The 72,089-nt window shown below is 44.4% G+C and overlaps 1 protein-coding gene across 1 annotated transcript; it reads right to left on the bottom strand.

The window, feature by feature from the left end:
* Positions 1-13,170: 13,170 nt before the first annotated feature.
* On the bottom strand, positions 13,171-29,709 carry LOC142209538 (uncharacterized protein CXorf65-like). Its single transcript, XM_075278545.1, has 6 exons — positions 29,675-29,709; positions 29,203-29,289; positions 24,626-24,742; positions 22,956-23,030; positions 15,114-15,215; positions 13,171-13,247 (listed from the first exon to the last, which is right to left on the bottom strand). Exons 1-6 carry the CDS (start codon positions 29,697-29,699, stop codon positions 13,198-13,200), a joined length of 456 nt encoding a protein of 151 aa, XP_075134646.1. The 5' UTR covers positions 29,700-29,709; the 3' UTR covers positions 13,171-13,197.
* Positions 29,710-72,089: the final 42,380 nt, after the last annotated feature.

The raw sequence follows: 72,089 nt of genomic DNA on the forward strand, positions 1-72,089 counted from the left end.
GAAAAGTATAATAACAGTGCTTGTGGGGCCCGTGGCGTCACTTACCGATCCCGGTCCCTGCCAGGATCAGTAAGTAAATAGGGCCTGTTACTGATTGGAGTAACCCCTAATGTCCCGGGCCCTGTGGCAGCTGCTACTCCTGCTACCCTGGAAGTTACACCACTGAGTACCAAATATCACTACCGAGACACCAAAATTCACAAACACCACGGCCACAAGTGACCACAAATATAAAGTGACTACAAGAGACTATATAGCAATAAAAATAAAATAGGTCCAACGCATTTACCCAACAAAGTTGGGTCATCATTTATCATATAACCAAACAGCGCCATGATTCAACACAGCCCAAACAATTACCACTAATAAACTAAATTTACTATATAACAACAAATGTGCATTGCAAAGGCTATCCAATCCTATATGCCCCCCCCCCCCCCCCAAAGGAGCTGAGATAACAGATCACATGACAAATACTGATAAAGATCTTAAAGGGACTGTCTACAATATTTTATTATTTTGGCAGAGAGCCGGAGAAGGAGAAAAATAAAACAAAACAATACTCACCTGTCCCCAATGCTGCGATGTTCCAGGCCGCTATCCAGTCCCCATGGCAACCCAGGTTTTTTTCTGGCATAAGTACTGTACATGAATGCTGAGGCCAATCAGCGGCCTAAGGTAAGGACACCGGGATGTCACCCGTGACCTCCATGATGACATCCTGCTTCCTTTACATAGGCCAATGAGGGGACAGGTGAGAACATTTTTTGTTGTTGTTGGGGAAAAAAAATGTATTAACGTCACTTGGGTTGTTCTTGGTACCACATCACTCTACATTGGTTTACAGACAAACTCATAGGTGTAGGGGCCCCACTTAGGAGCTATACCAAGAATCAATTAGGTTAGTCATTTAGTAATACATTTTATTTATATAGCGCCAACATATTCCGCAGCGCTGTACAATTTGTAGGGTTCAAGTACGGACAAAAAAAGATACATTACAAAGAAATAGTCACTTCACACAATGGGACTGAGGGCCCTGCTCGCAAGAGCTTACAATCTATGAGGTAGAGGGGGTGACACAAGAGGTAGCAGGGGCGGCATCGGAGGTAGAATTACTTATACAGTGGTCAGACAATTTTGTAATAGAAGTTACTGTCATTACACAAACATAAAACTGTATGAGCCGTCACCAGTCGTGTCCTTTAACATGCAGATGTGTGCCTGGACATATAAAGTTAGCCTGAAATGGCATCATATCATGTGGGGTAATGTGGGAGCGGGAACAGAGGAGGGTTACATTTTAGGGATTCTAATTACAGTACAGAAGGGTTTACATTAGGAATTGTTATAGGTCTGTCTGAAAAGATGTGTCTTTAGTTTGCGCTTGATTCTGTAGAAATTGGGAGCTAATCTGTTTGTCTGGGATAGAGCATTCCAGAGGAGTGGTGCAACTCAGGAGAAGTCTTGTATACGAACGTGGGAGGTTCTGAAAATAGGGGATGTTAATCTTAGGTCATTGAGTGAACGGAGAGTACGGGTTGGGCGATCAACAGAGATGAGGGAGGAAATATAGGGAGGTGCAGCATTATGGATGTGGATGAGAGTAATAACTTTATATTTTATTCTATAATGAATAGTCAGCCAATGTAGTGACTGGCACAGACCAGAGGCATCGCTGTAGCGTCTAGACTGATAGATGAGCCTGGCCGCTACATTCAGAATAGATTGTAGAGGGGAGAGTTCAGTGAGGGGAAGACCGATTAGTAAGGAGTTACAGTAGTCAAGGCGAGAATGAAGTGTCTCTAATGTATCTCTGGTAAGGAAAGGGCATATTCTGGAGATGTTTTTGAGGTGGAGATGACACGTGCGTGTGTGCGAGTGATTGGATATGGGAGGTGAAGGAAGGGTCTGAGTTAAACACAACCCCGAGGCAGCGGGCCTGCTGCCTAGAATTTATAGTAAAACCTGAGACTGCAATGGATATATCACGGACAGATCTATTAGATGATGGAAACAGCAGTAGTTCCATCTTTGAGAGATTCAGTTTCAGATAGAGCGAGGACATGATATTTGAGATAGCAGAGAGACAGTCGCTGGTGTTCTGTATTAGTGCAGGGGTGACGTCACAGGAAGATGTGTATAATTGGGTGTCATCAGCATAAGGATGGTACCGGAAGCCAAATCTGGTGATGGTTTGACCAATGCGGGCTGTGTAGAGAGAAGAGCAGGGGGCCTAGGACCGAGCCCTGAGGAACCCCAACAGCAAGGGGAAGAAACAGAGCCCGCAAATGATACACTGAAAGTGCGGTCTGAGAGATAAGAGGAGAACCAGGAGAGCGCAATGTCATTGAGGCCGACTGAGCAGAGCATAGTGAGGAGGAGTTGATGATCAACAGTGTCAAATGCTGCAGAGAGGTCCAGAAGAATAAGAAGAGAGAAGTCACCATTGGATTTAGCCGTCAGGATATCATTGGGGATTTTTGTGAGGGTTGTTTCAGTAGAGTGCAGAGCGCGGAAACCAGATTGTAAGGGGTCAAGCAGAGAATTAGAAGAGAGATGAGCATTAGTTATAAAGGTTAAGTTTTCTGACTCATTTCTATGATATTAGCAGTATTGAGGAATTGATTTATTTGCTGTAGAGTGACATAACAGAGTAATAACAGTGATGTACTTTGTAGATCTAGTTTTGCACCATCTCACATTATCTATCTGCTGGTAGGAAAATGACCTTTTAACTCAAGAAAGGAGAATGCGCTGGTACCTGCAGCACTAATATACTGCAATGTCCTTATTAACTGCTGCCCTCTAGTGGGAACTTATTTCACGGACTGTTATACAGTAATTCAAGTCTGCTGTTTCCTCTGGTACTGTCCTGTATTACTCTAGATGGAGGCTATTATGGCCAGGCACATGTCATAGCTAAGTCTGCATCATACCTTTTAATTCCAGCATGCAAACACCACAGCTACACATGTGTCAGACAGCTCAAACAGATCACACTGATGTCTGTGTATGTCAGCACCATAATAATAACCATTGACATTAAACGCATCTCAATATCAATTCTTCATATGAAATAGATGTCTAAACCTATAAAAGGCAGAATGTCATCTGAACAAGGGCAGAGTGTCTTGGAGTCAGAATCCAGATAACATAAATGTCAATTTAGTAGAGCATGGGGGATAGGCTCCAACCAGACTGAACTGGGAATATCTCTCTTTGGGGGGTTGGGATACAACAAAAAACATTGGACACCATTTTCAAGGCTCCAGTGATATTAGATTGTTGTATTGTTAGATTATTGTTAGTCTACAGTCAGTCCTTAGAGCTTAAATCTACAGCTGGCCATACACCTGGAGACATTTGTTGGCAGATTCAGACAATTTTATGTCTATGGAGGTAGAACTGGCCATACACATTAAATCATCACACTATCAATATCGACAACTAAGTTGTTCAGTTGGAAAGGGGGGGGGGGGCTCAAATGTTTCACAAAAAAGCATGGGGAATCTGTGCAAGTTGGCTGATGATTGGCCAGGAGAAGCCGTTCGAGACAGACAATGGTATTTTTGGCCTGCAGGTAGCCAAAAATATCCAATATTATGCAGCATTAGCAAACTGTCTCCAAGCATTTGCTAGAATCAGCCATCTCAGCCAATGAAAATCTAACGCACATGACCAACCTTACATATCATCAGCAGATCTCAGATGAGCTTCATATATTTTTTACAATATTTTTTATGGCATTCTTTATCCTGATTTTTAATATGCAAATCAATCTATCTATCTATCTATCTATCTATCTATCTATCTATCTATCTATCTTAAATATATAAGGGTCAGTAAATACTTCAATTTCTCATGTTTGGTGCAAAGAACTTATAGAGGAATTGTCAAATTCCACAGGAAAAAGTTTCACAATCTATAAATAAATCATAAACCCCCCACTGTCCCCATAAAGCATTGTATGTCTGTATTCATCTTTGTAGATTATAGTTCTCCCATCCCTCGGGGTGTGGACTGAGCAGAGAATGCGCTGGTACCAGCAACACACACACAGGAATGACACTTGATTGATAAGTTGGGATGCCGTCTGAGAGCGGTACCAGCACATTCTCACCATTATACGGCTCTCTGCCCACTCCAGCACAAACTGGTTGCGGACCATGAAATGTACATGGGTGGAGCGGTCGTGTCCTGGATGAATGGCCTATAACAGCTACTGTTTACTTGGATTAGAAACTGAAAACATAGAAGCAATGATTTATCACATATGTGACCTCCATAACTGAGGCAAATGTAAGCTCACGGCAACAAGATATCTATAGTAACAGCAGTCATAGAGTAAGAGGAAGAGACAAATCCAATATATGAGGCAGGGAATAGAGAAAATCACCATAATAAACACCAAGTGCTGATCTAATATCTGAAATATTATGCATGTGATGGTTGGGACTGATGGGACCAGTAGGGAAAATGTTTCTATTCCTGTTGTCTTTTGTAATTTGTATATTTGACGCAGACGGGTGGATGAGGTTCCGGGCACAAAGAATTACTGTAGTTTGTGTATTAGTTTGTGTATCACTGTCCTAAAGAAGTGTTAAGTAACTAACTGTATTCTTACTACTATAAGGTCACCAAATTCACAGGGACAGATGCCTTTGGCAGTCGGAATGGTCCCCCCATAGTAAAAGTAATCCCCAGTGGGAGATGGCAAACACATTTGAAGGGTGTTATGGTCAATTTCATAGGGATTACTGGAGGGTGGGTGTCCAGAAACATTTTTTCTGGTGGGTTTAAGTCCAACACTGGTTACCAGTCTACTGCAAGGTGTGAGCTGAGGGGAAACATGAGGGGTCTCTGCACACCCAGAAGGTGCGCTCAAACAAGTGCAGCTCAGGCAGATGGAATATATGTCTTACAATATATATATATATATATATATATATATATATATATATATATATATATGTATATCCCTATTGTCATGTTTGCAGCACTCTTGCTATCTATTACCCTAATGAGCGCACACTCTTTGGTGGCTTAATGGGGAAAGGGCAATTCTTTGTAACAAAAACTTGAGCTTTTCTTAGGGCCATGGTGGTGAACCTATGCCATGCTTGCCAGAGGTGGTACTCAGTGCCCTCTTTGTGGGCACCCATCTGTGGAACAGATTATACTGTGTGTGGGCCACTGTGGAGCAAATTGTACTGTGTAGGGATCACTGTGGAGCAAATTGTACTGTGTGGGGGCCACTGAAGTGCAGATTGTACTGTATGTGGGCCACTGTGGAGCAGATTTTGCTGTGTGGGGGCCCTTCACACACAGTATTAGTTTTGCAAACTTGTGATCTTATTACAGACTATAATAACATTGCATGGTCACTATAAAACAGATCCTGTGCAACATAAATAGTGAACATTAATTGTATACCAAAGTATACAAAATGCAAACTATTACCATTCAGTACAAAGTTGTTTTGTATCATTGAAAGCTCTGTAAAGCACCATTCACATGACTGTATTTTGCAGGTTCGTAACTGTCCGCAATTGTGGATCTGCACAGTATTAAGGTTAAATTGACGTATTGGCAGTATGCGATAAATTAGTGGGTCTTGGGTTGCAGTTTGGGCATGCAGACACTAAAAGTTTGCCATCACTGTCTAGGGTCTCAGTAAGTAGCATTGTAACCTGGGCATCACAGGATTTCAAACTGTTTAATCCTCAGTGAGAGAAGCTGAATTTAAAGTGCTCGGGAGTTCCCATGATTCTCAAAGACTTCAAGAGAGAACAACACGTAACCAATTTTCAACTAGCAGCAAAGAGTTTAGGCACCCCTTGGGTTAAATAGGGGTCCCAGCATTCAGAGACATATAGGGAATATCAATTTAATATGCTTTTAATGTTAATTGTGAGAAAATCCCTTTAAGCCATAAGCCAGAAAAGTTACCAGTATCTTCAAGTATAAAAAAAATGTTTAAAGACTATATTCAAATGAGCACTGGAAAAACGGCCGTAAAAACACAGACAGAACATCTGGCATCCATCTACGACCCATTTTGTTGGATTCCTCATAGATGTCAAAATAGAACATGTCCTTTTCTTTGCATTTCTGACAGTCCATTAAAATGGAGCAGGTAAAATCGGACATGTGAATAGAAATATTGAATGGCTATCATACAGCCATTTTTTACTTACACGTGAATATTGCCTAAGACTGGAACATGATGGGGGGGGGGGGTGCAATAGGAAAGCAGGTTTGCACAGTTAGGCCTAGTTCAAACAAAGTTTTTTGCAGGCGGATTTTGAGGTGGAATCCAGGCTAACCTGAGTCTGAAAAGGTTGGGAAAAACTGCCTTAGGTACACAAGAAAATAGCAGCCCTCTAGGGGCTTCCATAGCTTTCAATAATAATGTACATTTTGGCACCTCCCATGCTTTGTTCCCTGTCAATAGGATATAGTGTCTTAATTTTTGGACATTTCCCGGGAAAGTAAATCCTGTAACATCTCTCCTGTGGATCAAGGTAGATGGTACAGATGCAATAGAAGTTCAAATTACTGCAATAAGTTACATCCGAATTATGCATTAACATGAAAGCTCACATTGGCCAGTGCTACCAGATCATTATCAGGGTGACTGGAGTGTAATAAAAGTCGCATGTTCTCCTGTTATTAATGTTGGCACGCTCTCGCAGCCTTAGGAAATTTTCGCAGCCAGTTAACAGTTTTGTTCTGTGCTGCGAATCCAGTTAGCCTACGTAATTTAAGAAATGAGGTAGGTTATGGCGTCTATACAGCCTCCTCTACTTCACACTGACTTCATGAATAAAAGATGAGTACACCGGAGTACATTGTAACTCCTTCACACAATGGGGAAAAAAACACTAAAATCTGATTGGTCAAATCTTGTATTTACTGGATTAAGGGCAAAAAGTTGTGGGGCGGGTGTATTGGGATAAATATAACAGTCCGTGGAGTCTCATCTTCCTCTTATTTGGTGACAGCTGGACACGTATTGGGCAGCGATCTCCACAGTGGCCTCTTCTTCTTCCAGTAGGATGTAGAGTTTCCTCTTCTCGTCTGCAGATATGAAGTCTGGGATGTGGGCAGAGAGTCTTTGGTAGTAGACGGCCCTCACAGCTGAGTATTTGGTGCAGTGTAGCAGGAAGTGGGTCTCGTCTTCTAGGGCCCCCTGGTCACAGTGCTGGCACAGTCTGTTCTCCCGTGGCTTGTATGTCTGCCTGTATCGCCCCGTCTCTATCTCTAGGTTGTGGGCGCTCAGTCTGTACCGGCTCAGGGTCTGCCTGTGTTTGGGGTGTCGTATTCTCTTCAGGTAGGTGGCCATGGTGTAGTCCCTTTGTAGGGATTGGTACACGGTGAGTTTCTTGGAGTTATTTATTTCGTTTCTCCATTCTTCAATGTACCGCTCTCCGTTTGCCTCTGTGGTCGCCTTTATTTCGGCCTTGGTTATCATCTGTTGGTGTTTTTGGTTTGGTGGTTGGCTGTTGTTTGGTTGGTGAGTGTCTGGTTTGCTCAGGTGGCTTAGCCATGCTTGTTGGTGGTAGGAGTCGGGCTTGCTCCCCTGGATGTGTGCCTGGAAAGCTAGCGCCCTCTTCTGTATGGTGAGCCATAGGGGGAGTCTGCCTAGCTCTGCCCTGCAGGCCATGTTGGTGGTGTTGCGATGGACATGGAGCAGGTATTTGCAGAACTCCAGGTGGAAGTTCTCTGTTGGGCTGGAATCCCACTTTGACTGGTCTGGGTAGGTGGCTGGGCCCCAAACCTCACTGCCATAGAGAAGAATCGGGGAGATGACAGCGTCAAATATCTTCATCCAGACCCTCACTGGTGGTTTGAGGTGGTACAGTTGTCTTCTGATGGCATAGAAGGTTCTGCAGGCTTTTGCTTTCAGGGTTTCTATTGCTGCTTTGAAGCTTCCTGATTGGCTGAGCTCCAGCCCCAGGTAGGTGTAGCTGTTGGTTTTCTCCAGTGTGGAGCCGTTCAGTGTGAATTGTGGGGTGGAGGCTTTATTGTGGCCCTTCTTCTGAAATACCATGACTTTGGTCTTCTTCTGGTTGATGGGTAGGGCCCATGTGGTGCTGAATTTTTCCAGCACTGACAGGCTTTCTTGGAGGTCTTTCTCAGTGGGGGCCAGGAGTAGGAGGTCGTCGGCGTATAGCAGGAACTTCACCTCCCGGTTGTTCAGGGTGAGGCCTGGGGTTGGTGAGGCCTCCAGGGCTGTAGCCAGTTCATTGATATAGATGTTGAAGAGCGTTGGGCTCAGGCTACAGCCTTGTCTGACCCCTCGGGCCTGTTGGAAGTATGCTGTCCTTTTCCCATTCACCTTCACACTGCACTGGTTTCCGGTGTAGGAGCTCTTGATGACGTCGTGTGTTCTTCCTCCTATTCCACTCTCTAGGAGTTTGAGGAGTAGGCCTGGGTGCCATACTGAATCAAACGCCTTCTTAAAGTCTACGAAGCAGGCGAATATCTTGCCTCTTCTGGTGTTGTGGACGTGCGTCTTGATGAGGCTGTGCAGGGTGTAGATATGGTCAGTGCGGTGGTTTGGCATGAACCCTGCTTGGCTCTTGCTGAGGACCCTGTGTTGTGTGAGGAAGGTGAGGATTCTGTTATTGATGATGCTGTTGAACAGTTTCCCCAGCGTGCTGCTGACGCAGATCCCTCTGTAGTTGTTGGGGTCATATTGGTCCCCATTCTTGTAGATGGGGGTTATGAGGCCTTTGTTCCAGTCTTCGGGGAAGTGTCCAGCATTGAGCACGAGGGTGAATAGCTTTGCCAGTGCCGCGTGTATTGCTGGAGGGCTGTATTTGATCATCTCTGGAGTCTTTTCAGACCCGGCGGAATAAAAACATAAAAAACTACTGTTTCTTACCTGTTCCCAGCTCCTACGCTGTCTTCTCCGCTGCCGTTCTTCTTCAATGACGTCAGACGTCACATGACCCGGGACGCAGGCTGGGTTCATGTGACGTCAGAGACGTCAGTCAACTAGGAAGGAGGCCTGGACAGGATCGTGGAGTGGTAAGTAACAGTGTTTTTTATGTTTCTTACCTCTACCGGTCCGCCAATCATTATGCTCGGGGGTCCGAAAAGACCCCCGAGTATAATGATAGCAGCAGTAGCAGCTGGCACCGGGCCCCTAATGTCCCAGGCCCTGTGGCAGCTGCCTCTGCTGCTATGGCGGTAGTTACGCCACTGGTTCGATCGGATATCAGGCTGTTCGAGATGTTTGATTCCAGTCGAACACTAGGTGGCAAACTCAATAAAAATTTGATTCCCCTCCCATTTTCACTGGCGCTTTTTTTGCACCAATAACTGTACAGGGGAGGTGGGACAGGAACTACAACAACGGAGGCATCGAAAAAAATCGGATAAAGTAATTGGCTGGCTAAATCAGGTGACCTCCAATTTATACGAATGGTGGATTTAACATTCGGTTAATTTGAAACTGTGAACTATGTGACTGTGAGACAGGGACAGATCTACAGGCAGGGTTAGCTAGGGATTACCTTTATTTAGGTGGGAATGTCACTCACCCAGCTCTTTGGGGCTCTATCTAGTCGAGATCCCTGTCAGCTTGCGATATACGCGAGCTGACTTTTTCCCACAGGAATGCATTGACCAGCGTTGATTGGCCGAATGCCCTACAGAGTACAGCATTCGGCCAATCAACGCTAGTTCTGCCGGAGGCTCGTCTGTGAGGAGTCGGAGTCTAAGATCGGACCAGAATGGAGACTGCTTTGGACTGATCTTAGACTCCACCTCCTACGGCAGTACCAGCGTTGATTGGCCGAATGCTGTACTCTGTATGGCATTCGGCCAATCAACGCTGGTCAATGCATTCCTATGCCGAGATGTAGCAGTGTTGGGCGTGCGCTCAGCTCGACTACTCTGGAGATGCAGCAGAGCTGAGCGCGCGGCCAGCACTGCTACACCGGAGATGAAGCAGAGCTGGTCAATGCATTCCTATGGGAAAAAGTCAGCTCCCGCATATTGTACGCTGACAGGGATCCCGACATAATAGAGTGATTTGGGCATGTTAGATGCCCCCAGGCATGCTTCCCCTGCTGTTCCAGTTGCATTCTAGGCTGTTGGCATCATTTCCTGGGGTGTCATAGTAGACTTGGTGACTCTCCTGAGTCAGAGAGTGGAACCCCCTGAAACGAGCATTTTTTCCCCATAGACTATAATGGGGTTTGATATTCGTTCGAATAGACGAATATTGAGGGGCTATTCAAAACGAATATCGAATATTTTACTGTTCGATCATCTCTAATAGTGAGCATATTGGTGGTAGCAGACCCTGTACTAGACCCCAAAGGATCTCCCGATACCACTATTCTAAATGGAACAAATTAGGAAGGGGCTCTATTACAGATTTTACATTGTAACCCAGGAGTTTATAGTTACACCTCTGTCCACAGGGCCTATAAATGGTACCTAGTGGCCCAAAAACATCTAATAATGCTCCGTGGTGGCCACCAGACACAAAATATTGCTCACCAGTATCCCCTAGACACTTAATAGGAGCTCAGCTGCTCTTCTCATCTTGTCTAGGACTCAATGCAGCAGGTCTGAGCTGCAGACATCACTAGCAGATGCCTAAATCTGCTGTGGGTCTCCAGGGCACCCAGGTTGTGAATTACTGATCTGAAACTACTTAGGGCTAGTTCACACGTGAACTGCCCGCGCGGGTTTTGACACAGAGAGAGCCGCGGCGAGCCGCGTCTCTCTCTTGTCAAAACCCGCCCGCCGCGACCATCGCTGTCGCGGCTTAACCCTCTGCTGTCGGCTCAAATGAATGAGCCGACATAGGAGGGAGCTGCGGGGGGCGGAAGCCGCGCGACTGAGACAGCGCGGCTTCCGCCTGAAGAAAGGACATGTCCTTTCTTTTCTCCGCTAGCAGCAGCTCGCCGCTAGCGGAGAACAGAAGCCCGGCGGTCTCCATAGACCACCATTATAAGGGGAGGTTTTGGACGCGAAATCCGCTGTCAAAAACCTCCCCTTATACTCACGTGTGAACTAGCCCTTACACAAGGTTATGACGTGACTATATTCTCAGTACTGTAAGGTCACCACATTCACAGGGACAGAGGACTGTGGATGACAACTATGTTACCAGTCTACTGTAGGGTCAGGGGTAAGGGGAAACATTTGGGATCTCTGCATTTCTCCAAACTCAGGACGTATTTGCTTATTGGTGTTCATTTGTTATGTATTATATATGTGTTATTCCAAAATGAATTATCTGGTTATCTAGCTTATTAATGGTCCATTGATCTATAGATCCTTGTAGCTGGGATTCCATGACTTCTCCAACAGACTGAACATGGATAGGACAGAAGATTCCGTGGGATGGAGGAGTCCTGTGATGTTTTATAAGTTCAAAAGCTGTAAACCAAGATGTCACAGAAATAATGATTATTCCTGGGTATGACATCAATGTCTTAATTCAGCAACATTTTCTACGTGACTAAATATCACTGGAATTGAAATCTGTATATTATGTAATAGCCAAATACTGAAAGTGTATTGTCTGTTAAAGAAACTCTCCAGACTCTCTCCTACAAAGGTTCATTCCTTTCCCTGGTGGTTTACTAGTCTATACTATAAAATCATTTAGCAATTACTAGAAAGCAGATTTTCATGCACTGACTTCTTGGCGAGTGTTTGATAGACTTGTGCTTACACACAGCAGCCACTCTAAGGGGTCGTTCACACTACCGTCTGTGTCCGACAGATAGTGTCCACTCCTAGTGTCCGTTCAAAATCTTGCACGGACATTAGCAGCAGACACTAGCTGTGTCCGTGACACTTGTCATTCATTTAAATGGCGATCGGGTGCGTTCTTTTGCACTCCGTGCCTGTCCTTCACTGTCCGCTTGTAAAGATGTCTGACTTTTCAAGTGGACAGAAAAACCCGACGTAGCTTTTTCTGTCCGCTTGAAAAGTCAGACATCTTTACAAGCGGACAGTGAAGGAAGGGCACGGAGTGCAAAAGAACGCACCCGATCGCCATTTAAATGAATGACAAGTGTCACGGACACAGCTAGTGTCTGCTGCTAATGTCCGTGCAAGATTTTGAACGGAGACTAGGAGCGGACACTACCTGTCGGACACAGACGGTAGTGTGAACGCCCCCTTAGAAGGCAGAAGTTCAGGGGGCAGGTGAAAACAGTAGCCTGAACCATTGATGAGACAGGAGGAGGTTCTCAGACTACATAGGTACTAAAGCTTAGCTGTAGTTACAGGTCACTGCTCTGTCCTAATAGAGCCAAGTTAAAATATAGCAAATTGAAGTAGTCTCAGCACACCGGATGATTCGTTTTTAAAAAAAAAATTCCAAAATTTTATTGTGGAGACATGCTCCAAGCTAAAAATATATATATATCATTCTTGGAAAAGCAACAGGTGGATTCGTCCTTGTGCAGACGGGATAAAGGGACGAATAATCCTATGCGTTTCGGAGATATAACCCCTTAATCACGGCTTGGTCTGCAAGTATGTGCTTGTCATATTTACGGGCTGAGACAAATTTTTCTTCTTTCCATATACCAAGTTACAATGTGGCCACACCGATGCTCAGAAAATATTGCCTAAAAGTGCTTACTTACATTTCATTTTGACCTCTTAAGTAAACAGTCTCTTTAACCTGTCCAGTCATAAATGGGCCTCAATTTAGTTGAAACATTTTCAGGCCTTCTAGAGAAGTAATTGATTCCTTCAGCTTTGATACTCAATATAGATTCATAAAGAAACCCATCAGAATACTTGGAATAATAACTCATAACAGCAACAATGTTTACATGATCAGAGCTGTTTAATCACACATTTTTGCAACTGATCTGCAACATATGGATATATAACCTAAGACTTAGGTCACGCAGTACATCCTTCATTCTCAATCTCAAGAGTTCTTCTCCGTAATTCCACCAAAGATGTCTTCATAGAACAGTAACTGCTTTGAGTGAAAGTAAATGAATGCCACAGCCTATTCTAGAAATCTAAAATATGTATTTGCAGAGAAATGTCCACGCCTGAAATATTATCCCGTATTGCATTATAATTGTTTGACAATAAATTACATTTAGGAACTTTCAGATACTTGGTTGCTGCAGAAACGTCCCAGTCCAACAAAGGCAGGTAAGAGCGCAGCAATCTGGAGGGCGTAAACTGCTCTCACGGTTTAACTGATCGTTTTCGGACTGGTGTACCTTGTTTTCCTGTTACTGTTGAAAAGAAAAAAAATATTGGTTGCTCTGTTGTCTGTGACATGTTTTCAGTCCTCCATCTTTAATGTGACAGCAATATAGGAAACTGAGGCTCCAAAAAATTAATACAGATATATTCTTAATTTGATTTTAATCCCTTCCTTCACCTTAGGGTGCCATGTTAGTGAGGGTTCCCAGACACACAGTTACATCACACTGACGGTCTACGGCCTGTACCGGATTCCCCGTTAGTGAGCGACTCAGGCGACAGCGTGTGTGGCAGCAGAGGGGGCTCTGCGTACCCTCTCTGGCATGCGTGCCATAGGTTCGCCATCATAGGTCTTTGCACAGAGGATGTGACTGTGCAACCAATGCGGGAGCCTGGTGGTGACAGACTGCCTGATGGTTTATACTGGGAGCCAATTATGCTTTGGTATACCGAACCATTATGCAATTACATGACTGCTTGTAGATGTCCACTAGTGTAAATAAATTACATATAGTAAAATAAATCAGTAAAAAAAAACGGTTTGATTTTGTAAAAGTGATAAATTAAATTTGGTATCAAACCACACCACCACAAACCAAACAGTAAAATTATATTTCAACCAAACACTAAGAAACTGCTAAATTGATTTTTTCCTATCCATCCATCCTAAGATGGTACTACTAAAAACTACATCTTGTCCTACAAAAAATAAGCTTCCATATATGTACATTGATCACAAAAATAAATACAAAGTTATGGCTTAGAACTTATTTCTTTCAAAATGTTTTTTTTTATTGTGCAAGTTGTAAAACATACAGCCATGCAAACTGTCTCGCAAAAACAACCCCTCATACAGCTATGTAAGTGGAGAAATAAAAAAAACCCTTTGGAATATGATGATGAAAAAAGCAAAGAAAAAAAAACGACACTTGTTCTTTAGGGTCAAAACAGACTGGTCCTAAAAGGATTAAAGGAATACTAAACCTAGAAACGATAAAAGTAAAATAAAATGTTGAAATGTAGTTTCTCTCAAAGCTCTTGGGTCACCTTGTTGCAATACACAAGGGGTTTATTAATGGGACTGTCCAGGAATTGGTGCAACCAGTGGGTCGCCTCACGGAGATGGAAAATAAAAAAGCATACTCACCTGTCCCCATCACCTTTTTTTTTATTTTACACCTCCTTGGCCTCCCCACAGGTTGCTCCAATTCCTGGACAATCCCTTTAAAGGGGTATTCCCAGCTCGCTTGTTCATCAACCTGTATGCTGTGTGCTCTGTTCATTTTCTGGTTTTCTCAGAAAAAGCCAGCTCTGCTAGTTCTCTTCATAGCAGTACATGTTTGCAGTCAGTAATGAGGGATGGTTGTAAATAAATTAGCACAGTATCACTGTAAGATGCACAATATGAAGCTGATGTAGCAGAACTGGATTTGATAGGTGATGAGAATTCCAAATTTAGACGATACAGGACCAAGAGTCAGCTTGCAATAAGCTCAGTTTTAGGTCTGTGCTTACAATACACAGGTAACAGACTCCCTGTCTCAGCCCTTATCAGCAAAATTCAAATAGCAGACTGATAACTGGAAGAGCCGGAGATAAACAGCTCAGATATACAAGCACCAAGCACTCAAGTCCCCCTCCCTCCTGAGAGCAGAGAGCTACCTCACTTGTTTATTCTGCACCTCATGCATAAGCTGCCTGCAATATTAAAGATGATAAAAATGTTGGCAGCCAATAACAGATCAGATGGTATTGTATAGTAAAAGTGTACAGGTCTGTGTACATGAAGTATTAACAAACTTCATACAGGCTGCAAGTTTGCTTTGCTGCTTTGTATATTATTGATATTCTATATTATAGGATTCAATGAATACAATTTTGGCAGGCATATTCACCTTCAGGAGGGGTGGAAATCACAACAGTGCCTTTTCGGTTAGACTTTTTTGATTTCAGCTTACGGCCGGAGTCCTTGGATTCTCCCCAGTTTCCCAATTTAGCTATAAAAAAAAAAATAATACACTACTAAAGGCTCGTTCACATCAGCGTTCATCTGTCCTTATTGCAGGTTTCCGTTTCCTGCATAAAACAGATGCAGGAGACTGAAGCCTGCAGGAGACTTTCTCACCCATTCATTTGAATGGGTGAGAAAGCTGTCCAGCCGTGAGCGGCAGTGAGCGTTTTGCGCTCTCCGCCACGAAACCGGGTTTTATAATCCGGACACAGAGTCGGACATGCACTACTCTGTGTCCGGATAAAAAAATCCAGTTTCGCGGTGGAGAGCATAAAACGCTCACTGCCGCTCACGGCCGGACCCGGTCAATGGTTTCCGTCTTCTGCCATGCAGAAGACGGAAACCATAGAACGGAGACATGAACGCAGGTGTGAACCTAGCGTAAGGAAAGAGTATTGTAAAAGATTACACTCCTAAACAAACAGCAACATGAGTTAAGCAGATATCTATTTGTGGAAAATTCAATGCAAGTTCCCACCACAGAATAATATTTACCTGCCAGTTATTCTCTTTAGTTTTAGCTGGCATGTCTACTGGATTCTAAAGAAGTGTGAAATCTAGCTCCTGTCTCATCAGACTGGATGCTGTGCATAAGCACAAGGTCAGCAGTACGCTTATTCACAAAATCTTTTTTTTTCCATATGATTGCTCAGGGCTGCATCTACCATGAGGCAAGATGAGCTTCTCGCCTCAGGCGGCAGATTGGAGCTTCTTTTTGGGGGCGGCACTGACAGCACCTCTATTGTACCTAGCTGCCCCTGAGTACAGACATGACATACATGCAACCTCCTTCCTTTTAGAGGCACAGCAGGAATAGGGCACAATGCAGTGATAAACAACATACTTATTACTATTACTGCATAATATATTTTAGCACTTATTAAGCTGTCCTCCTGCTCCTTATCTTCAATCTGACTGCTTGTTTACATTATATCTGTATCTGTATTCAGCCTCACACATGGAGCTCCATGGAGCAGGGACAGGTTAAGTAGGATTCTCCAGCCCACTGCTTCTTATCTACAACCTAGCAGTGTTAAAATTAGTGTTAATGATAGTACAGGTATATCACTGGGACCTGAGAAGGACCCCTAGCATTATAGATAACTATGTCACTAGAGGTCCCTCTACTGGCATGATGTTTAAGCTGGTAAATCCAGCAAAAAACATGGACCAGGTTTAATAGGTGAAACACGGTAGTGTGAATGCGGGGTAAAGTAACTGCCTGAAAAGTGGAGAAGAAAACATATTTCTTTAATAACATATATTACAAAGTTTCATATATTAAGCTGTACTACACTTTTATTAATAGTTGTGTATAACTGGAGGTGCATTTTAAAGTGTAATTAAACTTTTGGCCAATTTTTGATTTTTGGAAATTTTGTAATATAAAGTACTTTATTATCACATTTTGGATCCTTTCTGTGAAATCTTTAGTTTATTTACATAGCCTTAAGGGGTTTACCCAAGAGTACAAAAATATGGTTCCTTACTTAACAAAGACCCCTTTACACACTTTGTGTATGGTACCACAGAACTATCTGCCACTGTGAGAGTGTCTCTAAACTTTAATCAACTTCTAGATGTTTCAAAATGGAGCAAAAAGGATACAACAATCTTGGTAAGAGAATGATTTTGAAAACATATGCAACTAAACCAGATGAGATATTGAGATTGTGTGTAGGTCAGACTGGACAGGCTGAATAATGGTGAACAATTCATATTGCATAGGGAGAGCAGCTTTTAACCAGTCTGGAGCAGTGCACTGAGACAGAACCTTGGTTAAGAAAGTTAATGGAATGAGAAAAAGATGGAAACTTTCGAGTTAAGCGACCATAAAAGATAATAAATACATGAAAAGCTGTGGCCCCACATTACAGAATCACAGAATTTTTAGTTGCAGATTTTGTGGGAAGTTTTTTGAGCCAAAGTCAGGAGTGGCTTGGAAAGGAATGGGAAATATTAAGGAGGCTCTTAGACACTTCCCTTCTCCACTCCTGGCTTTGGCTCAAAAACATACAGCAAAATCTGCATCATAAAACACTGCTTTTCCATAGTATTCGGGAACAATACCACTCTGTGTCATTACTATCTGTATATGACTATAGCAGAGCACAACAGACAGTTTCTTGTCTGCCCGCAGATCACAGGTGTCCTAGTTGGCTCCCGGACAAGGACCGTTCCTGCTTATAATAACATTCTTCTCACTAATGGACATAAAATGCCCCATCACTTCTGGCATTTTTCCATGGTGAAGTTTTACACAGAGTGAAATCATTGAATCAACACTTTAATGTAACATTCTCAGCCCGCACCCCTGTTATTTCCTTCTAAGTAACTTATAACAATTTGTGTGGATCCATCCTCTACCAAGCTGCAATCGACTGGTTCTCGGTTGCAGAATGTAACTGGTTTCCTATATTCAGTTCCACATAGACCACAACCAACACAATCAGAAAAATGGGTTTGTGGTTCTATATAATGAAATTACTATACACAAAGCTCTGCAACTTTTTAATATAATCGGTGCTTCAGCATGTTCAAGATCTCTGCCTGCAGATGAAAAGGAACTTCTTGTTTAGGGGTCATTCACGCTTTGTTTTCAGCATCCATTTAGTGGATCTGTTTAAGCTCCCTTTTACCTGGATAGCACTATGACCCATTCATTTCTATGGACCCTTAAACATTACCATGAATTACATGGTCCTATGTGCAAGCCGACAGTCCGGGCTGCAAAATATGGAACAGGTCCTATTCCTGTCCGATTTTGTGTCACTGCTTCTGAAGCTTCTATTCATTAGATGAAAGGGGCCGCAGAAACACAGCAGCGCACGGGCGGAACACAAATGACATGCGTGTGTGTCCCATGTGACTTTCTTACGGGCTCCGTTTTTACGGCATTCACTGTGCAATTAAAATGACATGTCACCTATATTCTATGTTTCGGTACAATTCCAGGATACCAAATTTATATAGTTTTATTTACATTTTAACCCCTTAACAAAAATCTAAAAATTATTTAAAAGTCGCTATATCCTGACACCTGTAACTTTTTTCTGTGTACGGGGCATAGGGAGTCTTTTTTTGCAGGGCCAGGTGTATTTTTAGTTACACTATTTTGGGGAATGTCTATTGCTTTGATCATTTATTATTCTAATTTCTATCAGCGGTGAAACAATGAAAAAAATGGAGGTTTGGCTTTTTATAAGTTTGTAGACTGGGCATTTTTGGAAACCAGGTGTCACGGAGCAAAGGTATACGTCTTCCTCCGGAAGGTCTTTTGAATCAACACGGACGCAAGAGGTCGGGAGACAACAGCAATTTATTGTAATCCACAAAGTTAGTAGCCGGCGGCGGTCACATCAACCATAATAACAATAAGTCCACAGAAGTCACAACTCAATGATAGCTTTGGTTCCTTGGTCCTGTAACTAAATCCTGGCTCTCTACAGAGCTGTGCACAGGCCGGCTAACACATACTAACTGCTAGCTATATACTATATACTATGACTGTTACACCTATATCTGTGGGTGGGAAGGGCTGAGTCACAGATCCTTCCCCCCTCACCTATACCAAGGACAGCAGACTCCCTGTCTACTATGGACAATGCACCGTCCAACATCTTCTTGGAGACACTGATCAGATTATCTCCACCCATTGTCCTCACTGGTCCTCACTAGTTAGAGGTATTTGCATACAATGTGCTAACACACTAGACCCCAATCAGCCAACTACACATTGATGTATATAACAGGTTAGAGAATACATTCCACATGAAATATATATTACACATTGCCTATAGTATAGACTCTAACCATCCCGTGACAACCCCTCCCCCTCTCAAAACATGTGCATGACACAATTGGCCTACACAGGTAAATTGGGGAATGCACATCAGTCTCTATAGCTCATATGTCCTCCTGCCGGGATAACCCATCTGCGTTCTGGTGTTGGTTCCCTCGGCGGTACTGAATGGTAAAGTTGTAGGGTTGAAGGGCTGGCATCTGGCAGAAAATCCGGTGGATCCATGTTGGCTTCTCTCTGAGCTTGGCTTCGGGTCACTGCTCCCACAAAGTGGCACTGTAGATTTCCAACATCGTTGCCTAACAGAACATCGGCCGGCAGCCCGCTCATCACACCAATTGTGCATCGTTTTGGTCCATAACCATAGTCGAGTTCCACGGTAGCTTTAGGAATACGTTTCCGAGTACCTCCTGCCAACTTGATAGAAATGCCAGGGCCCTCCTCTAGGGCCTCGGGTCGCACAACTCGGGGGTCCTCTACCGTTAGGAAAGCTCCCGAGTCCCGGAATCCAACAACTGTTCGGCCATCCAGTAGGACCTCCTGCAAGTGCTTCCGCTGAAGGTTTGCGGGATGTGTGGCGGAAGGCTGAATCCCATAGACCCCTGGAGGTGGAACAGATAGGTCATTCATGGAGTCATCTGAAAATGGGGCCAAACTTTCTGTCCTAGGGGTGGTTCCCAGGTAGTGAATAGGCCGGGATGCCACGGTGGCCCGTGCCCCCATGTTAGCAGGGCAACTAGCTTGCAAATGTCCAGGCCGCCCGCACCCAAAACATCTGCGCTCTAGCATTCTTCCAGTAGGTCGTTGTCTAGGGACAGGGTTGTTCATAGCTGGAGGCCGATGGGCTGGGGCAGGGGTAGAGGGGGAATTGTAATCCTGAGGCCGGGCACGAAAGGTGGGTGGCTGAATGAAGGGTGTCTGGCGGACTGTGGTAGTTTTCCGCTCCTCTGCAAACAACCTCTTCCACTGTGGCTTGATGGTCAGGCCCTCATCTGCAAGGGAAGCAGCTTGCTCAACTGTGGCTGGGTTACGTTCCAGCACCCACTCACGGATCTCAGCGGGGCACTGGGAAAAGAACTGTTCCTTAAGTATGACTTGGAGAACCTTATCGACTGTGACAGCCTCCTCTCCTTCTAGCCAGCGCTTGCATGCTTGCTTCAACTTGTGGGCGAACATGTGGAAGGAGCTTCCCCCATTGTAAGACAAAGAGCGGAACTGAACTCGGTAGGTCTCTGGAGTGACTGCATAATACTTCTGCACCGCTCTTTTAATGGCCTCATAGTCCCGCTGATCACTAGGGTCCATGGCTCTGAGAGCTTCCGCAGCCCCATCTCGTAGGTGCCCCACCAGATACCGGACCCAATCCTTCTCTGGGACTTCCATCAGGCGGCACTGGTGTTCGAAGTCCTGAAAATATCCATCAACATCCCCAGCCGCTTCATCAAAGGTCTTGAAGTGTTTATGGGAGACATATGGTGGTTCTCTCACTGTTGGGCTGGGGGTCGACGTTTTATTATAATTCCGCGTAGTTATCTCAGCCATTCGCATTTCATGCGCCATTCTTTCCTTTTCATGCGCCATTCTCTGTTCCTCCTTCTCCGTTTCCTGAGCCCTCTGTAATGCTCTACTCCTTTGCTCTGCAGTTGCTCCTAGCCCCAGCACTGCCAATTCCTCCTCATACAAAACAACCCATCTGCTCTTTTGGGTCTGTACCTGCCACTCCCGTATCTCTACTGTCTCCTGGGGGCAGCCCTCCTCATGGTCGCTTTGCAGGGTCATCTCCTCCAGTGCCTCGATCAGTTGATCTTTCGTTCTTCCCTGGTAACTCAGGTTTAGTTCCCGGGCCCTTACTTGTAGACTTGCCATAGTCCAGTTCCTGTATTCTGAGGTTGTGGCTCCATTAATCGCTGAGCTGCTGTAGTCCATCTCGCTGTCCGCTGTTGATCCCACTGCTGCCACCAGTTGTCACGGAGCAAAGGTATACGTCTTCCTCTGGAAGGTCTTTTGAATCAACACGGACGCAAGAGGTCGGGAGACAACAGCAATTTATTGTAATCCACAAAGTTAGTAGCCGGCGGCGGTCACATCAACCATAATAACAATAAGTCCACAGAAGTCACAACTCAATGATAGCTTTGGTTCCTTGGTCCTGTAACTAAATCCTGGCTCTCTACAGAGCTGTGCACAGGCCGGCTAACACATACTAACTGCTAGCTATATACTATATACTACGACTGTTACACCTATATCTGTGGGTGGGAAGGGCTGAGTCACAGATCCTTCCCCCCTCACCTATACCAAGGACAGCAGACTCCCTGTCTACTATGGACAATGCACCATCCAACATCTTCTTGGAGACACTGATCAGATTATCTCCACCCATTGTCCTCACTGGTCCTCACTAGTTAGAGGTATTTGCATACAATGTGCTAACACACTAGACCCCAATCAGCCAACTACACATTGATGTATATAACAGGTTAGAGAATACATTCCACATGAAATATATATTACACATTGCCTATAGTATAGACTCTAACCATCCCGTGACACCAGGGATACCTAATGTGTATATGTTTCACAGTTATATTTTACTTTTATATGTATTCTAAGGAAAGGGGGTAATTTGAAGTTTTAGGAAATCTTTGAAAGTTTTTTTTTAAATCTTTCGTATTAGCCACTTAGGGGGCTTGAACCTGCAATTATTTGATTGTAAGTCCCATAGACTACAATACAACTGTATTGCAGTCTATGGCAGATTCGCAACATTACTATTGAGACTGGTCATAGACCAGCTGCAATAGTAGTATTGCTATGACAAGCCTGTGAGACTTCAGAAGGTGGAATATTCTGTTGAATAGCACTGACCGGTAGCTATGGTGGACACTCTGAAGCAAAGCAGCTTCCAAATTTAAAGACCTGTCACCCGCTGTACTATTATAGTGGATGTCGGGAAGGAGTTGAATCTAATTTTTTGATGTTAAACATATTATTTTAAGAATTTTTTGTTAGATTTGCTATCCTCCATGTTCATGCCTCCCAACTTTCGAAGGACAGAAAGTACAATACATTGTGAATTTAGTCCCACCCACTGTCAAGTTGACTCCACCTACCCTGTTTCCCCAAAAATAAGACATGTTCTTATAGTTAATTATCTAACGAAATATATGACCTTTCTTATTTTCGGGGGATGTTTTATGCGTCGGCTGGAGCGGGGAACAATTGGCAAACAAAGCGGGGAACAATTAGCGGAGTGCCGGCATGACTGCCGGTTGTATGTGATCCAGAAGGTGAAAGGGGGGAGGGTGTCTTATTTTCGAGGAAACAGGGTATTCCTATTTATTTCTCTTTTGTGCCCCCACACAGTATAATTCCCCTGCAGTCATCCTGATATGATACGCCCTCAAATGATGTTTCCCTCCAATTTTCTCCACATTACAAAAATCCCCTTCCAGTTGCCCCCAAAGACCCACAGAATAAACTCCTACTCCTGATATGCCCACATTATAATATCCCCCACCAACTTTCCCCATAGTACTCTTCAGTTGTCCCAACGGTTTAATGTCCCTTCCCTGCTGCCTCCACAATATAAATTCCCCCTTCCCTCACTATATTGATACTATGGGTAACTGACTTGTTTTCGTTTTTCACCACTTTAGATAAGTTATCCCCCATTGCATTGTATGCGTTTTGGGAACACATTAAAGGATTCAATCAAACCTCTTGAATAGGGAAGGCAGCTGCCAGGGAAACTTCATGACTCTAGTGGTATCCTTTATACTTAACCTTTATAATCATAATTTCATATATATATATATATATATATATATATATATATATATATATATATATATACTACGTTCTCTTACATTATGTTAGCTGAAGATAGGCAGGGTATAGATGACAGTCATGGCTCAGCCTTACCTAGAAATTTGGCATTTACTATTGTATCATCATGCAGTAATGGGGTAAATATGACATCTGAGGAGTCTGGCGACCCTGAGGATGAAGAAATAAGGTACAGTGAAATTTAATTAAATCACCTCCATATCAGTAGCAGGCAGAATATTAGGCTACTATACTAGAAGCTCCCTCTTTATTTTGAAGGAATTATTCTGGCTTGGCTAATATTTAAAGATTATGCCTTAGTTTTCTTTAAAATATATACATTAAAGGGGCTCTATCACTGGGAAAAGTCATTTTTAGCTAATCACATCCTTGCATAGCCTTTAGAAAGGCTATTCCACACCTACCTTTAGTATGTAGATTGCCTCAGTGGTTTCTGAATAAGTCAGTTTTTATTCATATGCTAATTAGACTAGTGCATGATGCATTGTGCACCCCTTTGCTATAGTTTCCCATGGGAGGCTGCTGCTGCTGACTCAGCTTCCTGTTTGCACAAACACATAGGAGATAATAGCAGAGATTAGTGCTGCTGGGAACTTCCTGTGCTGGCTGGAAGCTCATTAGCATATGAATAAAAACGTATGTATTCAGAAACCAATAAGGCAATTTACATACTAAAGGTAAGTGTGAAATACATTTCTAAAGGCTATGCAAGGATGTGATTAGTTAAAAATGACTTTTCCCAGTGATAGAGCCCCTTTAAAGGGGTTTTGTTGCCTTTTTATAGTTACAGGAGAGGAGTTGGAAGCAGAAAGCTCTGTCTACTGTATATTGGCCCATAGTCTTTATTCTCAATGAGAGTTTAACAACAGTGAATGTGCCAGGCCGCTATACATTGGATGGAGTCTTCTATGTCTGGTTCTGTCTTGTCTACTGCACGGGCGCTAGAAGTGGCTCCTTAAAGTGGATAGGTATCTACATTGCAAAAGGTGGTTCTAGGAGCAAGTTCCTCTCTTCTACCAAGCAGGTATTAGTTTCACATTCCTTACACTGGGTTCACACCAGCATTCGGGTCTCCATTATCAGGTTACCGCATGCAGAAAACGGAAACCTGTCATGCCGAGTCCGGCCATGAGCGCCGGTGAGCATTTTATGCTCTCCGCGGCGAAACCGTTTTTTTTTTAAAACCGGGCACAGAGTACTGCATGTCCGAAGCTGTGTCTGGTTTAAAAAAATGCTCACCGGCGCTCACAGCTGGACACCTTTCAAACCCATTCAAATGAATGAGTTTGAAGGATGCCAGCAGGTTTCCGTCTCCTGCCCTATTTTGTGCAGGAAACGGAAAACTGCAGAACGGAGTCCCGGGCGCAGATGTGAATGAGCCCTTACCCAGAAATTCTAGCAGGGCACGCATGGTCTTATAAGTCGTCATGTATTGTCTCTCCTTAATGAGACACAATACCCCTCCTGATATTAGAAGACACAGAGTTGTGTTTAATCTGCAGAAGACTGGTGAGATCACAGAATATGACATCTGGCTGGTAATGTCACCAAAACCCCAGAAATGTTAGCTGAACTCAAGAAAGAGAGGATATTTTCCCTGAGAAAATATATGTTAATCTTGTTGGGGTACTAGAGCTAGTGTTTGCTGGTGCCAAACAGAGACAGATGGCACTAAAACCAGCAGCAGACTGTTTAGCTGCTCCTTGTACACTATGGAAAACCTTGAGACTGATGTCACTACTTACTCGTCACAGCAAGCAGGACGCAGGTCTCCCTCTCACCAAGGAGCTCACTGGCATAGCGCTGCTGGTTCTCTAAAAGGTTCTTCACTTGTCCACTGTCATCTGCAAGTTCTATTTCCCCTGTAATACATAAGACAAGACAATTCATAGGGATAGTCCTGACTTCATAAATAATGGTGACATAAGCACTAATATGTACAGGAGAATGCTGGGAAATGGTTCAGTGTGCACTAAGGCCAGAGCCTGAAGCCTTCCTTAATATTGACCATCAAGACCAAATTTGTGGAAAGGACATAGAACTTGTTGATATGGACAGTTCTGAATTGTGTCCTGCAATCTTAGTATACATTACTGTATAATAGAAGTATCATAATACATACCTCCCAACTTTCAAAGGACAGAAATAGAGACAAAATATGCGGTGCGCATAGTGCACCGTGGCAATTTTAGCCCCACCCACTTCTAAATTGACTCCGCCCATTTCAATCAATTTCTCTTTATGCTCCCCACACAATAACCCTAATATTATATACCCCCGCATTATAATGTTCTCCTCAGACAGTATAAAGTCTCTCTCCTGGTGCACCAACAGTTTAATGTCCCCCTCCAGCTGCCCCCACAGTTTAATGTCCCCCTCCAGCTACCCCCACGGTTTAATGTCCCCCTCCAGCTGCCCCAGTTTAAGCTGGGGGCAACTAGAGAGGGACATTAAACTGTGGAGTTAGCTAGTGGGGGACATTAAACTGTGGGGGCAGCTGGATGGGGACATTAAACTGGGGGCAACTAGAGGGGGGACATTAACGTCCACCTCCAGCTGCCCCAGTTTAATGTCCTCTTCCAGTTGCCCTCAGTTTAATGTCCCCTCTAGTTACCCCCATTTTAATGTTCTTCTCAAGCTACCTCCCTGGGTTTAATGTCCTCCTCCAGTTGCCCCCAGTTTAAGTACCCCTGCCCTCCTTCAGATGCCAGCAGCACCCCAAATACCCCTGCCCTCCTTCAGATGCCAGCAGAACTCATAAGACTCTGTCTACCTTGATACCAACGGTACTCTAGGAACTCCTATACTACCCTAAACATCAATCCAATCCCCCAGACTCTCCAGGATATAGTCTCATTTCAGTCCCTCAACAATGCAGTCCCATGTAAATACATCAATCCCTCCCATCAGCCTTCTTCAACATGCAGTCCCATGCTACACAATCCTATCGCTCCCCTGCCATCCTGCAGTCCCACAAAAGACAGTCCTAATTGCTTTCTCTTCTTCTTCTATATAGCACAGTGCTATTATGGAAGAGACCCCACCCTCCTCAGAGAGGCTCCACCCCTTCCTATGACATCACACCTACCCGGAGCAGCTCTATCTAGACATGACCGAGCAGGCAGGGACACAGTGGTGAGGCAGGAGCTGTGTCCGCTCCTGTTTTATCACTGTATTCAATTTCTCTGCATCCTCTACGGACGCAGATGAGTTGAATCCGGGACATACCTCCCGCCAACCAGGACCGCAGGACACGACTCGGAATCTGGGGCGGTTGGGAGGTATGCATAATCTATATGTATAAAATTCAAAATCTGTAGTACAAATCCACAGTTCTTGCCCGATTTAGCATGAAATGTAGCATGCCCCCTCTCCACCTACAGGAGCAGAATACTGCGCATGTTACATCTTGCTAGCATCCCCCCGTCATGAGATTGAGGCCCCTGAAGTTAGTTATACATATAATGGGGAAATATGAAGGTGAAAGTGAAAGTGCTGAGGGGAAAACAATAGTTGTGGCTGACCCAGGGACAGATTATAGTGAAGGCGCCAAACAGTCACTGCTAAAGGGGCCACACCACCACACACAACACACAAACATTTTACAAACACCATATAAACATCACACAGGCACACACATACACCAACCCACAAGCACAACACCACACAAATGCCACAACACACCACATAAACACCAGACCACTCTAGACACACACACATGCACACTACATACACACAGACTAAACACGCACATAAACACATTCATATAGATGCACAATACGCACACGCATGGACACTTTCACTGCACAAGCACATGGATCACATGCACATATACACACCTACATATACACAGGCCACACACGAGCGTGCACACACACATACATACATATTGCATCACACTCGTGCACACACACATACACACACGCACTGACAAAACATGTCTGGTATCCTTAGTGGCTGCTTGCACAGTACAGTATTTTTCATGGATTTGGCGGTTCCATAGATTTCTTTGTGCACAAAGCTGTGAATTTTGCAGGCTCCATAGAAGTCTATGGAGCTGTAGAGTCCACGGCCCGAAATACTATAGTGTGCAAGCAGCCTTACTGAGCAGCAATATTGGAAAGGCGAAAACTGCCTCATAGTAAGATTGTCATTATTGCTGACTACCAGTCATGGCCAAAAGTTTTGAGAATGACACAAATATATTTTCACATGATCTGCTGCCCTCTGGTTTTTATGTGTGTTTGTCAGTTGTTTTTATCACATATAGAAATGTAATTGCAATCATATTATGAGTAACAAAAGCTTATATTGACAGTTAGAATGAGTTAATGCAGCAAGTCAATATTTGCAGTGTTGACCCTTCTTCTTCAGGACCTCTGCAATTCTCCCTGGCATGCTCTCAATCAACTTCTGGACCAAATCCTGACTGATAGCAGTCCATTCTTGCACAATCAATGCTTGCATTTTGTCAGAATTTGTAGGTTTTTGTTTGTCCACCCGTCTCTTGATGATTGACCACAAGTTCTCAATGGGATTAAGATCTGGGGAGTTTCCAGGCCATGGACCCAAAATCTCTATGTTTTGTTCCCTGAGCCATTTAGTTATCACCTTTGCTTTATGGCAAGGTGCTCCATCATGCTGGAAAAGGCATTGTTGATTGCCAAACTGCTCTTGGACGGTTGGGAGAAGTTGATCTTGGAGGACACTCTGGTACCATTCTTTATTCATGGCTGTGTTTTTAGGCAAGACTGTGAGAGAGCCGATTCCCTTGGCTGAGAAGCAACCCCACACATGAATGGTTTCAGGATGCTTTACAGTTGGCATGAGACAAGACTGGTGGTAGCGCTCACCTCGTCTTCTCCGTATAAGCTGTTTTTTAGATGTCCCAAACAATCAAAAAGGGGATTCATCAGAGAAAATGACTTTACCCCAGTCCTCAGCAGTCCACTCCCTGTACCTTTTGCAGAATATCAGTCTGTCCCTGATGTTTTTTCTGGAGAGAAGTGGCTTCTTTGCTGCCCTCCTTGAGACCAGGCCTTGCTCCAAGAGTCTCCGCCTCACAGTGCGTGCAGATGCACTCACACCTGCCTGCTGCCATTCCTGAGCAAGCTCTGCACTGCTGGTAGCCCGATCCCGCAGCTGAAACACTTTTAAGAGATGGTCCTGGCGCTTGCTGGTCTTTCTTGGGCGCCCTGGAGCCTTTTTGCCAACAATGGAACCTCTATCCTTGAAGTTCTTGATGATGCGATAGATTGTTGACTGAGGTGCAATCTTTCTAGCTGCGATACTCTTCCCTGTTAGGCCATTTTTGTGCAGTGCAATGATGACTGCACGTGTTTCTTTAGAGATAACCATGGTTAACAGAAGAGAAACAATGATGACAAGCACCAGCCTCCTTTTAAAGTGTCCAGTGGTGTCATTCTTACTTAATCATGACAGATTGATCTCCAGCCCTGTCCTCATCAACACCCACACCTGTGTTAATGGAACAATCACTGAAACGATGTTAGCTGGTCCTTTTAAGGCAGGGCTGCAATGATGTTGAAATGTGTTTTGGGGGATAAAGTTCATTTTCTAGGCAAATATTGACTTTGCAAGTAATTGCTGTTAAACTGATCACTCTTTATAACATTCTGGAGTATATGCAAATTGCCATTAAAAAAACTGAAGCAGTAGACTTTGTAAAAATTAATATTTGTATCATTCTCAAAACTTTTGGCCATGACTGTATACAGGGAGCTTTCATCACTGAAGCTGCTGAGGTAAAGTGAAAGCCGAGCTCTGATTGGTTGCTATGGGCAACTACACAAGTCTGCCTGTGAGGTTCGTTTCATTACTGAGATGTGGGTTTTAATTTTGAATAAAAAATAGTTCAAAAAATAGTTGTAATAGTTTATACTACATAATATGTATTGAATATGTAAAATCAATAAAAATGTTGAAATTAAGAAAAAAGTTGTTCACATCAATGTAACGACAAATTAGTAAAATGCCAAAATAATAAAAATTTAAAGTGGAAAAAAAACATTTACTGTAGCTCTGAAAATGTCAATTTCAGTGTGACGCTGATAATTTTACTTTAGCATAACCAACAATGTAACGTATTTCCCGTGAGCGAAGCCGCAGGTATTCTATTAGTATACCATAAAGCATAATGTATATGGGGTACCATAATGCATGTTACTGTATGCTACTACAACATTATAAAGTATTATACAATATTATACAGTATATGTATCACATACTGCCCCAAGATATACTACATGGTATGATTATGTATTATACTACATCCATTTATTCCCCCATGTTTTCTTCATACCTTCATTCTCATAATGGCAGGAGTTCTTGATGCATTCCAGAAGTAGCTGGACTTTACAGTTGATATTGAAAAGCATCTCTTCATTATCTGCGGTGGAAATATAGGAAGATGTACCCATGTTAGTAAGTCATAAACTGTATCTGACTGGTATACATTATTCTATTATAATAATACTGCACAAATCTATCTTGAATGTGTTTATTTTGCACTGGCAAATGACGACTCGTAGACCTTGTAGCCCCCAAAGTGGTGAAAACCAGTCCGTGCATTAATATATGGGGCCCCTTACAACAAAAGGATTACTACAAATCACAGTCAGAGGGAATTCCTAGAGTCCAAGAAAATATAGAGGAATGATCCCTATAAGATCATCCTGTCTGACCACTCGGACTAGGCCTGGAAGAGGAATACAGACAAGAACAAGCAGCACATTTAGTAGAAACCCTGAGAGCTCTAAGCCATTTCTACTTACCTCCATAAAGAACAGTTATGAACATTTTGCTGTATACCTGAAAAAATCCAAAAGAAGACGATGGTAAGTGAAGCCCCAAAGCGGGTGACTTTAGATATGTGGAAATAAAGAGACTTACGTGGAGAACTGAAATTGTACTTGTTCCTGGTCATGGCAGCCGAGCAGTGAAAACAGCAGCAGTCACCAGGGAGAGGGTAGATGGTCACAATTACCAGCCATTAACTCTGCTGCTATTTACTAAGCCAGCCCTGATTGCTCAGTACACAATCCTTATTATGTCTTGAGAGGTCTGCACATAGCTTGGCTTTACATAGTTTTGTCTCCAAGGTGTTGCTAGATGTTGCTGCCAAGAATGCATTAGGTCTGTGTACACGTCTTGCATCTGTTTCTTTTGTATAGTAGATCTCCTACCACAGTGACTACAATGTATCAAACAAATTTTTCGGCCTTTTTATCCAGTCGTGAAATAAGATGTAATTCAATCTGCATGGTTTAAAGGGGAGCAGTCAGATATATGCTGCCAATATACAATGCATTAACAAAGGTGCCTTTCATCTGTTTGGAGATGTAAGACTACTCCAAACATTGTGATGACAATCATGTAACAATATACAATCGCTCAACATCTCAAACCACATATGGTATGTGTTTCTTATATATAACGTGTATTTATAAGATAAAACATACCAGGACATCAGGAGAGTAACAAGTAGTCATGGACTTCCTTCACTGTCATAGACATCAACAGCAAGTGAGTTCAGCCTCTGGTTATTATGGTCTATAGTCCTCCTATATCCTACCACTATATTTTATTGTCCCGTGCCTTCCATACTTCCATCTCATCCATAGGAGTATCCATATTCCGTACCAGTTACAATAACACAATGAATACTTCATCTATAGGAGTATACATATTCATGCACCTTACCAGTCACAGTAACACAATGAATACTAGGGCGTACAAAGAAATCCTGAAGCCTCAAAGCAGAAGTCAGAATTTCCACTCTCCTACCAAAAAAAAGACAGAGTAAAGAAGGACAGTAGTTGTCGAAACAGTAGTATGTTCTCTTGAAATTGTAAGTAATTATGTGTCAAGAAAAAAAGACAAAAAATAACTCACCCCCATCAACAATTACAATGGTGTACAATGTCTGCCTACAGAGTCCACTAGTCCAAAAATAAATAAATAAAAATTAACCCTTTGTTACAATTGCCTCCGCATTTTCCTCTATTTCACCATTTACTGACCTACTGCTGCTTTTGAATTAAAGGGTTAATGGCCTCCTAAGAGGGACCTGTAGTGGCCTCCTCCCTCCACCTGCTTTCATGGTAGATACATTGACTACTAACTACTCTTACCATTAAGAACCCATCCTTGTACCATGTTAGCCAGTGGATATGAAATGAAAGAAATTTTTTGAGAGAAGTCCTCAGTAGTTGATACCTTTTTTAATGGCTAACTTAAAACGTTTTTTGATGACATATCGAGCTTTCAGGACTACTATAAAGGTCCCTTCATCAGGATGGTATAACACAATTTCTGAAGGTAGGCATATATATACACAGAGAAATCGAGTGTTAGATGCAAAATAGATGGAGAACAGAACACAATGTAAATAAACAGTAAAAAAACATATATATCAGTTCACAGGAAAGTTCTCTGGGTTTATGGCTTCTTTGATCAGTGACGTGTTGTCTAGTGGTTGTAAAACGTCATAAAACCCTGGGCCTGATTTAACCCCCTCTGAAGAGTGTTAAAGTTCACCATAAGTTTAACCTCCCATATGAGGCGATCTTTTCTGCTCTTGAAATTCCCTCTCAGTACCAGGATCTTCATATCCTGGGTCATATTATGATTTTCATTGCAAGTGTTTTGGCACAGGGAAGTCCATTCTCTGTTCTCTAATCGTATGTCTGTGTGAGTTCATCCTCATCCTAAGTGACTGTCCTGTCTCACCTACATACAGGCCCTCAGGACACTTAGTACACAATATCAAATACACTACATTAGGTGTGCTGCAGGTGAAGTTACCTGGCATCTTGTAGTGTCGATCAGAGTTCGGGATCTTTATTTTGTCCGTAGTCAGTATGTGCGGGCAGGTCTTGCACCTCTTATTTCCACATGGAAATGTTCCTTTGTTAGTTGGAGGTGACAGTGAGCTGCTAATAATCATATTCCTGAGGTTTGGTGGCTGTCTGTAGCACAGGAGAACCCTTAAACATAAGAGAGGGCCCCTTAGTTGCTGGGCCCTGTTCCATTTGATAAACCTACTACCTGTATGCCCTTAGACCATATAAATACCCTAGGAAGGCAAATTAGAAAGTTGCTATATATGTAATATCATATAATAGTGATCATGGGGTCACAGGACACCTAAGGGTGTGTAATTCACGGAAACCAAAAGTCAGGAAGAGATTAACCACTGTATAAAACACTGACGTCTGGTGATTGCTACAATGTAACACAAAGTTTTATTTACACATTTTTGTGATAATACAGGGACAAAAACAGCCATAAAGAGACAGCTATTATCCAGCTCGATTGAACAAGTTCTGGGTGTTTTTCTCTCGTGTGGACTCTGCGCTCCTGATCAGGTTCCTGAGTTCAGCGAATGCCTTATCTGATGAATTTATTGTTTGCATGGACAATTCAGGAAGCAGTAAGAAGTAGAAAGTGTAGAGCAGGAGGTTGCAGTATTGAGGCATCCTGCAGCACGGGGGTTTTATCGTAAATGGTTCAGAGATCAAATAATCTGTTTCTAAATACAATATCTCACAAAAGTAAGGGGGCGTTCACACTAGCGTCAGTGTCCAACAGCTAGTGTCTGATGCTAATATCCTTGCATAATCTTGCGCGGACATTAGAATCAGACACTAGCTGTGTCCGTGACATTTTGCATGATTTTAAATGGGACACCATGCACTGTCCGTGCCTGTCCTTAAGCGTCCGTTCACAAAGATGTCCGACATTTCAAGCGGACAGCTAAATCCTACATGTAGGGTTTAGCTGTCCGCTTGAAAAGTCGGACATCTTTGGCAACAGTAAAGAAATGACACTTTGATACAATCTAAAATAGTCCATGTACAGCTTATATGAGAGTGTAAATTTGTTATGACATCAAAATCGCTCAACACATAGCCATTAATTTATAAGCCCCTGGCAACAAAAGTGAGTACACCCCTAAGTGAAAATGGACAAATTGTGTCCATTTTCCAATTAGTCATATCCCCTCCCCAGTGTCATGTGACTCCTTAGTTTTACAAGGTCTCAGATGACAATGACGAGCCAATGTCTTAAATTTGGTGTTATCATCTAAAGCTCTTTGAGGCTCCGTTCCCACGGAGTAACACGCTGCTCATGTAGACACGTAGACACGTGAGCGAGCGAGGCGCTTCAAACCATATCCCATTGATTTCAATGGGTGCTGGCTTACGCGCACTACACATTGAAATCAATGGATTATAAAGACTCCCATTGATTTCAATGTGTAGTGTGCGTAAGCTGGCACCCATTGAAATCAATGGGATCTGTTTTGAAGCGCCTCGCTCTGATACGTGTTTACGTGTCTAAATGAGCAGCGCGTTACTCCGTGGGAAAGGAGCCTAATACTGGTCACTCTCATGGGTAAGAACTCTCTGAGGATCTAAAAAAAAAAAGAGTTGCTGATCTACATAAAGATATCCCAGGCTATGAATAAGAAAATTGCCAATACCCTGAAACTAAGCTTCAGCATGGTGGCCCAGATTTTACAGTGGTTTAACAAGACAGATTCCACTCGCCATGGTCGACCAAAGAAGTTGAGTGCCCATGCTCAGCATAATATCCAGAGGTTGCAAAATACTTGGTTCAGATGGTGTCAATTGTTTATGGTGGCAACATGGTGATTAGTACAAAGATAAGTGTGTCTTGCCTATAGTCAAGTGTGGTGGGAGTGTCATGGATTGTGGTTGCATGAGAGCTGCTGGCTGTGAGGAGCTACAGTTCATTGAGGGAACCATGAATACCAACATGTACTGCGACATACTGAAGCAGAACATGATCCCCTCTCTTGTCCTGATGGCAGTATTCCAACATAGCGAACAACATTCCAAACCTACCTCCAAGATGACCCACTGCCTTGCTAAAGAAACTAAGGTGCTGGACTAGCCAAAAATGTCTCCAGACCTAAACCCTACTGTACATCTGTGGGGCATCCTCAAAGGTAAGGTGGAGGAGCGCAAGGTCTCTTAGATTCACCAGCTCCAAGATATTGTCATGTAGGAGTGGAAGAGGATTCCATTGTCAACCTGTGATGCTCTCGTGAGCTCCATGTCAAAGAGGGTTAAGGGAGTGCTGGAAAATAATGGTGGCCACACAAAATATTGACACTTGGGGCACAATTTGTCTATTTTCACTTAGGGGTGCACTCACTTCTGTTGCCAGTGGTTTAGACATTAATGGCCATGTGTTTAGTGATTTTGATGGCGCAAACAATTTACACAGTTACACAAGCTGTACACTGACTACTGTACATTGTATCATATCTTTACTGTTGTCCTATGAAAATATATAATGAAGTAATTACTAAAAGGTGAGGGGTGTGCTCACTTTGTGACATACTGTAGGCATGACCTTTTGATAGTATCCAGGAAAAATTATTATGAAGCCCATTATTTAATACAGAAGTGTCATTTATCCATTACAACTCTGCGGGGCCTTAGGTGTATTTACAGCAGCCAGCAAAAGAGCTCTGTGCTCTGCCACATAGTAGGACAATATTAATATTCTCTTACATCCCTGTCTAAATGGAGCAGCAGACGTCCAGGGGTATGACTGCTCCATTCAACTCCATTGGACTGCCATAGGCAGAACTCACAACTGCATCCATGCTTTATATGAATCTATCACTTGTGCCACAGCAGTCATTTATCAAGCGTTCCAATACACTGGATGTCAAACTGATGTTGATGTCTGTAAAGTAGAGGATGGAGGGTCAGGTTGATGCAGATAAAGCAGCTCAGATTCTGCAGCACTGATCTTCTCAGATGTGCAACGCCTCTGTATTTCAAGCAGTACAGCCAGGTCTCTTTTCTCCGCCAACCTATTAATCTACAAGATAAATCTTATTAGGAACCTATTTACACAACAGAACTCCGGTCACAATTTTCTATCAGTATTTATGGTCCTAACCAGGAGTGGAACTTACCACAGATAGATCTTCAATGTTCTCTGCCGCGAGACTTAGTTCACTGCATTCTCGCTTGTTTTTGACTGCTTGTTTTACTAGCTGGAGGAATTCTTCATTGAGGGCATCTATAGCCTCCTCCTGAAACGTAAAAAAAAATAAATAAATAACAATGGTTATGACTAGAGATGAGCGAACAGTGTTCTATCGAACTCATGTTCGATCGGATATTAGGCTGTTCGGCATGTTCGAATCGAATCGAACACCGCGTGGTAAAGTGCGCCATTACTCGATTCCCCTCCCACCTTCCCTGGCGCCTTTTTTGCTCCAATAACAGCGCAGGGTAGGTGGGACAGGAACTACGACACCGGTGACGTTGAGAAAAGTAGGCAAAACCCATTGGCTGCCGAAAACATGTGACCTCTAATTTAAAAGAACAGCGCCGCCCAGGTTCGCGTCATTCTGAGCTTGCAATTCACCGAGGACGGAGGTTTCCGTCCAGCTATCTAGGGCTTAGATTCTGGGTAGGCAGGGACAGGCTAGGATAGGAAGGAGAAGACAACCACAACAGCTCTTGTAAGAGCTAAATTCCAGGGAGAAGCTTGTCAGTGTAACGTGGCACTGACGGGCTCAATCGCCGCAACCCAGCTTTCCCAGGATCCTGAATGGAATACACTGTCAGTGTATTCCCGTATACCCGATATATACCCCGATACCCGTTCCAACGGTGTGCCCCCCCACCTTCACCCCAGAAATACCCTGCAAGTCCCCTAGCAATAGAATTGGGGCTATATACACCCACAATTTTTACTACTGGTATACAGTGCCATTGTCTGACTGGGAATTCAAAGAATATATTGGGGTTATAAATACCCTCATTTCTTGCTACTGCCATATAGTGCCAGTTTCTGACTGGTAATTCAAAGAATATATTGGGGTTACGTGCACCCACAATTTTTACTACTGGTATACAGTGCCATTGTCTGACTGGGAATTCAAAGAATATATTGGGGTTATAAATACCCTCATTTCTTGCTACTGCCATATAGTGCCAGTTTCTGACTGGTAATTCAAAGAATATATTGGGGTTACGTGCACCCACAATTTTTACTACTGGTATACAGTGCCATTGTCTGACTGGGAATTCAAAGAATATATTGGGAATACAAATACCCTCATTTCTTGCTACTGCCATATAGTGCCAGTGTCTGACTGGGAATTCAAAGAATATATTGGGGTTACGTGCACCCACAATTTTTACTACTGGTATACAGTGCCATTGTCTGACTGGGAATTCAAAGAATATATTGGGAATACAAATACCCTCATTTCTTGCTACTGCCATATAGTGCCAGTTTCTGACTGGTAATTCAAAGAATATATTGGGGTTACGTGCACCCACAATTTTTACTACTGGTATACAGTGCCATTGTCTGACTGGGAATTCAAAGAATATATTGGGAATACAAATACCCTCATTTCTTGCTACTGCCATATAGTGCCAGTGTCTGACTGGGAATTCAAAGAATATATTGGGGTTACGTGCACCCACAATTTTTACTACTGGTATACAGTGCCATTGTCTGACTGGGAATTCAAAGAATATATTGGGAATACAAATACCCTCATTTCTTGCTACTGCCATATAGTGCCAGTGTCTGACTGGGAATTCAAAGAATATATTGGGGTTACGTGCACCCACAATTTTTACTACTGGTATACAGTGCCATTGTCTGACTGGGAATTCAAAGAATATATTGGGGTTATAAATACCCTCATTTCTTGCTACTGCCATATAGTGCCAGTTTCTGACTGGTAATTCAAAGAATATATTGTGGTTACGTGCACCCACAATTTTTACTACTGGTATACAGTGCCATTGTCTGACTGGGAATTCAAAGAATATATTGGGAATACAAATACCCTCATTTCTTGCTACTGCCATATAGTGCCAGTGTCTGACTGGGAATTCAAAGAATATATTGGGGTTACGTGCACCCACAATTTTTACTACTGGTATACAGTGCCATTGTCTGACTGGGAATTCAAAGAATATATTGGGAATACAAATACCCTCATTTCTTGCTACTGCCATATAGTGCCAGTGTCTGACTGGGAATTCAAAGAATATATTGGGGTTACGTGCACCCACAATTTTTACTACTGGTATACAGTGCCATTGTCTGACTGGGAATTCAAAGAATATATTGGGAATACAAATACCCTCATTTCTTGCTACTGCCATATAGTGCCAGTGTCTGACTGGGAATTCAAAGAATATATTGGGGTTACGTGCACCCACAATTTTTACTACTGGTATACAGTGCCATTGTCTGACTGGGAATTCAAAGAATATATTGGGAATACAAATACCCTCATTTCTTGCTACTGCCATATAGTGCCAGTTTCTGACTGGTAATTCAAAGAATATATTGGGGTTACGTGCACCCACAATTTTTACTACTGGTATACAGTGCCATTGTCTGACTGGGAATTCAAAGAATATATTGGGAATACAAATACCCTCATTTCTTGCTACTGCCATATAGTGCCAGTTTCTGACTGGTAATTCAAATAATATATTGGGGTTACGTGCACCCACAATTTTTACTACTGGTATACAGTGCCATTGTCTGACTGGGAATTCAAAGAATATATTGGGAATACAAATACCCTCATTTCTTGCTACTGCCATATAGTGCCAGTGTCTGACTGGGAATTCAAAGAATATATTGGGGTTACGTGCACCCACAATTTTTACTACTGGTATACAGTGCCATTGTCTGACTGGGAATTCAAAGAATATATTGGGAATAAAAATACCCTCATTTCTTGCTACTGCCATATAGTGCCAGTTTCTGACTGGTAATTCAAAGAATATATTGGGGTTACGTGCACCCACAATTTTTACTACTGGTATACAGTGCCATTGTCTGACTGGGAATTCAAAGAATATATTGGGAATACAAATACCCTCATTTCTTGCTACTGCCATATAGTGCCAGTGTCTGACTGGGAATTCAAAGAATATATTGGGGTTACGTGCACCCACAATTTTTACTACTGGTATACAGTGCCATTGTCTGACTGGGAATTCAAAGAATATATTGGGAATACAAATACCCTCATTTCTTGCTACTGCCATATAGTGCCAGTGTCTGACTGGGAATTCAAAGAATATATTGGGGTTACGTGCACCCACAATTTTTACTACTGGTATACAGTGCCATTGTCTGACTGGGAATTCAAAGAATATATTGGGAATACAAATACCCTCATTTCTTGCTACTGCCATATAGTGCCAGTGTCTGACTGGGAATTCAAAGAATATATTGGGGTTACGTGCACCCACAATTTTTACTACTGGTATACAGTGCCATTGTCTGACTGGGAATTCAAAGAATATATTGGGAATACAAATACCCTCATTTCTTGCTACTGCCATATAGTGCCAGTGTCTGACTGGGAATTCAAAGAATATATTGGGGTTACGTGCACCCACAATTTTTACTACTGGTATACAGTGCCATTGTCTGACTGGGAATTCAAAGAATATATTGGGAATACAAATACCCTCATTTCTTGCTACTGCCATATAGTGCCAGTTTCTGACTGGTAATTCAAAGAATATATTGGGGTTACGTGCACCCACAATTTTTACTACTGGTATACAGTGCCAATTTCTAACTAGGAATTCAAAATGCGCAAGGCTCCCGGAAAGGGACGTGGACGAGGCCGTGGGCGAGGTCGGGGGAATGGTTCTGGGGAGCAAGGTAGCAGTGAAGCCACAGGGTGTCCCGTGCCTACTCCTGTGGGGCAGCAAGCATTGCGCCACTCCACAGTGCCAGGGTTGCTTGCCACATTAACTAAACTGCAGGGTACAAACCTTAGTAGGCCCGAGAACCAGGAACAGGTCTTGCAATGGCTGTCAGAGAACGCTTACAGCACATTGTCCAGCAGCCAGTCAGACTCTGCCTCCTCTCCTCCTATTACCCAACAGTCTTGTCTTCCTTCCTCCCAAAATTCCGAAGCTTTACAGAACAATAACCCAAACTGTCCCTGCTCCCCAGAGCTGTTCTCCGCTCCTTTCATTGTCCCTCAACCTGCCTCTCCACGTCACGATTCCACGAACCTAACAGAGGAGCATCTGTGTCCAGATGCTCAAACACTAGAGTCTCCTCCATCTCCGTTCGATTTGGTGGTGGATGACCAGCAACCCACCCTCATCGACGATGATGTGATGCAGTTGCCGTCAGGGCATCCAGTTGACCGGCGCATTGTGCGGGAGGAGGAGATGAGACAGGAGTTGGAAGAGGAAGTGGTGGATGATGAGGACACTGACCCGACCTGGACAGGGGGGATGTCAAGCGGGGAAAGTAGTGTGGATGTTGAGGCAGGTGCAGCACCAAAAAGGGTAGCTAGAGGCAGAGGCAGAGGTCAGCAGCTTAGGCGAAGCCAGGCCACACCCGGAATCTCCCAAGATGTTCCAGTTCGTACCCAGCCCCGAAAAACTCCCACCTCGAGGGCACGTTTCTCGAAGGTGTGGAGTTTTTTCAAGGAATGCGCCGAGGACAGATATAGTGTTGTCTGCACAATTTGCCTCTCGAAATTGATTAGGGGCTCTGAGAAGAGCAACCTGTCCACCACTTCAATGCGCCGTCATTTGGAATCCAAGCACTGGAATCAGTGGCAGGCAGCAACGGCAGGACAAAGGCCGCCTGCCGTTCACGCCACTGCCACTGCCTCTGCCACTGCCTCTGCCTCTGCCACTGCCACTGCTGACTGTGCTGGCGATGCACTCCAGAGGACGAGCCAGGACACCACTTCATCTGCCTCCGCCACTTTGTTGACTTCTACCTCATCCTCCCCTGGTCCTGTCTTATCTCCTTCTCCTGCACCATCAAAGGCACCATCAGGCGTTTCTTTACAACAACCCACCATCTCTCAGACATTGGAGCGGCGGCAGAAATACACTGCTAACCACCCACACGCGCAAGCCTTGAACGCCAACATCGCTAAACTGCTGGCCCAGGAGATGTTGGCGTTCCGGCTTGTTGAAACTCCCGCCTTCCTGGACCTGATGGCAACTGCGGCACCTCGCTATGCCGTCCCTAGCCGTCACTACTTCTCCCGGTGTGCCGTCCCCGCCTTGCACCAGCACGTGTCACTCAACATCAGGCGGGCCCTTAGTTCCGCGCTTTGCACAAAGGTCCACTTGACCACCGACGCGTGGACAAGTGCATGCGGACAGGGACGCTACATTTCACTGACGGCACACTGGGTGAATGTAGTTGAGGCTGGGACTGCTTTCCAAACTGGCCCGGTGTACCTCGTCTCCCCGCCTAACATTCCTGGCAGGGACACGAGAAGAACACCCCCCTCCTCCTCCTCCTCTACCGCCTCCTCCTCCGCCACCGCCTCCTCCTCCGCTGTTAGATTGACCCCAGCTACGAGTTGGAAACGTTGCAGCACTGGCGTTGGTAGACATCAGCAGGCTGTGCTGAAGCTGATCAGCTTGGGGGACAGACAGCACACTGCCTCCGAGGTGAGGGATGCCCTCCTCGATGAGACGGCAATATGGTTTGAGCCGCTGCACCTGGGCCCAGGCATGGTCGTTTGTGATAACGGCCGGAATCTGGTAGCAGCTCTGGAGCTTGCCGGACTCCAACATGTTCCATGCCTGGCCCACGTCTTCAACCTAGTGGTGCAACGTTTCCTAAAGAGCTACCCCAATGTTCCAGAGCTACTGGTGAAAGTGCGGCGCATGTGCGCCCACTTTCGCAAGTCGACAGTAGCCGCTGCTAGCTTAAAATCTCTCCAGCAACGCCTGCATGTGCCACAACACCGGCTTTTGTGCGACGTCCCCACACGCTGGAACTCAACGTTTCAGATGTTGAATAGAGTGGTTGAGCAGCAGAGACCTTTGATGGAATACCAGCTACAAAACCCTAGGGTGCCACAAAGTCAGCTGCCTCAGTTTCACATCCATGAGTGGCCATGGATGAGAGACCTTTGTGACATCCTACGGGTCTTTGAGGAGTCCACAAGGAGGGTGAGCTCTGAGGATGCGATGGTGAGCCTTACAATCCCGCTCTTGTGTGTTCTGAGAGAATCCCTGATTGACATCAGGGATAACTCAGATCACACAGAGGAGTTAGGGATAGCATCCGATCCGTCACAGCTGGAGAGTAGGTCCACACATCTGTCTGCTTCACTGCGTTTAATGGAGGAGGAGGAGGAGGAGGAGGAGGAAGAAGAGTTATCCGATGATGTGATGGTGATACAGGAGGCTTCCGGGCAACTTCGAATCGTCCCATTGTTGCAGCGCGGATGGGTAGACATGGAGGATGAGGAGGAAATGGAGATTGAACTTTCCGGTGGGGCCAGAGGAGTCATGCCAACTAACACTGTGACAGACATGGCTGAGTTCATGTTGGGGTGCTTTACAACCGACAAGCGTATTGTCAAAATCATGGAGGACAACCAGTACTGGATCTTTGCTATCCTTGACCCCCGGTATAAAAACAACATCTCGTCTTTTATTCCGGTAGAGGGGAGGGCCAATCGCATCAATGCTTGCCACAGGCAATTGGTGCAGAATATGATGGAGATGTTTCCAGCATGTGACGTTGGCGGCAGGGAGGGCAGTTCCTCCAGTAGGCAACCAAGTTCTCACCGGTCCACACAAACGAGGGGCACACTGTCTAAGGTCTGGGACACCTTGATGGCACCCCCTCGCCAAAGTGCCGCCACGGAGGGTCCTAGTGTCACCAGGCGTGAGAAGTATAGGCGCATGTTGCGGGAATACCTTTCCGACCACAGCCCTGTCCTCTCCGACCCCTCTGCGCCCTACACGTATTGGGTGTCGAAGTTGGACCTGTGGCTTGAACTTGCCCTATATGCCTTGGAGGTGCTGTCCTGTCCTGCCGCCAGCGTCCTATCTGAGAGGGTGTTCAGTGCAGCCGGTGGCATCATCACTGACAAGCGCACCCGTCTGTCAGCTGAGAGTGCCGACCGGCTCACTTTGATAAAAATGAACCACCACTGGGTAGAGCCGTCATTTTTGTGCCCACCTGTGTAAAGCACCCCAACATGAAACTCCATGTCTGTACTCAACCTCTCCAATTCCTCCGCATCCTCATACTCATCCACCATAAGCGTTGCACAGTTCTGCTAATACTAGGCTCCCTCCACCCTGATTTCCCCCAACTCTGCTGGTTAGAGGCTCCCTCCACCCTGATTTCCACCAACTCTGCTGGTTAGAGGCTCCCTCCACCATGAATTTGCCCAAACTGGGCTGTTTAGAGGCTCCCTCCACCATGAATTGGTCCAAACTGGGGTTTTTAGAGGCTCCCTCCACCATGAATTGGTCCAAACTGGGCTGTTTAGCGGCTCCCTCCACCATTAATTGGTCCAAACTGGGCTGGTTAGAGGCTCCCTCCACCATGAATTTGCCCAAACTGGGCTGTTTAGAGGCTCCCTCCACCATGAATTTGCCCAAACTGGGCTGGTTAGAGGCTCCCTCCACCATGAATTGGTCCAAACTGGGGTTTTTAGAGGCTCCCTCCACCATGAATTGGTCCAAACTGGGCTGTTTAGCGGCTCCCTCCACCATTAATTGGTCCAAACTGGGCTGGTTAGAGGCTCCCTCCACCATGAATTTGCCCAAACTGGGCTGTTTAGAGGCTCCCTCCACCATGAATTTGCCCAAACTGGGCTGGTTAGAGGCTCCCTCCACCATGAATTGGTCCAAACTGGGGTTTTTAGAGGCTCCCTCCACCATGAATTGGTCCAAACTTGGCTGTTTAGAGGCTCCCTCCACCATTAATTGGTCCAAACTGGGCTGGTTAGAGGCTCCCTCCACCATGAATTGGTCCAAACTGGGTTTTTTAGAGGCTCCCTCCACCATGAATTGTTCCAAACTGGGGTTTTTAGAGGCTCCCTCCACCATGAATTGGTCCAAACTGGGCTGTTTAGCGGCTCCCTCCACCATTAATTGGTCCAAACTGGGCTGGTTAGAGGCTCCCTCCACCATGAATTTGCCCAAACTGGGCTGTTTAGAGGCTCCCTCCACCATGAATTTGCCCAAACTGGGCTGGTTAGAGGCTCCCTCCACCATGAATTGGTCCAAACTGAGGTTTTTAGAGGCTCCCTCCACCATGAATTGGTCCAAACTTGGCTGTTTAGAGGCTCCCTCCACCATTAATTGGTCCAAACTGGGCTGGTTAGAGGCTCCCTCCACCATGAATTGGTCCAAACTGGGTTTTTTAGAGGCTCCCTCCACCATGAATTGGTCCAAACTGGGGTTTTTAGAGGCTCCCTCCACCATGAATTGGTCCAAACTGGGCAGTTTAGCGGCTCCCTCCACCATTAATTGGTCCAAACTGGGCTGGTTAGAGGCTCCCTCCACCATGAATTTGCCCAAACTGGGCTGTTTAGAGGCTCCCTCCACCATGAATTTGCCCAAACTGGGCTGGTTAGAGGCTCCCTCCACCATGAATTGGTCCAAACTGGGGTTTTTAGAGGCTCCCTCCACCATGAATTGGTCCAAACTTGGCTGTTTAGAGGCTCCCTCCACCATTAATTGGTCCAAACTGGGCTGGTTAGAGGCTCCCTCCACCATGAATTGGTCCAAACTGGGTTTTTTAGAGGCTCCCTCCACCATGAATTGGTCCAAACTGGGGTTTTTAGAGGCTCCCTCCACCATGAATTGGTCCAAACTGGGCTGTTTAGCGGCTCCCTCCACCATTAATTGGTCCAAACTGGGCTGGTTAGAGGCTCCCTCCACCATGAATTTGCCCAAACTGGGCTGGTTAGAGGCTCCCTCCACCATGAATTTGCCCAAACTGGGCTGGTTAGAGGCTCCCTCCACCATGAATTGGTCCAAACTGGGGTTTTTAGAGGCTCCCTCCACCATTAATTGGTCCAAACTGGGCTGGTTAGAGGCTCCCTCCACCATGAATTGGTCCAAACTGGGTTTTTTAGAGGCTCCCTCCACCATGAATTGGTCCAAACTGGGGTTTTTAGAGGCTCCCTCCACCATGAATTGGTCCAAACTGGGCTGTTTAGCGGCTCCCTCCACCATTAATTGGTCCAAACTGGGCTGGTTAGAGGCTCCCTCCACCATGAATTTGCCCAAACTGGGCTGGTTAGAGGCTCCCTCCACCATGAATTTGCCCAAACTGGGCTGGTTAGAGGCTCCCTCCACCATGAATTGGTCCAAACTGGGGTTTTTAGAGGCTCCCTCCACCATGAATTGGTCCAAACTTGGCTGTTTAGAGGCTCCCTCCACCATTAATTGGTCCAAACTGGGCTGGTTAGAGGCTCCCTCCACCATGAATTGGTCCAAACTGGGTTTTTTAGTGGCTCCCTCCACCATGAATTGGTCCAAACTGGGGCTTTTAGAGGCTCCCTCCACCATGAATTGGTCCAAACTTGGCTGTTTAGAGTCTCCCTCCACCATTAATTGGTCCAAACTGGGCTGGTTAGAGGCTCCCTCCACCATGAATTGGTCCAAACTGGGTTTTTTAGAGGCTCCCTCCACCATGAATTGGTCCAAACTGGGGTTTTTAGAGGCTTCCTCCACCATGAATTGGTCCAAACTGGGCTGTTTAGCGGCTCCCTCCACCATTAATTGGTCCAAACTGGGCTGGTTAGAGGCTCCCTCCACCATGAATTTGCCCAAACTGGGCTGTTTAGAGGCTCCCTCCACCATGAATTTGCCCACACTGGGCTGGTTAGAGGCTCCCTCCACCATGAATTTGCCCACACTGGGCTGGTTAGAGGCTCCCTCCACCATTAATTGGTCCAAACTGGGCTGGTTAGAGGCTCCCTCCACCATGAATTTGCCCAAACTGGGCTGGTTAGAGGCTCCCTCCACCATGAATTTGCCCAAACTGGGCTGGTTAGAGGCTCCCTCCACCATGAATTGGTCCAAACTGGGGTTTTTAGAGGCTCCCTCCACCATGAATTGGTCCAAACTTGGCTGTTTAGAGGCTCCCTCCACCATTAATTGGTCCAAACTGGGCTGGTTAGAGGCTCCCTCCACCATGAATTGGTCCAAACTGGGTTTTTTAGTGGCTCCCTCCACCATGAATTGGTCCAAACTGGGGCTTTTAGAGGCTCCCTCCACCATGAATTGGTCCAAACTTGGCTGTTTAGAGTCTCCCTCCACCATTAATTGGTCCAAACTGGGCTGGTTAGAGGCTCCCTCCACCATGAATTGGTCCAAACTGGGTTTTTTAGAGGCTCCCTCCACCATGAATTGGTCCAAACTGGGGTTTTTAGAGGCTTCCTCCACCATGAATTGGTCCAAACTGGGCTGTTTAGCGGCTCCCTCCACCATTAATTGGTCCAAACTGGGCTGGTTAGAGGCTCCCTCCACCATGAATTTGCCCAAACTGGGCTGTTTAGAGGCTCCCTCCACCATGAATTTGCCCACACTGGGCTGGTTAGAGGCTCCCTCCACCATGAATTGGTCCAAACTGGGGTTTTTAGAGGCTCCCTCCACCATGAATTGGTCCAAACTTGGCTGTTTAGAGGCTCCCTCCACCATTAATTGGTCCAAACTGGGCTGGTTAGAGGCTCCCTCCACCATGAATTGGTCCAAACTGGGTTTTTTAGAGGCTCCCTCCACCATGAATTGGTCCCAACTGGGGTTTTTAGAGGCTCCCTCTACCATGAATTGGTCCAAACTGGGCTGTTTAGCGGCTCCCTCCACCATTAATTGGTCCAAACTGGGCTGGTTAGAGGCTCCCTCCACCATGAATTGGTCCAAACTGGGTTTTTTAGAGGCTCCCTCCACCATGAATTGGTCCAAACTGGGGTTTTTAGAGGCTTCCTCCACCATGAATTGGTCCAAACTGGGCTGTTTAGCGGCTCCCTCCACCATTAATTGGTCCAAACTGGGCTGGTTAGAGGTTCCCTCCACCATGAATTTGCCCAAACTGGGCTGTTTAGAGGCTCCCTCCACCATGAATTTGCCCACACTGGGCTGGTTAAAGGCTCCCTCCACCATGAATTGGTCCAAACTGGGGTTTTTAGAGGCTCCCTCCACCATGAATTGGTCCAAACTTCGCTGTTTAGAGGCTCCCTCCACCATTAATTGGTCCAAACTGGGCTGGTTAGAGGCTCCCTCCACCATGAATTGGTCCAAACTGGGTTTTTTAGAGGCTCCCTCCACCATGAATTGGTCCCAACTGGGGTTTTTAGAGGCTCCCTCTACCATGAATTGGTCCAAACTGGGCTGTTTAGCGGCTCCCTCCACCATTAATTGGTCCAAACTGGGCTGGTTAGAGGCTCCCTCCACCATGAATTTGCCCAAACTGGGCTGTTTAGAGGCTCCCTCCACCATGAATTTGCCCAAACTGGGCTGGTTAGAGGCTCCCTCCACCATGAATTGGTCCAAACTGGGGTTTTTAGAGGCTCCCTCCACCATGAATTGGTCCAAACTTGGCTGTTTAGAGGCTCCCTCCACCATTAATTGGTCCAAACTGGGCTGGTTAGAGGCTCCCTCCACCATGAATTGGTCCAAACTGGGTTTTTTAGAGGCTCCCTCCACCATGAATTTGCCCAAACTGGGCTGTTTAGAGGCTCCCTCCACCATGAATTGGTCCAAACTGGGCTGGTTAGAGGCTCCCTCCACCATGAATTTCCCAAAACTTGGCTGTTTAGAGGCTCCCTCCACCATTAATTGGTCCAAACTGGGCTGGTTAGAGGCTCCCTCCACCATGAATTTGCCCTAACTGGGCTGTTTAGAGGCTCCCTCCACCATGAATTGGTCCAAACTGGGTTTTTTAGAGGCTCCCTCCACCATGAATTGGTCCAAACTGGGCTGTTTAGAGGCTCCCTCCACCATGAATTTGCCCAAACTGGGCTGGTTAGAGGCTCCCTCCACCATGAATTGGTCCAAACTGGGCTGGTTAGAGGCTCCCTCCACCATGAATTTGCCCAAACTGGGCTGTTTAGAGGCTCCCTCCACCATGAATTGGTCCAAACTGGGTTTTTTAGAGGCTCCCTCCACCATGAATTGGTCCAAACTGGGCTGTTTAGAGGCTCCCTCCACCATGAATTTGCCCAAACTGGGCTGGTTAGAGGCTCCCTCCACCATTAATTGGTCCAAACTGGGCTGGTTAGAGGCTCCCTCCACCATGAATTTGCCCAAACTGGGCTGTTTAGAGGCTCCCTCCACCATGAATTTGCCCAAACTGGGCTGTTTAGAGGCTCCCTCCACCATGAATTTGCCCAAACTGGGCTGGTTAGAGGCTCCCTCCACCATGAATTGGTCCAAACTGGGTTTTTTAGAGGCTCCCTCCACCATGAATTTGCCCAAACTGGGCTGGTTAGAGGCTCCCTCCACCATGAATTGGTCCAAACTGGGTTTTTTAGAGGCTCCCTCCACCATGAATTTGCCCACAATGGGCTGGTTAGAGGCTCCCTCCACCATGAATTGGTCCAAACTGGGGTTTTTAGAGGCTCCCTCCACCATGAATTTGCCCAAACTGGGGTGTTTAGAGGCTCCCTCCACCATGAATTTGCCCAAACTGGGGTTTTTAGAGGCTCCCTCCACCATGAATTTGCCCAAACTGGGCTGGTTAGAGGCTCCCTCCACCATGAATTGGTCCAAACTGGGGTTTTTAGAGGCTCCCTCCACCATGAATTGGTCCAAACTTCGCTGTTTAGAGGCTCCCTCCACCATTAATTGGTCCAAACTGGGCTGGTTAGAGGCTCCCTCCACCATGAATTGGTCCAAACTGGGTTTTTTAGAGGCTCCCTCCACCATGAATTGGTCCCAACTGGGGTTTTTAGAGGCTCCCTCTACCATGAATTGGTCCAAACTGGGCTGTTTAGCGGCTCCCTCCACCATTAATTGGTCCAAACTGGGCTGGTTAGAGGCTCCCTCCACCATGAATTTGCCCAAACTGGGCTGTTTAGAGGCTCCCTCCACCATGAATTTGCCCAAACTGGGCTGGTTAGAGGCTCCCTCCACCATGAATTGGTCCAAACTGGGGTTTTTAGAGGCTCCCTCCACCATGAATTGGTCCAAACTTGGCTGTTTAGAGGCTCCCTCCACCATTAATTGGTCCAAACTGGGCTGGTTAGAGGCTCCCTCCACCATGAATTGGTCCAAACTGGGTTTTTTAGAGGCTCCCTCCACCATGAATTTGCCCAAACTGGGCTGTTTAGAGGCTCCCTCCACCATGAATTGGTCCAAACTGGGCTGGTTAGAGGCTCCCTCCACCATGAATTTCCCAAAACTTGGCTGTTTAGAGGCTCCCTCCACCATTAATTGGTCCAAACTGGGCTGGTTAGAGGCTCCCTCCACCATGAATTTGCCCTAACTGGGCTGTTTAGAGGCTCCCTCCACCATGAATTGGTCCAAACTGGGTTTTTTAGAGGCTCCCTCCACCATGAATTGGTCCAAACTGGGCTGTTTAGAGGCTCCCTCCACCATGAATTTGCCCAAACTGGGCTGGTTAGAGGCTCCCTCCACCATGAATTGGTCCAAACTGGGCTGGTTAGAGGCTCCCTCCACCATGAATTTGCCCAAACTGGGCTGTTTAGAGGCTCCCTCCACCATGAATTGGTCCAAACTGGGTTTTTTAGAGGCTCCCTCCACCATGAATTGGTCCAAACTGGGCTGTTTAGAGGCTCCCTCCACCATGAATTTGCCCAAACTGGGCTGGTTAGAGGCTCCCTCCACCATTAATTGGTCCAAACTGGGCTGGTTAGAGGCTCCCTCCACCATGAATTTGCCCAAACTGGGCTGTTTAGAGGCTCCCTCCACCATGAATTTGCCCAAACTGGGCTGTTTAGAGGCTCCCTCCACCATGAATTTGCCCAAACTGGGCTGGTTAGAGGCTCCCTCCACCATGAATTGGTCCAAACTGGGTTTTTTAGAGGCTCTCTCCACCATGAATTTGCCCAAACTGGGCTGGTTAGAGGCTCCCTCCACCATGAATTGGTCCAAACTGGGTTTTTTAGAGGCTCCCTCCACCATGAATTTGCCCAAACTGGGCTGGTTAGAGGCTCCCTCCACCATGAATTGGTCCAAACTGGGTTTTTTAGAGGCTCCCTCCACCATGAATTTGCCCACAATGGGCTGGTTAGAGGCTCCCTCCACCATGAATTGGTCCAAACTGGGGTTTTTAGAGGCTCCCTCCACCATGAATTTGCCCAAACTGGGGTGTTTAGAGGCTCCCTCCACCATGAATTTGCCCAAACTGGGGTTTTTAGAGGCTCCCTCCACCATGAATTTGCCCAAACTGGGCTGGTTAGAGGCTCCCTCCACCATGAATTGGTCCAAACTGGGGTTTTTAGAGGCTCCCTCCACCATGAATTGGTCCAAACTGGGCTGGTTAGAGGCTCCCTCCACCATGAATTGGTCCAAACTGGGTTTTTTAGAGGCTCCCTCCACCATGAATTTGCCCAAACTGGGCTGTTTAGAGGCTCCCTCCACCATGAATTTGCCCAAACTGGGCTGGTTAGAGGCTCCCTCCACCATGAATTGGTCCAAACTGGGGTTTTTAGAGGCTCCCTCCACCATGAATTGGTCCAAACTTGGCTGTTTAGAGGCTCCCTCCACCATTAATTGGTCCAAACTGGGCTGGTTAGAGGCTCCCTCCACCATGAATTGGTCCAAACTGGGTTTTTTAGAGGCTCCCTCCACCATGAATTTGCCCAAACTGGGCTGTTTAGAGGCTCCCTCCACCATGAATTGGTCCAAACTGGGCTGGTTAGAGGTTCCCTCCACCATGAATTTCCCAAAACTTGGCTGTTTAGAGGCTCCCTCCACCATTAATTGGTCCAAACTGGGCTGGTTAGAGGCTCCCTCCACCATGAATTTGCCCAAACTGGGCTGTTTAGAGGCTCCCTCCACCATGAATTGGTCCAAACTGGGTTTTTTAGAGGCTCCCTCCACCATGAATTGGTCCAAACTGGGCTGTTTAGAGGCTCCCTCCACCATGAATTTGCCCAAACTGGGCTGGTTAGAGGCTCCCTCCACCATGAATTGGTCCAAACTGGGCTGGTTAGAGGCTCCCTCCACCATGAATTTGCCCAAACTGGGCTGTTTAGAGGCTCCCTCCACCATGAATTGGTCCAAACTGGGTTTTTTAGAGGCTCCCTCCACCATGAATTGGTCCAAACTGGGCTGTTTAGAGGCTCCCTCCACCATGAATTTGCCCAAACTGGGCTGGTTAGAGGCTCCCTCCACCATTAATTGGTCCAAACTGGGCTGGTTAGAGGCTCCCTCCACCATGAATTTGCCCAAACTGGGCTGTTTAGAGGCTCCCTCCACCATGAATTTGCCCAAACTGGGCTGTTTAGAGGCTCCCTCCACCATGAATTGGTCCAAACTGGGTTTTTTAGAGGCTCCCTCCACCATGAATTTGCCCAAACTGGGCTGGTTAGAGGCTCCCTCCACCATGAATTGGTCCAAACTGGGTTTTTTAGAGGCTCCCTCCACCATGAATTTGCCCAAACTGGGCTGGTTAGAGGCTCCCTCCACCATGAATTGGTCCAAACTGGTTTTTTAGAGGCTCCCTCCACCATGAATTTGCCCACACTGGGCTGGTTAGAGGCTCCCTCCACCATGAATTGGTCCAAACTGGGGTTTTTAGAGGCTCCCTCCACCATGAATTTGCCCAAACTGGGGTGTTTAGAGGCTCCCTCCACCATGAATTTGCCCAAACTCTGCTGGTTAGAGGCTCAATCCACCCTGATTTTCAAAACAAATGTTGGTGCCAACCTCAACTTACTACAAGGGCCAAATTCACTGCTGGTGACAAGCTCTCCTTACTGCAAGTGCCAAATACACATGTTTCAAGGTGTTTTCCTACTGTCAGAGAGGTGGTATTGAGTGTGTAAAGTGTGTAGTGTTGGTGTGTTAGATGCCCCCAGACATGCTTCCCCTGCTGTCCCGGTGTCATTCCAGAGGTGTTGGCATCATTTCCTGGGGTGTCATAGTGGACTTGGTGACCCTCCAGACACGGATTTGGGTTTCCCCCTTAACGAGTATCTGTTCCCCATAGACTATAATGGGGTTCGAAACCCATTCGAACACACGAACATTGAGCGGCTGTTCGAATCGAATTTCGAACCTCGAACATTTTAGTGTTCGCTCATCTCTAGTTATGACATATACTTTAATCCTTAGTTCAACATTGTGAAAAGAACAATAGCATAGAAGATTGGATGGTGATTTGAGAGCAAGGTCATTACAAATTGCCAATTCCTCATGGAGAAATGTGTAATGAGACCCCATCCTGACATGACTGCCAGTTCAGGAAAAAACACCAATCCATCTGGCCTCCCCATTTTCTCCACCAGACAGAGTGTTTCGTCACATAGGTTTGGGATCACACTTTGAGGTTATTTACCCTAATACTTATGGAGACTTTTTTTAAATTTTAGAATCAATAAAGATTATATTTGAGCTCTCTTTGTTAACTATGTTCACTGTAATGGGGCCGATATGGGCCATTATACTGTGTGGATGGGCTGCTATAAGACATTATACTGCCTGAAGACCTCTGTCGGACATTATAGTATGTGTAAATGGGGAATAATAACATGTAGGAGCCATGAAAGGGGGTGCTATACTGTGTAGGGGGTTCCCATGACAAAAGTTTTGTATGGGGCTCTTTATAATGTACCTATTGGTGCCCACTCTTTGTCTGCATTGAGCACTTCCATAAAAACAGATGAAAGTGTTCATAGTACTATTACCAGTATCAGGCCCTGTTCACACGGTGAAATCTGGAGAGGATTTTGCCAAAAAAAGTGTCCTGCTCGATCTTGCTTTGGATTCTGCAGCTGATTCAGAGGCCCCGGCTTGAGACTCACCGCTGGTTAGACTCATTCATTTGGGCCTAATCTGTGGTGGAAAACTGCAACTGAATTCTGATACTTTGCTCCGTGAGGCAGGGGCCAGAAAATAAAGAGGAATCTGAAGTAGACGTCCACCTCAAATTCCTCTTTACTTTCCGATGTCTGAACAGGTTGTATCTACTTGTATGGAATTGACTGTATTATACTCCACTCCAGTAGGCTTACCTCAGAAAAAAACACCCAATTTCAATAGTTTTTTTTGCTAGTGTGTATGAGTTTCTCAATAAAGGGCCCACTGAGGCTCTGTTGTCCAAAGGCCCACAAAGACCTGGAGCCGGCCCTGGATGTAACCCATAAAGGATATTAATGACTCACCTGCAGAGATGTCCGCTCTGAACTCTCCGCTTTGGGATTTTCTCTAAGACCATCAGAATTCTTTACAAATATGTTCTCCATGATTCTCTGGTTTTTAAACTTGTTGTAAAATTCACAGCTAAAAACAGATGACAAGAACAGAAATGTGGACAAGGCACCTAAGCACCCGATCAGTTTGCAGTATTATGTACAGACATGGCAGATGCTATAGATGAGGAAGTAGTTACAGTAGCAAATGTATGTATACTAAGCCAGGTTTCTAACCCGATCCATGCCCCAGGTGACACCTACCTTCTCTGCTTCAAATAATGATCCGGTAATTTGTGTATCATCATAAGGTCTTTGAATGCGCTTTTTGTGTCACCCATGTCCTGGAACAAGGTCATTGTGAGAATCATACAAAATAAATAAAGGGACAAAACTTAACCACTATAAAGGTGTTACTACAAGGTGGGTAGGTGCATACTGGTATAATAGTGTCCATTAAAGGTTGAGGGTCCAAGAATAAGCGAATTCAGACTAAGCCATCACATCTTGGAGAGACAGAGATGTGTTACAACAGATTCCTGTCAATCTTTGGTTTGCTGTACCTGTTTGTTGCCCAGACTGCACACTATACCAATCTGCTTTCTGTTTACAACAGTATATCTAATTCTGGTTACATTAACATTTGCACTGGAGTCTCTGTCAAAGTGTCTTCCAAAAAAAAAAGGCAGAGGAAAAAATCCTGCATAGAGGACTTTTTCCTCCACCAGTTTTAAATTGACACCCCATGGACCCCATTACAACCACTGTTTTTGGACTGTACTGTTAAATGCTGCTCTTTCGCATTGTGGGGCTTCAACCTCCATTGGAATTTCTCTTTGAGAAGGTAATCTCTATGTGGGCTGTTTTAACAGTAACTGTAAATGTCGGGAAGTGTGTAGAAATATGTATATGACGATACCTACATTACAAGTATAGGACATACTTATGACGACAATTACATGCTATGCAAAATGTACATTCCCCATCAATCAATAGGGTCAAGCAGCACCAATGTCCTCAGGTACAGTCACTGAGTTCTTGCTCTTTAACAGGCTAATTTGGTATATCCCATCTGACAGCACTTACTGTGAATGTCCCTGTTTTCTCTGCCCCCCAGGACTGGAAGAAAGCATGGGATATTGCCCTGAAAGCTCCATTCAGGCACTGTAGATATTCCCTATTAATAGGTGTTTGATGCAGCCCTAAGAGCAAGAGCAAAGTTTCAGCATGTGTATATGTTGCATGTTGAAAACATTTCAGAAAATGTCAATGTAATAAAATGTTACTCAAAAGTTACTCTCTCATTTTATAAAGGCTGCTTCATTCATTAAAAAATGTGTTTATGGCCTCTTATCTTCTAGTTACCTGTAGTGATCTGAGCCACTGCATGCACAATAATCACTGCCAGCTCCCCGACATGATCCAGGCAGGCAGACGGCACAAACAAAACTTTATTTTCTGTATCATAGTAGGAGTCTCCAAGATGCAGATCCTCCTTCAGCTGTCCAGTACTTTGGATTCTTGGAATTGTTTGAGCTATCAGAAGTAGTAGAGGATATTGGGAACAGCTATAACAGACAAGATGGAGGAGAGCTGAGCCAAAACGGAACACAATCAGTTGACGGGGGGAGAGCTGGCTCATGTCCATCGGAACGAGATTGCCAAGGGTTACTGGTACAAAGATTTCCTTGATGTCTTTCTCTATAAAACATAAGTGGAGTAGAGTGTCATGGGGCGGTGGCATGCATAAGCCTTCCCCGAGTGGTGGCTGCAGGCAGATTGTAATTTAATCTTTAATTCTATAAGGGTAATTTATCAAAAACTTTTACAACAATTTGCGTTTATTTAGATCACATTTGGTCAGGAGGTGGGAATGTGAGGGTGGTTAGTCGGTGTAGTTGTCTACATGACTAATTTATCAAATGGGACTAAAACTTACACGAATTGTTTCAATCTCCCTTGCATCACCTCCACCTGGAGTCCATCACCTCCGCCGAGCATAACTTTGTTACCTACGTCACTTTTGTAGATTTAGAGAAAAACAACTTTGAAGTCTTATACAGATAAGTAGGGTTGAGCGATTGGGATTGGAAAAGATCGGATTCCGATCGGCGATCGAGTAAATTTGACGATCGCGATTGGAATTCTGATCCCGATTGTTTTAGGCAGGATCGAGGTCGGAGGTTATTTTCCACAATGCTTTGCAAGCATTGTGGGAAAAGCGAACAATGTTAAGAATGAATGGATGCCGCCGGCACACAGCCTACGGCATAGCAGGGAGGAAACAGAAGAGTAGATGGTATCTACTTTTCTGTTTCCTCCCTGCTATGCCGTAGGAATGAATGGACGTAGCCGGCGCGCAGGGGGTTAAGTGCCGGACGCTGGCACAGGCTGTGTGCCGGTGGCACCCATTCATTCCTATACTCATCAGCTCTGCTACATCTGAGATCTACATCTCAGATGTAGCAGAGCTAAGTATACAATAAAGAGTCGATAGACAAGTCCACTTACTGCTGCCACTCCCTGTCTATTCTCTTCTTGCCTCTTCTTGGTCCATGCACGCCCCTAGCAACCAGGTTACTGTTACAGGCCTAGGGAAAAAGGCGGGGCTTGTGGCTTAGGAGACTGTGGGCGGGTACTGCATCCGCCCACACTCTCCTAAGCCACAACAAGCCCCGCCTACTCCCAGCATCAGTAACACTAGCCTGGGAGGTGGGGGTCATACGGTGCTCTGAAGACATGCGCAGTAGAAAGAAGAGGAGTGAGAACAGTGCGGATCGGTAGCGGCAGCTGGTAAGTAGACAACAGGGGGGACTTAGGTAGCCAGGGCATTTTTTAATCACTACACAGCATGGATTCTAACAATTAAAGATTTCAATTGTTAGATTCCATGCTGTGTAGTGAATAGGATCGTTTTTAAAATCCGATCTCCGATTAGTAAAAAAAAATCCCATTGACTTGCATTGGGATCGGAATTGGGATCAAGATCGGGTTCGAATGAAAAATTATCGGAAATCGGATTTCAAAATCAATCCTGAAAAGTCAAGATTGGCTCAACCCTACAGATAAGGCAATTGGTGCACTGGAGGCGGCCCTTCAGCCCCGTGACAGCTGTTGTTGCTACTGAAATAGGATGGTTGTTGTCATACCAGTGGAAGGATCAATTTTAACTGCTTGGGGTGGTGCAGAAAGAGGTGGTAGAAGCCTGAGTGGTAAAAGAAGTGCTCCCAAGACTGTAAGACCTTACACCCGTACAAACTTGCTTTTGGTGTTGTATGAAAGAGTACCATATGGCACTAAGATTGCAGTGCTAGGTTGTTTCCAGAAATATCACTGGTTGAAAACACAGTTGTGATTATGAAATTCATATGTAACTGCATAGTATACATGATATAAAAATTAGAGATGAGCGAGTACTGTTCGGATCAGTCGATCCGAACAGCACGCTCCATAGAAATGAATGGATGCACCTGGTACTTCCGCTTGGACGTAGCCGGCGTGCTTAACCCCCCGTGTGCCGGCTATGTCCATTCATTTCTATGCGAGCGTGTTGTTCGGATCGGCTGATCCGAACAGTACTCACTCATCTCTAATAAAAATCCTAATCCCAAATGTGTTTTCAGATATATATATATATATATATATATATATATATATATATATATATATATATATATATATATCACGGAAAACTTAGAGAATCTCCTCTTTCATACCATACCAAAAGCAAGTTTGTACCTTTTATAATGTCTGAGATACAGACGTGGTTATAAGTGTCAGTAAGTTGAGGGTGCCAGTAATTTTGTTCGGCCCATATTTGGAATTTTGCGTGAAATAATATCATTTTTGGCTTTTGTTTTCTCTGTTTTTTTGTGCTGTTCCAATACACACAAAGGAATAAACGTGTATAAAAAAAATTGCAATTGTGTAATTGCAATTTTCTGGGAGTAATACTTCATTTTCTGGAAAAATTTCAGCGGTGCCAACACTTACGGCGTGACTGAATAACTATTTGAAGTGACCCTCCTCTACCCTCATATTCTCTACATGTTACACAACCCATACACAGTTACTGATTGAGGGGAAGAAACAGCCCTATATACAGAAGCAAGGTGAAGAATAAAGAGAGGCAGGATAACACAGAAAAGAGGCAATATTTGTTAATAAAGTATATTACAACTTTTATCAATAACAAAAATACTGCAAGAAAATCTAAAGTTGTCCAGTAGTTTAGCTACACTTTAAGTACCTATATGTAAGTCAGAATAAAGTGGAAGCCTTATGTCTGATATACACCACTGGATCGTGATTAAAGGGGTTGTCCACTTTGAGACCAATATTGAGAGACAAATGTTATGATTTGTATAATAAAAAGTTGCACAATTTTCCAATATACTTTCTGTATCAATTCCTCACGGTTTTCTTGATTTTGGCTTGCTGTCATTCATTCTGTTACTTCTAGAGGATAAAACTCTGACCATGGTCATGTGATTTACAGTCCATGGTCATGTGATGTACACACAGGTGCCACTCGTTAGAGTCACAGCACAATAATCAGACATCTGCCTGGTAATCAGCTGTGCACCCGAGTCCTCATCACATGACTATAGACCATAAATCACATGACGATGGCCAGACCTTTATCCACTAGATGTAACAGAATGAATGACAGCAAGCAGAGTTCTAGAAAACTATGAGGAATTGATACAGAAAGTATATTGGAAAATTGTATAACTTTTTATTATACAAACCATAACATTTGTCTCTCAATATTGGTCTGAAACTGGCCAACCCCTTTAATGATTGGGCACAAAAATGTGTTCATTTCCCTTAGACAGAATGAGGGTGAACCTCTTTTTTGTTGCCTATGGGATATGATAGAAACTATATTACTCTGCTAATTCTGCTAGTTCTGCTAATTTTGGTGGAACAGATAAGAAAAGCTTCTTAACATAGAACAGACTTCACATGATCAACACCTTGAGACTGCTTTATAAGGCCTTCTTTGATCTCTTCCAAAGTCTTTGTTAAAGGGCTAGCAGTGATCAGTTTCTTCAGGTTTTCTTCTCTGTACAACGCTGTCATAAAGAGCAGTGGTTGCAATTGCAAACCTAGGAGAAAATATAAATATATTTTACGTATCCTGTCCAAATTTTTCATAAAGGTCCAAATTATTTTACGCACCTACAGAAGAAAGCATCGGTATGTTGCCATTCAGGAGACCTTCATATGCATTTTTATTGGCCAAGACCTACAATAAAGCAACATAATATTCAGAATACAGTGACCGCTTCACTCAGAGTAGAGTATTGAAACTATTTGTATGCGTGTGATTGACTGCTAATGGAATCTCTGTCAACTCTTCAAAGTGCAGTTTGCTGCTGAACCCTGATAAGGGATTGAACCATGGGCATAGCTATAGGGGGTGCAGAAGTGCAATCACTACTTGCCCGGAGACATGTCAACTCAACAAGCTTTTCTAGAAGTCTTCTGGTTTTCAAGGCCCATCATCGGGTCTCATGATGATCGTTCACTTTCACCCAGCCTGGCAATTAGCATTCACTGCACTGTAATGTTGCCCTCAGTGCAATGAATACTAATTGGAGGATGCCAGGGCATCCCCCATCTGTTTAAGGCTAAGGCATTGCAGAAATGCAGTTCTTTTTGTTGCAGATTTCGTTGTAGTTTTTTGAGTCAAAGCCAAAAATGGCTACAAAAGGAATGGGAAACACACACACATATATATATATATATATGTATATATATATATATATATATATATATATATATATATACACTCACCGGCCACTTTATTAGGTACACCTGTCCAACTGCTCGTTAACACTTAATTTCTAATCAGCCAATCACATGGCGGCAACTCAGTGCATTTAGGCATGTAGACATGGTCAAGACAATCTCCTGCAGTTCAAACCGAGCATCAGTATGGGGAAGAAAGGTGATTTGAGTGCCTTTGAACGTGGCATGGTTGTTGGTGCCAGAAGGGCTGGTCTGAGTATTTCAGAAACTGCTGATCTACTGGGATTTTCACGCACAACCATCTCTAGGGTTTACAGAGAATGGTCCGAAAAAGAAAAAACATCCAGTGAGCGGCAGTTCTGTGTTGGCGGAAATGCGTTGTTGATGCCAGAGGTCAGAGGAAAATGGCCAGACTGGTTCGAGCTGATAGAAAGGCAACAGTGACTCAAATAGCCACCCGTTACAACCAAGGTAGCCAGAAGAGCATCTCTGAACGCACAGTACGTCGAACTTTGAGGCAGATGGGCTACAGCAGCAGAAGACCACACCGGGTGCCACTCCTTTCAGCTAAGAACAGGAAACTGAGGCTACAATTTGCACAAGCTCATCGAAATTGGACAATTGAAGATTGTAAAAACGTTGCCTGGTCTGATGAGTCTCGATTTCTGCTGCGACATTTGGATGGTAGGATCAGAATTTGGCGTCAACAACATGAAAGCATGGATCCATCCTGCCTTGTATCAACGGTTCAGGCTGGTGGTGGTGGTGTCATGGTGTGGGGAATATTTTCTTGGCACTCTTTGGGCCCCTTGGTACCAATTGAGCATCGTTGCAACGCCAAAGCCTACCTGAGTATTGTTGCTGACCATGTCCATCCCTTTATGACCACAATGTACCCAACATCTGATGGCTACTTTCAGCAGGATAATGCGCCATGTCATAAAGCTGGAATCATCTCAGACTGGTTTCTTGAACATGACAATGAGTTCACTGTACTCCAATGGCCTCCACAGTCACCAGATCTCAATCCAATAGAGCATCTTTGGGATGTGGTGGAACGGGAGATTCGCATCATGGATGTGCAGCCGACAAATCTGCGGCAACTGTGTGATGCCATCATGTCAATATGGACCAAAATCTCTGAGGAATGCTTCCAGCACCTTGTTGAATCTATGCCACGAAGAATTGAGGCAGTTCTGAAGGCAAAAGGGGGTCCAACCCGTTACTAGCATGGTGTACCTAATAAAGTGGCCGGTGAGTGTACATCTTACTTATACTTCTACCTTCTGCGCAATCCACTCTTGCCTTTGGCTCAAAAAACTGCAACAAAATCTAATTTAATTTAATCTAAATCTGTATTCTATGTATTTTTTCATTAGATGTGATCTGGGTATTGAACAATGACAATGCATAGAAGGCAGTCACTCTACTGCTTGAGCCACTACTCCATTGATCTAAAAACAGGTTATTATCTTACTAGAGTTCAACATTATATGCTTACTATTACTAAGAGAAAAACCTTCCACCAAGACTAATAGAACCATTGGCTCAAACAGTAGAATGACAGCCATACATACATTATCATTAGATGTGATGCTATTTTTTTAATGTTGATATCTATATACAGCCCTGGGAGCATTGCAAAGTTATGATGTTTATCACTGCAATGTGATCTGTAACATGGTAGTGACAGCTGAACATTTGTGGGGGATATGATAGATTACCTTCAATAATACAATTATTAGGGTGCATTCACACTACGTAAACGGCAGCTTATTCTGAACGTAAAACACGTTCAGAATCAGCGGCGTATAAAGCAGTTCCCATTCATTTCTATGGGAGTCGGCATACGAGCGCTCCCCATAGAAATGAATGGGCTGCTTTTTTCACTACGAGCAGTCCCATTGAAGTGAATGGGAAGCGCTGCGTGTACGGCTCGGCATGAGCAGAGCTAGCCGAACACGCCGGCACTCCCCATTCACTTCAATGGGACTGCTCGTTGTGAAAGAAGCAGCCCATTCATTTCTATGGGGAGCGCTCGTATGCCGGCTCCCATAGAAATGAATGGAACTGCTTTATACGCCGCTTATTCTGAACGTGTTTTACATTCAGAATAAGCTGCCATTTACGTAGTGTGAACTCACCCTTAATCAGTTCCAGCATCACTGGGAACCATTATGAAACACACAATAAAATTAACACATTACTTAAAGAGGTCACAAAATGGCATATATAAAAATGGTAATATTGCTATAAAAATTATATTTCTACTTATTTAACCTGTAAAAACCTGGTATCAAATATTATTATATGAGGTCTGAGTATTTATTTTAAGATGGCCACACCCCTCAAAAAGGTCACTCCTACTTTGCCACAAAAGCCATTCGCCAATCACCCTGCGAGAGGGTCTTCCAGGTTAACTTCTCTTTAAGTGGGGTCCCATAATAAATTTTGATTTGGGAACCAGGAGCATCAAGATGCAACTCTGGTTAGTACAGTCATGGCCAAAAGTTTTGAGAATAATACAAATATTAATTTTTACAAAGTCTACTGCTTCAGTTATCCAAATGGCAATTTGCATATACTCCAGAATGTTATAAAGAGTGATCAGCTTAACAGCAATTACTTGCAAAGTCAATATTTGTCTAGAAAATGAACTTTATCCCCCAAAACACATTTCAACATCATTGCAGCCCTGCCTTAAAAGGACCAGCTAACATCGTTTCAGTGATTGCTCCATTAACACAGGTGTGGGTGTTGATGAGGACAGGACTGGAGATCAATCTGTCATGATTAAGTAAGAATGACACCACTGGACACTTTAAAAAGAGGCTGGTGATTGGCATCATTGTTTCTCCTCTGTTAACCATGGTTATCTCTAAAGAAACATGTGCAGTCATCATTGCACTGCACAAAAATGGCCTAACAGGGAAGAGTATCGCAACTAGAAAGATTGCACCTCAGTCAACAATCTATCGCATCATCAAGAACTTCAAGGAGAGAGGTTCCATTGTTGGCAAAAAGGCTCCAGGGCGCCCAAGAAAGACCAGCAAGCGCCAGGACCGTCTCTTAAAAGTGTTTCAGCTGCGGGATCGGGCTACCAGCAGTGCAGAGCTTTCTCAGGAATGGCAGCAGGCAGGTGTGAGTGCATCTGCACGCACTGTGAGGTGGAGACTCTTGGAGCAAGGCCTGGTCTCAAAGAGGGCAGCGAAGAAGCCACTTCTCTCCAGAAAAAACATCAGGGACAGACTGATATTCTGCAAACGGTACAGGGAGTGGACTGCTGAGGACTGGGGTAAAGTCATGTTCTCTGATGAATCCCCTTTTCGATTGTTTGGGACATCTGGAAAACAGCTTATTCGGAGAAGACGAGGTGAGCGCTACCACCAGTCTTGTCTCATGCCAACTGTAAAGCATCCTGAAACCATTCATGTGTGGGGTTGCTTCTCAGCCAAGGGAATCGGCTCTCTCACAGTCTTGCCTAAAAACACAGCCATGAATAAAGAATGGTACCAGAATGTCCTCCAAGATCAACTTCTCCCAACCGTCCAAGAGCAGTTTGCCTTTTCCAGCATGATGGAGCACCTTGCCATAAAGCAAAGGTGATAACTAAATGGCTCAGGGAACAAAACATAGAGATTTTGGGTCCATGACCTGGAAACTCCCCAGATCTTAATCCCATTGAGAACTTGTGGTCAATCATCAAGAGACTTGTGGACAAACAAAAACCTACAAATTCTGACAAAATGCAAGCATTGTTTGTGCAAGAATGGACTGCTATCAGTCAGGATTTGGTCCAGAAGTTGATTGAGAGCATGCCAGGGAGAATTGGAGGTCCTGAAGAAGAAGGGTCAACACTGCAAATATTGACTTGCTGCATTAACTCATTCTAACTGTCAATATAAGCTTTTGTTACTCATAATATGATTGCAATTATATTTCTGTATGTGATAAAAACATCTGACAAACACACATAAAAACCAGAGGGCAGCAGATCATGTGAGAATATAAGATTTGTGTCATTCTCAAAACTTTTGGCCATGACTGTACAGTGCTTGATCAGCGTCTCTGTTTACTGTTATCTCTGGATTTACATACAAAGATAACAGTATGCAATTTAGTCTAGCCAGTAATGGCCGAGTTGTACAACACAGCTAAAGTCACCCACCAACTTGTCGTTGAAACCAGTAAGTGAAGGGGAATGAAAAAAAGAGAGCAGGTGAAAACCTGAGATAGGAAAACGCCTTTAGGCTTAGGCTCCATTCCCACGGAGTAACACGCTGCTCATTTAGACACGTAAACACATGTCAGAGCGTGGCGCTTCAAAACAGATCCCATTGACTTCAATGGGTGATGGCTTACGCGCGCTACACATTGAAATCAATGGGAGGCTTTATAACCCATTGATTTCAATGGGTAGCGCGCGTAAGGCAGCACCCACTGAAGTCAATGGGATCTGTTTTGAAGCGCCTCGCTCTGACACGTGTTTATGTGTCTAAATGAGTGGCGTGTTACTCCGTGGGAATGGAGCCTAAGGCCCCATGTAGTTGGCTGCAGCTAAAAAGAGCTGCAGGAAAAACCTCTGCGGACTTTCAGCTTCAATTATACCTATAGAGAACATCTGACATGCTGAGATTTCCAAAAATGGTTTCCAAGGTTTTGGAAATCGCAGCATTTCCACCGAACATATATTTCTGCATTCTAACGAATCCCATACACTTTGCAGGGACTGTAGAACAACTCGGTTTTTGCTGCATTGTTTCCGTCCTGGCCGAATCACAGTGTTTAAGCCACGTGAGGTCCTAGCCTTGGAGAGGAAGTCCCATCTACTGCAGTAATACCGTATTATTAGAAAATGCCATCACTTTATGTTCAATGGGTGTTCATCCTCTGGAATCCCTATTGATTCTGGGTATGAAGGAGCTGCATCTGCATCTAAGATTTCCCTGCACAGTAGCACTAAACTGCAGTGCAAACTCATTTCATTAAATATGAGCAGGTAAAATAACTTGATATAAATATTGTATGTCTAACCAGTCTGACTTGGTCTTGCTCAGGAGGTCTGGCAGTTCTAGCTTCATTATGACCCTTCATACGGCTTTGTTCCATTGCTGACATATTCTTCTTTGCTGTTAGTTCAGAGGTGACTTTCATCAATGAGAGCTTTACAACTTTCATAAGAGCAGTTGCTTCTTGCATAAAAACCCCTGGAATTACATATTGACATTAGAAACTATACAATGTAACAACCCCCCCAAAAAAACACATACCCTTTGTTAGTGCAAGCTATTGAACTGGTTAGATAGCAGGAAGGTAATGGCACGCAACATGTCCCTTAGGCGGCATTCACACATCCATGTGGGGGCTGTGGTCGGTGTTTGAAAGGCACAGGCGACACATAGATGTCATCCCAGAAAGCACACTGAATTAGCTCATGGTTGTGTCCATATGGAGTGGAAACTATTTCAAACATCCCTTTAATCACTTTAAGGCCGGGGCCCCACGGGACATAATTACCGCGATTTGCCCGCAGCTTAAACGCTGCGGGAAAAATCGTGGCATTTTACAGTGCAACCAAAGGGGAAGGGATTCATGCGAATCCTATGCCCACGTTTCTAAAGAAATCGCAGCGCGCCGTTGCGGCTTTGCAAATCACAGCATGTCAATTATATCTACGGAAACGCCAGCGGCTTTTCCATAGATATAATTGTAACAGAAAGTCCGCAGAGGAAAACTTTCTGTTGAAAACGCTGCGGAATGAACCGCAATGCGATCACGCAGCCGTTCTTTCCGTAGTGCTTTAGCACTGCGATTACGGCCCGTGGGGCCTTAGCCTAATAGAAAATGAAGCTCAAGAAGCATATTTTGGAAAAAGTAGAATAATCTCTAAAAAGTACCTTGATTAGGTTTATAACCAATTTACTGCTGACAGACTCCCTTTTAATCTTATGTACAACACACATATTTTTTTCCATGTGGAAATTGACATGTGGGATGGATTTTAAAAACAACTTTTCATAAATTAATAGTGCAGGTGAAGATAAGAAATCTGCTATTCTGTGATGTTTCAAGACAAGAGTCTACCACTTCAGAGAATGAGACAATACATCAATTAAAAGCCTCCTCCTTTCTTCTCCATAGAATTGTGTGTGTGAGATGAATATGGAGATGGAGACTTATGTAAACAATCAGTCTAAGGGCTCGGGGTCTCCGTTATGCAGGTTTCCGTTTCCTGCCCGAAACTGGGCAGAAGAAGGAAACCTGCAGGCATTTTAACCCATTAAACCCATTAATTTGAATGGATTTGAAAAGTGTCCGGCTGTGAGCGCCGGTGAGCGTTTTATGCTCTCCATGGCGAAACCGTTTTTTTTTGTAACTGGACACAAAGTTGGACATGCAGGACTTTGTGTCCGATTTTTAAAAAAAACAAAAAAACGGTTTTGCTGCGGAGAGCATAAAACACTCACTGGCGCTCATGGCCGGACACTGTCTGACAGGTTTCCATCTTCTGCCGCCAAAAGTCGGAAATCTGATATGGAGACCCGAACACTGGTGTGAAACCAGCGTCAGTGAATACAAGGAGCAAGAAAACCGATTTTCTATATAAATTATGTTACAAAGTTACTTGCATTCACATGTACTATTCATTTATGAAACGTTGTTTTATGATTGGGCGTATGCTTTAAAGGGGTTGTACAATGAAATTATGAGACAACTGAAGGGGGACATTATAATAATGTCTAAGAAGCCACTGAGGGGCCACTGGAAGAGATGGCTTAATGCCTGAGGTGCCATTATATGATATGGGGCCACTGCAGGGGCATTATATTGTACAGGGCCACCAAGGAGGCATTATAATTTGTGTAGTTCAGGTATTTCTAAGTGGTGGTGATGGGGGTGGCTAACTTATGAAACATTGGCACTCATCTCACCAATGTGTCAAAACAGGCCTGCTCAAGATTTTAGATTAATCTGACTCAAAACCAAGATGAATATCATGAGGGCCTCACCATGTGTCTGGTCGGCATTATACCCTGGACTCATGCTCAGAGATGAGCTCTGACTCTGCTGAGAGGTCATCGTGGCTCTTGTACTTTCCTCTTCACCTTCCAATGGAATTTTCCTCCACTCAACACATTTATTGGACCCAAGTTCTAGGGTTTGTAAAATTTCCTGCAACAGATACCAGGCATGCAAAAAGTATCAATACAGTTCAGTGCAAATGGTTGCCCAATACTAGCAACATGTATAAATATGTTCTATAGGGTGGGTGGAGGACAACATAACTGGCTAATATGGGTGTGTCAAAGCCACAGACAGAGTCTTTCATAAAGAAAACTTTCAGAACCTTTCATAAAGTGGTTTACAGATGACTAGGATGACTATGAGCTCACCTTCAGTACCTGTATCCTGTGTATAAAAGCCTTATAGAAGGAAAGAGTTTCATTTCTGTGTCTTCCCAACTGAGATGTTAAATGGAGATTTTGATCTTCAAGTTTATCAAACAAAGTTCGCACATTAAAATCCTCCAAGACTCGTATAGAATTCCTTTGATCTGAAACACAAATTTCTAACATGTGCATGATTGTTTTGTGGCCACTGTAAACACATGGCAGGATATCATCAATCCCTCTACACCTGTTTTACAGCGTAGAAGGATGAAACTGTGCACCAGAAGCCCTGATCTACGCTTTTCTCACAAGCATTGTGGGCGAAGCAGGGCAAGGACCAGGGTAGATATATTTCGGCCCAACAGATTAATTTTAACTAATGCTCATTGCAAATTCTAATGTGAGTTATAATCAAAATCTACACCAGTTCCTAACTGGCATAGACCTCCATTCTGATGCAGCCTCTTCATAAATCTTTCGCTCCCTGCATCAGTTGGGGCCTTTATTCAGACTGGTGTATAATGTCATGGATGAACTGGCCGTGCTTCTGTGGCCCCATTCATTCAGTGGAAAGGAATAGGATTTGTTCTATATTTTGCGGCCAGGACTGTCAGCCAGTAAACGGGACTGTGCAATTCACGGTCATTTGCAGAGACCCACAGTAATGAATAGATCAGTGTGATATCCAGTTAAAAACCTAGATAGCACCCTGCCTTTCACACAGTCGGTCATCTTTAAGGGGCTTTAAAGGAGTTTTCTGGGTTAAAAAATGTGTTTTTGTTTTTTTTTAAAAGGTCTGTTAGTGCTATTAATGGGATAATAAATGCACCCATATACCTTTAGCAGTGTTTTGAGTGATTTCTGGGAGTCTCTGGGAGCTCCTGGTATCTTCTGCATTTGTTTACTTGGCTTAGCTTCCACAGTAGCTCCCTCTCACCTCCCCCTCCCTTCCTCTCTCTCTCCTTCCCTCTTCTCCCCCTCCCTCCCTGTATCTCAACTATCCCACCACTACTAGCCCTTCCCTACTTACTCAGCCAAACTTCCGACCCCATTATATACTTACTTGTCTTTCTTCAAGTCTTCCTCCTGTGGGACAGCCCATCCTTCTTTAGGGTAAGTTCACACAGGGTTTTTTGGTCAGGGTTTTGAGGCCATATCTGCCTCAAAATCCTGACCAAAAATAGGGCTCCAATCGAAATCAATGGGAGCTGGTCAGTTCTTTTTTCCAGGAGCCGTTCATTCTGCAACATGCCCATTCTTTCAGGCGGATTTGCCTCGTGACATCTACCTGAAGACACTCACTCCCAACTAGCCCATTCATTTGCAGCTATCATTCAGTTGTAGCTACCCGTATTTTGAACCGGAACCTGAGGCGGCCTCCGCCTCAGGTTCTGGACCAAAAAACCCTGTGTGAACTTACCCTTACTGATTCTGCCAGCGCGCGCTAAGAGAGAGGAGCCGTCCTGCAGGATGAAGACTGGAAGGAAGAGAGGTAAGTATGATGGGGTGGACAGGGAAAGGGGTAGTAGTGAGGTTACATTTCTGGAAACGGATCACCACCAGATAACTAACAAATGTCCCTGGGGAGGTCACATCACCACCCCAGGGATGTGGAGAAATATACATTTTTGATAAATGATGTTATTTAGAAAGTAGGCAGGGGAGGGTATTTAGATTAGTATAGGGATTATTTTTTTTTTTTATCCTGGACAACCCCTTTAAGGAACCTTTGATATTAGGTCATATTTAAGGATTTATTTTTGTGCTGTCTGATGTGTTAAAAATTCTTATTGGGAGACACTTCTATATAGGAGTACCATAGACATGGCATACTGAGAAGCTAAACCACCAAGGGGAACACTTCATATACATACCTAATCCATAGGAGAGTTCTTTTTTCCCAATATCTAGTATCTCTCCAGAACCACAAGAGCCAACTGCTTCATAAAACTGGAGACTGAGTAAGATAAAAAAACATTTGGATATTACACAGGGCTATACAGGTGTATGTTATGATAAAGTATTGCAGATAGTCAATATTCTCCACTATGGCATAATGATCTATAAGGTCTTTCAAGGTGAATGGCTTATACTATTTATAAGAAAGTCATGTGTGGTATACTGTATATAGGAAGGTCACATGGTATATATGCATATATTGGTAAGTATCTGTTCAATTCATGGGTGTCTATACACTGGTCACTGTATTGCTACTGCCACAATGAATAAAACTATACACTGTTAGTTATACAATTTATTTATGGGGGCCCAATGTGTAGGAAGAAGCAGTTTTCGCCAGTTTTAGTTAAAGAAAAAATCTCTCTTTTGGCTTCCATTGAGTGAACCAGGCCTACATCTGTGGTCAGCAAGTAGTCTGAAGCTTTCCTGGCACAAATACTGAGCAGGTTCATCAGAAAGTATTGTGAACATTGCCTAACATTGCTTAATACCATCATATGAACACATGTATCACCCGGACAACCTGTCTCTTGTGAGCACATATTCTGGTGGGATATAGGGTTCTCCAAGGCTCCTCCATCTGGGCTTCCAGTTTTTCAGGGGACTGGGAGTGTAGAGGGAGGGTCGTAGTACCAAGGTCAGGACCACCAGAGTGACCATTATTATGAAGAGCAGTAGCAAAATGCCTAAACCATACAAAATATACAAGGTAGCAGCATTATTATTATGTTTGGAAGGAGGTTCAGACTGAACATAATACTGTATTCAAGACTGCAATAATAGGCCAAAATACTGAAACTAATGACTGATTATAGAGGAGGAATATAAAACATTACAATAAAACAAATACATTGTTCACATATACCCATGATTAAAAGAGTTAATAAATACAAATAAGAAAGAACCCACCCCCATATCTGAGGGAGTCTACAAACCTTGTATAGGGTAGAGTGTCACCACCCATGCCCCAATGCCCAAAGACACCCATGGTCCCTCACAAAATGACCAAACCAAAGTGGCCTAAAAGAGGCAAAACAGTAAATCGTTTACTTATGGGAACAAGGTATGTGTTGTATTTCATATATTGATAAAAGTTTTGTTTGATATTGCTCCTTTGTGATAACTATATATTTTTGAGGGATTGTTATTTGGAGTCTGTGATGTCTGTACTAGACACATAGCAGAATGAATAAACCCCCAAACAATGAATTACCTAAGATAGCCGCCCAGTTTGGTGCCAAGTTGAGTCTCTGTTGAGCGATTATACCCTGCTTAAGAAGCTGATAAGGAGATGATGGCTGAATACGAGAGGCAGTTGGTTCACAATATACATTTTTCTCTTTCACAGTCACAAAAAGGGATCGATCCCTAATCCCGTTGTCCAGAAACACATATGTACCAGGGTCTGTGAACACATGGGCAAATCTGCAACACACAGGGAAACACAGTCAATGCTTTGTATCTGGGATTAAATGTGATGCAATGGGGTCACACAGCGCCCTACCTGGAAACATTTATATGGGTCTCTCTGATGAGATGGTCAAGTCTCCTGAAGGCCCCAAAATCCCAGTGTGGGTTGGTGTTAAACAAGTGGTCTTTCTGATACAATGGATAATGACTGGACATCCGCTCTGCAATATGCAGGTAAGTCATATCATATATCTACGCCAATACGAAGTAAGGTAGGTAGATGGATTGAAACCTTCCCAGAAGACCACTCTTTAGAGAAACCCCCCTCCCTTTCTTAAAAACAATTGTTTTCACTGCCTGATTTTCTTTCCATTACTGTATACTCACATGGTGGAGTTTGTATAAGCTAAAAATGTAGCTTCAGGAAGCTGAAGCTAAATTTTTCTTGTTGACCAGTTTGTGCTACAGATTCCGCAGCGAAAATGCAAATTCCACACTAACCGAGCAAAATTTTTCTGCCTCCCATTCACTTCAATAGGAGTTATCAGGCCGAATCTGCCTGAGGATTGAGCATTGAAATAAATGCAGTTGTGTTGGTATTACATTCGGCTGGGGGGGGGGGGGGTGTCCTCATGCGGACTCCTTCTGGACGGGAGGCAAACGCTAATGTGAACCAGCCCTTAGGCTAAGGACCCACATGGCAGAAACGCAGCTTTTTTTGTTGCAGATTTTGCTGCAGTTTGAGCCACATTCAGGAGTGGATTGAGCAGAAGGGAAAAGTATAAAAACTTCCCTTATATTTCCCATTACTTTTGTAGACATTCTTGGCTTTGGCTCAAAAAATCGCAGCAAAATCTGCAACAAAAAAAGCTGCGTTTCTGCAAAGTGGGGCCTTAGCCTAATACGCTAAGGAAGCTGCCTCTCTATAAGTAGACCACTCCCATATCCAACTAACATCCACTTTTTTGAGCAAATTTTTCACTGGGAAAGGACTATACACTGGACAGGTCTGTGCCACATCATTGGAATGCAGGAAGAAAGAGCAAGAGACTTATAAGGGACAATAGAGGAGAAAAGCAAAAACAAAATGCAAAAATGGCGAGGGCAGTATAACTTCTGGAAAAAAAGGCACAAATGGGGGAGGGGGTCTGTGCATTCTACATTATCCTACTATCCTACTTCCTACTAATATTATGAATGTGAAACTTTATGCATTTGTGGGTTTGTTACTCTTTCACGCAAAAGCGGCAGAACCGATTTGGATGAAATTTGGCACAGTCTATGTTTTAATCGAGGTTACAAACTATCTACTTTTTATCCTGGTAAATTACATGGCTTCATGACAGTTATGAATTTATGTTCACATACTGTATTAAACTGCTATTGGCAGCAGCATTATTTCAGTTAATTGCAGGTTGCTGATAAAGCCAGGTCTGTTATCTCAATATGTAAACACACAGCTAACCCTGAGTCCATTGTCTACAAGCATTTGCATTTTTATCTGATCTGCTTCAGGCAGTGCTGACACACTGGATGGGAAAACACGTTTAATCCACATTGGCAGTTTGCCAGGTTTAAACCTGCTGGGAAAAAGAAATCAAATTTGTTGCAAACACTCTGTCAGGACCGTCCTTCTGCACAGCAGCGTCTATAGTGCTGTGCTGTGTGAGCGGGGAGGAACGCCCCCTCCCCTCCTGATAATACTCGTCTATGGACGAGTGCTGTGAGAAGAGGGAGGGGGGCATTCCTCCCCGCTCACACAGCACAGCGCTATAGGCGCTGCTGTGCAGAAGGACGGTCTTGACAGAGTGTCAGAAACGCCCTTCTGACTGTGAAGAGCTACGGTACCGGCACCGATAGCTCTTCACCCGGACCACAGATCGGGAAAGCTGACAGTGCGCTGAATTCAGCGCACTGTCGAATTTCCAGCGGTATATAACGCCGCATGTGCCCAAATCCATGAAAGGTCCTCTTTAAGAGGATCATTTCCAAAAGCAAACAAAACATAAGTCTAATGGAAGTGTAAAGGGATAATACATATACAGTTGCAAGACAAAGTAAGTAAGCTCTTTGGAATACTTGAACCTTACTAAGGCTGCAGTCATACTAGTGTTTTGGGACTCCAGCGTCTATTCCGCTTGCAATATGCAGAGAGAAAAGTCCTGCAAGTGCGATTTTGAATGGAAACCTGGTGAACCCCATTATAGTCTATGGGGTTCGCGGGTTTCCAGGGGTAACCACTTTTTAAGCAGATAGGACTTCCATTTTTTGGGTCCCCAAGGGGATCCAAAGAATGGAAGCGAGAACGTTAGTGTGAACCTAGCGTAATAAATGTGGTCTGATTGTTATCTATGTATTTATCACAATGCTAGACACACACAGTGGGTTAATTCATTAAGACAGGTGGAAATCATAGGGCAGATTTATTAAAACTAGTATATTGTATGCCAATCTTAATAAAGGCCCTGATAGATGCATTGAACAAGTAATTTCTGAAGAGAATGCAGCGTCTTCATAGATCAGGTGCACATCCCTGTGCCAGAACAGAAACCTATGGCAGTTAGGAACTGGGATACATTTCCGCTATAACTCACAATAGAAAACTGTTGTGAGCTATGAATTTGTCGGGCTGAAGCATCTCTGCCCTCCTCCGCACCCTTCTGTACAATGTGGCGAACGAGCCTCAGAACAGAGGTTGTGGTACACGTTAGGCACAAGAAAGGGCCTTGCGCCAAATGTGTGCCACAATATCATCCCCACCCAGAATACTTGCATAAAGGGCTTAATAAATCTCCCCCATTTTATCTAAACATGGATTTTGTCTAACCATGGATTGATGTTCAATTGGTCTTGGATTGTTTGATATTTTTAGGCCTTTCCAGCCCAGCTTCATGTGACTATTTACTATAACATCTTCTAAGGTCTTCTAAAAGTTATTTGCCTTGAGATACAGTTCACACTAAACAAGGCACCTGTGAAACCTACTCCTTAACTGAAACACCATTTGTCAATAAGCTCTTGTCCAAAATTGTCATGGCCAAAATGCTTTCCAGCCAATATCAGTGCTGTGTAGGGGCCTTTATTATGAGTAGAAAATAGTCCAGATGAAGCAACAGAGGTGGGCTTGATAGGCCAAATGTGTCTACTAAAGCTGGGTTCACACGGGGTTCTTTGGTCCGGATTTGGAATCCACGTGAAAATCTGGCTCAAAGAAATGCCTCCCATTGAATTCAATGTGTTCCCTTTTCAGCGAGTAGTTTGTTCCCGCTTGCAGAACAAACCAAACCTAATCCAGAGTGGAATGCTGCGACTGGATGCCTCCGCCTCAAAATCTGGTCCAAAAAACCCCATGAACCTGGCTTAACAGTTTCAAGTTCTCTGGCTCTCCTCTGACATTTCTGCTATCACCTCCCCTTTATCTGTGATTGATATATACAGCCTCCACCTGTATTACAGCTGTCTATCTGGCAAATCAGGTCAGCCCTGCTCCGCCTGAAGGCT

Source organism: Leptodactylus fuscus, chromosome 6 (genome assembly GCF_031893055.1).
Source record: "Leptodactylus fuscus isolate aLepFus1 chromosome 6, aLepFus1.hap2, whole genome shotgun sequence".
In the NCBI taxonomy this organism is placed as follows: Eukaryota; Metazoa; Chordata; class Amphibia; order Anura; family Leptodactylidae; genus Leptodactylus; species Leptodactylus fuscus.

Coding starts and splice junctions, on each gene's coding strand:
- LOC142209538 (XM_075278545.1), bottom strand. CDS start 29,699: ATGTTCATAACTGTTCTTTATGGAG. Junction 29,290..29,674: donor CATAACTGTTCTTTATGGAG/GTAAGTAGAAAT, acceptor TTTCCACCGCAG/ATAATGAAGAGATGCTTTTC. Junction 13,248..15,113: donor GATTTCCACCCCTCCTGAAG/GTGAATATGCCT, acceptor TCTTTTCAACAG/TAACAGGAAAACAAGGTACA.